This window comes from Meles meles, chromosome 2, assembly GCF_922984935.1.
Source record: "Meles meles chromosome 2, mMelMel3.1 paternal haplotype, whole genome shotgun sequence".
Taxonomy (NCBI): Eukaryota; Metazoa; Chordata; class Mammalia; order Carnivora; family Mustelidae; genus Meles; species Meles meles.
Genome location: NC_060067.1, coordinates 42,792,416 through 42,864,504, shown reverse-complemented (window position 1 = coordinate 42,864,504; position 72,089 = coordinate 42,792,416).

Sequence of the window (72,089 nt, the reverse complement as noted above, 5' to 3'; positions counted from 1 at the left end):
TAAACTCAGGATCATGATATTGAGCCCTACCTCAGGCTCTGTGCCAAAATTCTCTCTCTCCCTCTCTCTGCCCTTCCTTCCCACTTGGGCACTCTCCCCCTCTATCTCTCTCTCTCATAAATAAATAAATAAATATGTTGTTCAATAATAATAGTTCATTCTGGAGACAGAAAAGATTAAGTAAGTGTTATCTTTGATTACTTTTAGGTAGGTTACAAATTTTACAAGAATCATCTTTTGTTATATGGGCATGTGCTATAAAATGGAATGTTTTAAAAAGATTAATATGATAATATAAATAATTGTATAATGCCAGGGTGTTAACTTTAACAACAGTGAAGAAAAACATTGGTATTGGATTACAGGAGGAAATTATAAGAAGAGAAACTTGACATAGTAGTTTAGAGGAAATTTTGACAAGATGCCTTTACAGTGGAGACAGATGATGCTGAATTTGCCTGCAAAAATAAATAAAAGAAACATTCTATTTCTCCTGTATTGTTTTAAACTCAACAAAGTTGAAAGTAATTAGGCATGTTGGTTAAACACATGGTACTTATTAATAAAGTAATTAACATAGATTTCCACACTAATGTAAGAATGTATATATTAATACTTGATTTATTATGCAAGGACATTATGTTGTTTAACTCATTGGTGAAAATCATGAACATTACTACAATTTAGGTCATATATTTTCTGGAAAGCCTACTTGAAGTTACGTTGTACAAAGAAGAGTTAAAAAAAGACAGAGGAATAAGATCCAAAATGGTTGCTTATAATCATATGGTACTAATTAGTGTTTCGTTAACACTGATTGTTAAGGAGCACAGTGTGACTTACATTTCCATTTTGATTTAACACATTTTATCTAGGTGTTTAGTTGTTCATGGGTATGAGAATGTATTTTACCATTCACTGAGATCTCAGTTGTAGCTCTGATACTTCTGACTTAACTGAGCTTTTTCCACCTCAAGTTTTAGTAAAAAAAAATAAATTACCATTCCTCAAAGCACTAAATTACTTTTAGTATTACAGTTTCTAGTCCTTTGTCTCTCCTTGATCTTCTGACATTTTTTTCATGTCTCCTCTTGTAGTGCACTTAAGCAGAGCTATTTTGATTAAATAACTCCCCAGAGGACTAAGATTATAATACAATAGTCTTCCAAACAGGTTATTCTTGAGTACATATTGCCATTATGCAGTGCAGATATAAAATCAGTATTTCATAAATGCATGTTTCTATGAAATCTGCCAAGTAGATGAATATCTCTTTCATTGTTCCTGACATCATTGAATTATAAATAATAAAGTGAAGCTCAAATTGTTTATTTGCAATGGAACAGCTCTGAGAAAAATTTCAGTTATCAATGATATAGTAACCTCTAGGAAAGACGATAACTTTAAAATTACAGTGAACATGATCTGAAATAATTTCCCTTAAATTGGGCAATTGCTCAGAATTGCCATAAATCAATTCTCCAAATCCAATAGAGTTAAAATGAAGGGTGAGTACATTCTTATTCAATTCACTTTTTTTTTTTTTTTTTGGATTCAATCTGCTTCAGTATTTTGGAGTTAAGATGGCATAAGATTGGTAAAAGTAATTACTAATTAGCCCAATTTCACCAGGGCAGAGAACTTCATTACTAGTCAAATAGTTTACTCTTCAGAGAAATTGGTTTGCACCTTTTAAAAACAGTCCCCAGGAAAAGTACTCTTCCTTCTATATGTCAAAAGATTACTATCATCATGCACTTGGAAAACTTCAAATTCTAAAGTAAAACATGAGACGATTTAATTGAATCTTCAGAAATCTACTTTTTAAGTAAAATAAAGCCAAAGATAGAATTTTTATCATGTGATTAACCATTAATCTCTTCTTACTTTTCATGTAGTTTAACTTTTAATAAAAACCAGACTGTATATTAAATCTTTAGCATATAACAGGACTATGAAACCTGATACTAGTTTTAAAATTCCCATTTCATATAGTTATCTTAATCCACTGGCTTCAGAAACAGTGAAAAATTCTTGACAGATTTTTTTTTTTTAAAGATTTTATTTATTTGGGGCACCTGGGTGGCTCAGTCAGGTAAGCCTCTGCCTTCAGCTTGGGTCATGATCCTGAGCTCCTGGAATCCAACCCCACATCAGGCTCCTGCTCAAGAGAGAGTCTGCTTCTCCCTCTCCCTCTGCCTGCTGCTCCCCCTGCTTGTGCTACATGGTCATAATTAACTAGAGTTTACTGTATACTTGAAATTTAATGAGATAATAGATCTTAAGTGTTATCACCATGCACAAACACACACACACATACAGAGAAAAAGAAAAATGTTAACTACATGATGTATTGGGCATGTTAATTAGCTTTACAGTGGTGAATGTTTCACAATGCATACACATACACACTTTTAAATCATCACCTATCAATAAAGCTGATAAAAGTTTTATAAGTGAACAAAACTGTAAATCAGTGACAAAGGACAAAGGACAAAAAAAAATCAGTACTTCTTTAACAAACAAATCACTTAGAAACTGTTTTGTGCTGTATATTTTCTCAAAGTGCCTTTTTTTGAATAACAAAAGTTTTAATGTCCTATCTAGTAGTTGATTAACTGGAACACAATCTGGCTGTTAGTTTTGAGAGATTTAATACACTTCGGTAAGAGTTTAGAAACTTAGATTTGTTTGTTTTATCTCTTCTGTTAGGGCAAACGACACAAAGTAAAGAAAATGATAGGGAAATTGTTGCACGGGTAAAGGGAAATAGAAAGTCCTTTTTATTATTTAGCCAGTTAAACTAAAAGTAAAATTTGGAGGTTTATTTTGCTTGCTATTTCTTACTTAAAATTAAGAGGTTAATCATGGTTAGGTATCTATCTAATTTTTGCATGAAAGATATACTTACTAAATAATGCATTTCCAAACTTCTATAAAGTTTTGGAAGGGGAAAGGTGCAAGAATTTTACCACAGCAATATATGTGAGGTACACTTAACTAAAAAATGTTTGAAATAAACACTGAATTTCTAGACTTTCCTGAGCTCTGATTATATATTAATAATGAATAAGATCAACAGTAAGGAGGAGAAAGTAGTTGTTCCAAGGATACAGTTCCTTTTTATTGAAAAAAAAATTAAAGCAAAAGGCTACTGTACCCTGATTCATCTCCACTGACAGGCCAATACTGACACCACTGTACCTGACTTTCACCAATCCTTCATCATTTTCCCTGTGATCCTACAGCTATTACCGTCTTTTCTGACTTGACCAAACAAAACATTGAAAAAGAACACTTACTGTATATCTAAATTAATGAAACCAGGGGTGGTAAAAGAAGCACTGTGCCACTTGAGATATTTTTGCTCTCATAAAAGATAGAGGTGCTCATGAGGTCAAGAGCTCTTTGGTTATAACTTCTAAGCATTCTAGCAATAAGAAAAAAAAATCTGTATTTTACTGTATTTCTTGAAATTCTTTTCTTTTTTTCTTTCATTCTCTCTCTCTCTTTTTTTCTACCATTCTATTTGTAGCACTTCTGAAAATATAATAGACACAAAAATTCAACTTTCATTTTTCTCTTGGCTGAATATAAAATTCTGAATATTTTCAAATCTATTTCTTATCATTGATCATGCAGCTCTTGGTCTTGGCAAAATTAATATTGAAAATTTTATAAGTGATAGTATGTTTAAGTATATTTTACTTTTAATTATACATAAAATAGTCTTTCTCACCAATTTATTTCATATTAACACAAATATGTAAAGAAAAACAAAAAAAGTGTACAGAATGAGGTTAAAATTTATATACATTTGAGATATTTATCATTTGATATTCTTACTTTCCTTATTAAGTTCATGTTACTTTTAATTTTAGCTAAAATAATATCTAATAAAATTGTGCTTTTTCTAAAACATATTATCATATCATTAATTTTATGATAGAATTATTTTAATATAATAATATTGCAAATCCAGTGTGTTTAAAATTTCAGAATATGTATTCCAAAGCTGTGACTTCAAAAGTTTTATCTATTTGTGTTTAAAAAATTGGATCTTCAAACAGTTTGAATAAATGAAAATAAAAGTGAAAATCAGGTCAGAAATGGAATCTAAAGTTATTAAAATTTACCCAGGTGTCCATTGATCTAAATATATTTGGTATAGAAAGTCATATTTTAGGGAAAATAATTTGAAGATGTTCAATGTACTTAATATCATTTTGAGACTGACACCATTATTAGCTTATTTTTTTTTCCTGTCTCTTTAGGCATACACCTTATTATTTTTTTTTATCCTGAATACATGATATCTATATAATTAGAGTTATGTAAAATAATCCAGTTTTCAGAAGAATTATTCTTCTGAATAATAAATGACATTTTTTGGTTCCTGACATAGACATAATCAAAATTTTTTTCTCATAAGTGAATACTCCTGCCGTGAAAAGATATTTAATAAAACAATCAACTTTGACAATGTTATCATTGTTTTTGTCATTATTATAAAACTATTATAATAAAATTCATTATTCTTAAAAGTCGAGAAAAATAATCACATCATATATGTCCACATTCTATGTAAAATAATTTTAATTTTTCACAAATTTCCTTTCAGATTCTGCCCATATCCATGCATGTTTTACATCATTACTGCTGTACTCAATACTTTTGTTTACATTTTAGATTTTTTTTTTTTTTTTTTTTTTTTTTAAGATTTTATTTATTTATTTGACAGAGAGAGATCACAAGTAGACAGAGAGGTAGGCAGAGAGAGAGAGAGGGAAGCAGGCTCCCTGCTGAGCAGAGAACCCGATGCGGGACTCGATCCCAGGACCCCGAGATCACGACCTGAGCCGAAGGCAGCGGCTTAACCCACTGAGCCACCCAGGCGCCCTACATTTTAGATTTGACAACAGTCATATCTTCCTTATTTTCTAGTTCCTATTCCTGACATACTCATCTTTTAGTATTTAAGGCTACTATCCATCCTTTGGTTTTGCCCAGTGTGGAAACTAATGACTGCCTAGCCAACCCCAGAGCAGCAGAATTTTCTATCCCATGAAACTAATTATTCACATGCCAGAGTTCCTTCCTGTTCAGGCTAAATTCTGGAACACTGAAGTTGAAGGGTAATAAAATATGTCACTTTGGTTTAGTGTTTATTTTGAGGAATAGACAGTTTAAAAACAGCAAACACAGGGAGACACTTTCTCTGAACTCCCCTTATCTGCCTTAAGACAAATCCCCATAGGCAACTCAGTTGTCATAAACCCCCTGGATTTTCACCAATTCTTATCACAAGACAGGAGACTAACTGTGACACTACATGTATACAACTTTTGTCACAACTATCATATTTTTCATTCAGTCTTCTAAGGACCCATTCATCTTTCCTGAAAAACATTCACACTCTCCTAAGAGGCCTATGCAACCTCTCCCCTTTCCTTATTAAGATGGTATTTAATTCTGAATTCTACACCAGTTCAGGGACTTACTCACCTTTTCTGGGTAACTCCCATGTAAACATGAGGTACACATGTTAAACTTCTGTTTGGTTTTCTCTTATTAATCTGTTTTACATTGGAAGGGCTCAGCTCAGAACTCAGAGGGTAGAGGAAAAATATCTTTCCTTTCCCAGAATATCTATTTTTAACATTATCTTATCTATTGCTCTAATATCTTATGTAACCACATTCTGGCATTATCTCCAAGGTAATAATACATAAACTCAAACCTATTTTCCTATTTTTATATTAATGAAATTCTTAAAATTGAATTTAAAAATGCCATTTATAATAGCATTAAAACTAAGAAGTATTTAGGGATAAATCTAGAAAAACACTACCTATACACTGAAAATTATAAAACATTGAAGAGAGAAATTAAAATAAGTAGGGAAAAGCTTTTTCATAGATGAGAAGTTTAAATATTGTTAAGATGTCAATATTCACCAGATTTTTCTGTAGGTAGGTAATATTTTTGTAAAAGATATTTTTGTAAAAATTGAAAAGCTGAATCTAGCATTTAGAATCAGCCAACACAGAGAAATTGAAATCTCCAAAATAACCAAATAACTTTAAAATAAAACAAAGTTAAAGGAGTAACACAACCTAAATTATAGACATATTATAAAGCTACAATCAAAACAGTGTCATATTGATATCAAGATAAACAAATACATCAGTGGAAAAGAAGGCTCAGAAACAGACCCATACAAGTCTCTTTCATACTTCCTTTAAACCATTGACACTAGTTTCTATCAAAGGTAAAACAGCAATTCAAGGAATAAAGCTAGTCTTTTCAATAAAAAAATGTTCAAAAAATTGTATTACTACTGCAAAAATATGTTGCTTATTCCATACTTCACACTATATACAAAATTAATTCAAGGAGAGTCAAAGAGCTAAATGTAAGACCTAAAGCTATAAAACTTCTAGAAAATACACAAAGGAAAATCTTCCTGATCTTGAATTATGTGGAGAATTTTTAGCTATGACATCAAAGGCACAATCTGTTTTTCAATTAAAAAGAATTAAGATAGTTTGAAAGTCAGTGTTAAAAGAATGACAATGCCAACCATTGGGGAGTGATAAGTTAAGATGGCAGAGCAGTAGGGAGACTCTAGCCTTGTCTCATCTCTCAAGAACAGCTAGATAAATATCAAATCATTCAGACTACCCAAGAAATCAATCTGAATGCTGAGAGAATGAACTTCAGAATTAGAGGGAAAGAAGAAGCCACATCTTGGAAGATAGGATGTGCAGATACATGATTTCTGGAGAAAGATAATCACAGATACTGCAGAAGGAAGTGGGCCTTGATCTCCAAGAGAGGAGAAAGAGAGATAGAGAAACAGAAAGAAAGTGGTGTGCTGGGGTTCCACTAAAGAAACACTTCCCCAAAACTATTGACTTGGAAAACTAGAGTGGACAATTATCACAAGTTTTTATAAGGAGGGAGCTGAAAGTGTGAAGTTTTAGAAGATTGCACCACTGCTGGGTGGCACCTGTGGGTATAGCTTCTGTGTGTGGGGAGGGCAGAGGTCCTGGAGGGGACAGAATGCTCTGAGGACCCCCTGGGTCACCCTGTAAGAGACAGTTCCCCTTCTTGGATAGCATTTGGGAGAGGTGGCACAGCCTCTCTGGAGATGAAAGAATTGTTAGGCATCACTGTACTGCACTGTTCTTTAGCATAGGATCAGAGACCCTTACAGAGGGCAGCAAACCTTGGTGCCAGATTTTTGCTGTGCTTGGCTATAAACTGTGAACAACTGTGTGGTTGTGGAACTATTTTTCTGGGACTAACTGGCACCACACACAGTGTGGCAAGACACTCCCCTCAAGAGTCAGAGAAGATCTGTGCTGCACTGGATCCCTAAAAATTGGAATTTTGAAATCCAGCCATATGCATGAGATAAAACACAAGAGAACTGTGCCACCTTCCATGCAGACAGCTCAGATACAGAATGAAAGTAGGGTTGTGACAGAATCCAGGGACATAAGAGAGGAGATTGTTCACTCTTCTGTAAGGGTTTCCTGAAGAGTAGCAGGTGCAAACTCCCTGCTCTGGGGAGGAAAGAGCAGGCAGACAATGCCATTTCTCCCACACTCATCAGAACTGACCATCTCAGTGAGCATTACAACACCCCCCACTTGGGGCTGGAGCTGTTAAGACCAATCCCACCCTTCCACACACAGACACACTGTAGGTTCATCTTTACCAGGGCAAGTAGGCTTGAGAAGAAGTCCAGACCTTCCCCCAAAAGACCCAACACAAACCCCTCAAGCACATGAATCTACTGATCACAGAGTGCTGTAAATATTCAGCTCTAGGGGAAATAGGATCTAGCTTCTTTTAACATGCAGACCAAAACTTACCTAGTTAAAACTTGCTGGACAGTGGACAAGGTCTTCTGCAGAGTTTCTCCTTGCCTCCACTGCAGGCAAGGAGAAACTCTGCACACACTCTGAAACATGTCCTGAAACACCAGGCCCAAGACAGTATAGACCTCTTCTTAGTATAGCCATCTCTCTCAAGAACAGTTATATAACAGGCTTTCTTAACACTCGTACGTGCGTGCATGCACACACACACACACACACACACACAGCACACAGTGATCTAGACAAAATGACAAGACAGAGGAATTCACCCCAAAAGAAAGAATAGGAAGACATAATGAATAGGGATTTAATCAAAACAGATATAAGAAAGTTGTCTAAACCAGATTTTAAAACAACAATGATATGATTACTAGCTGGGCTTAAGAAAAGACACTAGAGAATCCCTAAGTGCAGAGATAAAAGAACTAAGAACTAGTCAGGCCAAAATAAAAAGTGCTATAACTGAGTTGCAAAATTGTTGGATGTAATCACAATGTGGATGGATGAAAAGAATGAATCAGTAATATAGAAGATAAAATTATGGAAAATAATGAGGCTGAAAAGAAGAGGGGAAGGAAAGTATTGGATCACAAATGCACAATTAGGGAAGTCTGTGACTCCAGAACATTGATATCATAAGAGCCCCAGAAGAAGAAGAGAGGGGAAAAGGGTCAGAAGGTTTATTGTAGCAAATCACAGCTGAAATCTTCCCTAATCTGGGAAGGAAATAATCATCCAAATTCAGGAAGCACAGAGAAGTCCCAACAAATTTAACAAACCCAGCCATCACCAAGACATAGCATAGTAGAATTTGCAAAATATAAAGGTAAGAAAAGAATCCCAAAAGCTGCAAAGGAAAAGAAATCCTTAACCTATAGGAACAACAAATTAGGTTTACGGCAGATCTAATCACAGAAACTAGCAGGTCAGAAGAGAATGGCATGGTACCCTAACCCTATGGTGTTAAAGAGGGAGAAATATGCAGCCAAGATTACTTTATTCAGTGAGACTCTCATTCAGAACAGGAGAGAGAAATTTTCCCAGACCATTATAGTCTTTGAAAAATATTGAATAAATTCACCTCTTTACAACTGGAAAAAAAAAAAAAAAGTTTCCCAGCCAAATAAAAACTAAATGAGTTTGCAGTCACTAAACCAACCATGCAAGAAATATTAAAGGGGACTCTTGAGTGGGAAACAAAGACTAAAAGCAACAAACACTAGAAGGAACAAAGAAATCTCCAAAAACAGTGACTTTACAGGTAATACAATGATACTAAATTCTTATCTATCAATAATTACTTTGAATGTAAATGGACTAAATTCTCCCTCTCCCTCTGCCCCAGCTTGTGCTCTCACTCTCTCTCTTTTTCAAATAAATAAATAAAATCTTAAAACAATGGTTAACTATGAAATTAAAGAAGAAGAAAAAATATGAAAACAAATGTAAACAAAAACATGGCGGGGGCACCAGGGTGGCTCAGTGGGTTAGGCCTCTACCTTCAGCTCAGATCATGATCTGAAGGTCCTGGGATAGAGTCCCCCCACCCAACCTGTTACCACTCCCCCGCCTGCCTCTCTGCCTGCTTGTGATCTCTCTCTGTCAAATAAATTGATGAAATCTTAAAACAACAACAACAACAACAAAAAAAAAACATGGCAGTTCCAATCCTGGGAGGAAGCAAAGGTGGTTCTATGGAGGAAATATATAGAAAGAGTCCTACCCCAGGAAGCAAGAAAAGTCTTAAATAGACAACTTAACCTTATACTTAAAGGAGCTAGAAAAAGACTACAAATAAAGCTTACAGCCAGACGAAAAAGGGAAATAATAGAAATTAGAGCAGAAATAAATGATATAAGAACAGCGACAACAACAACAAAAACACAGTAGAAACTAAGTAGAAACTAAGAGCTAGTTCTTTCAGAGAATTAACAAGATTGATAACCTGCTAGCAGACGTATCAAAAAGAAAAGAGATAGGACCCAAATGAATAAAATCATGAATAAAAGAGTAGAGATTACAACCAACATCACAGAAAAGCAAATATAAGAGAAGATTATGAAAAACTATATGCCAAAAAACTGGGCAATCTAGAAGAAATGAATACATTTCTAGAAGCATACTAATTATCAAAACTGAAACAGGAAGAAATAAAACATTTGAACAGAGTGATAACCAGCAAAGAAATTGAATCAGTAATAAAAATCTCTCAACAAACAAAAGTCCAGGCCCAGAAGGCTTCCAAGGGGAATTATAACAGACATTTAAAGAAGACTTAATTCCTATTATTCTCAAACTGTTTCAAAAAATAGAAATGGAAGGAAAACTCTCAAACTCCTTCTATGAGGCCAGCATTAGCTTAATTTCAAAATTAATGAAATACTCTACTAAAAAGTAGAATTACAGGCCAAGACCCCCGATGAACATTGATGCAAACATTCTGAAAAAGTTATGAGCAAATTGAATCCAACAATACATTAAAAGAATTATTCACATGATCAAGTGAAATTAATCCCTGGGCTGCAGTTTTGGTTCAATATTCATAAATCAATCAACATGACACACCACATTAATAAAAGAAAGGAAAAGAACCACATGATCCTCTCGATAGACGCAGAGAAAGCTTTTAACAAAGTACAGCATCCTTTCTTTATAAAAACACTCAACATAGTAGGGATAGAGGAAACATACCTCAACATCATAGAGGCCATACAAACAAAGACCCACAGCTAATATAATCCTCAATGGGGAGGGTTGCCTGCGTGGCTCAGGTGGTTAAGCATCTGCCATCAGCCCATGTCATAATCCCAAAGTTGTGGGATCAAAACCCACATCAGGCTCCCTTCTCAGTGGGGAGTCTGCTTCTCCTTCTCCCCATTCCCCTCTTCCTGCTTACGCTCAAGCTCTATCTCTCAGACTGTCTTCCTCTTCCAAATGAATAAATAACATCTAAAAAAAAATCATCCTCAATGGGGAAAAACAAAGAGTTTTTCCTCAATAGTCAGGAACAAGACAGGGATGTCCAGTCTCACTGCTGTTATTTATCATAGTACTGGAAGACCTAGTCTCAACAATCAGACGCACAATCAAGAAATCAAAGGCATTAAGGAAGAAGTCAAACTTCCACTATCCACACATAACATGAAGCTCTATGTAGAACATCTGAAAGACTCCAACAAAAAATTACTAGAACTGATACACAAATTCAGCAAAGTCACAGGATACAAAATCAATGTACAGAAAGCTGTGACACTTCCATACACCAATAATGAAACACTAGAGAGAGAAATCAAAGAATCAATCTTAGTTACAAGTGCACCAAAACCCATAAAATATCCAGGAATGAACCTAACAAAAGAGGTAAAATGTCTGTATTCTGAAAATTGTAGAATGAAATTGTGGATGACAAAAAAAATGGAAAAAAACATCTTATGCTCACAGATTGAAGGAACAAATATTGTTAAAATGGTCTGTACTACCTAAAGCAATCTATACATTTATTAAAATCCCTATCAAAATACCACCAGCATTTTCACAGAGCTACAACAAACAATCCTAAAATTTTATAGAACCACAGACCATAGACCCCAAATAGCTAAAGTAACCTTAAAAAAGAAAAGCAAAGCTGGAGGCATCGCAATTCTGGACTTCAAGCTATATTACAAAGGTATGGTACTGGTGCAAAAATAGACACAAAGATTAATGGAACAGAATAGAAAGCCCAGAAATGGACTCACAACTATATGGTCAACTAATCTTTTTTTTTTTTTAATATTTTATTTGTTTATTTGACAGAGATCACAAGTAGACAGAGAGGCAGGCAGAGAGAGAGGGGGAAACAGGCTTTCCGCTGAGCAGAGCGCCCGATGCGGGACTTGATCCCAGGACCCTGAGATCATGACCTGAGCTGAAGGCAGAGGCTTTAACCCACTGAGACACCCAGGTGCCCCATATGGTCAACTAATCTTTGATGAAGCAGGAAAGACTATCCAATGGAAAAATGACAGTCTCTTCAACAAATGATGTTGGGAAAACTGAACACAACGTGCAGAAGAATGAAACTGAACCACTTTCTTCCATCATCCACAAATATAAATTAAAAATGGATGAAAGAACTAAATGTAAAACAGGAAACCATCAAAATCCTAGAGGAGAACAAAGGTAGAAACTCTTTGAAACTGGCCATAGCACCTTCTACTAGATATGTATCCTGAGGCAAAGGAAACAAAAGTAAATATAAACTATTGGATCTTCATCAAGATGGAAAGCTTATGCACAATGAAGGAAACAGTAAAAACTAAAAAGCAACCTTGAGAATGGGAGAAGATATTAGCAAATGACGTATCTGCTAAGGGGTTAGTATCCAAAATCTAGAAATAATTTACCAAACTCAACACCCAAAAAATAAATAATCCAGTTAAGAAATGGGCAGAAAACATGAACAGACATTTTTCCAAAGAAGTCATACAGACGGTTAACAGACATAGGAAAAAATGGTCAACATCACTCATCATCAAGGAAATATAAACCAAAACCACAATGAGATAACATCTCACACATGTCAGATGGCTCAAATTAAGAACATAAGAAACAACAGATGTTGGTGAGGATGTGAAAAAAGGGGGAAATGTTTACACTGTTGATGGGAATACAAATTGGTACAGCTGCTCTAGAAAACAACCAGAAGTTTCCCAAAAAAGTTAAAAAAAAAAAAAGAACTACCCTTCTACATGGCAATTACACTTAGGTATTTACCTGAAGAATACACAAATACTGATTTGAAGGGGCACATGCACCCTGATGTTTATAGCAGCATTATGAACAATGGCCAAATTATGGAAATATCCCAAGTGTTCATCACGTGATGAATGGATAAAGAAGAGGTCACACACACACACACACACACACACACACAGGAATATTGCTCAGCAATAAATAAGATGTGCAGTGAAGTAGATGTTGTTAGCATAGTATGTGAAGTTAAATAAGCTAGTCAGAGAAAGATAAATACCATAGGATTTCACTCATATGTAGAATTTAGGAAACAAAACAGAGGAACATAGGAGAAGGGGAAAAAAGAGACAGAGGAGGAAGCAAACTACTAAAGACTCTTAACTATAGAGGAGAAACTGAGGATTGATGGAGGGAAGTGGACAGGGAGATGGGGTCAATAGATGATGGATATTAAGGAGAGCACTTGTGATATACACTGGGTGTTATATGCAACTAAATTCTACAGTTGAAACCAATTTTACCATATATGTTAACTAGAATTTAAATATAAACTTGAAACAAAAAAAGTCCAACCATTGATTGAAGGAAAATATTTATAAAGCATATATTGGATAAACACATTTTGTCTAAAATGTGTAATAAACAACAACAAAAAATGAAAAATGACAAAATATTTAATTTAATATTTAAACATTTTATTTTTTTAAGGTTTTTTTAATTGATTTTTTAAGATTTTATTTATTTATTTGACAGAGAGAGATCACAAGTAGGCAGAGAAGCAAGCAGAGGGGAGGGGGAAGCAGGCCCCCCTGCCAAGCAGAGAGCCTGACGTGGAGCCCAATCCCAGGACTGAGCTGAGCTAAAAGCAGAGGCTTAACCCACTGAGCCACCAAGGCGCCCCTTAAACAGAAACTTTATCAAAGAAAATCTCTCATTTAGTGATAAGAGTTTAATCAGTGAAGTAGGACACTAACCAATGAAGGAGAAGATTTCAGATGGTTTTAATTACTTTTCTAGCACTAATATCTAAAATTTAAACATAATTTCACTTATGTTTCTGTTGGACTCCATTAAAGAAAGAGGAAACAAATGGACTCTTCTTAAAATAGATAACTTGTTTTAAAAATAGAAAAACTGTATTAGTTCATTGGAGCTTACTAAATTTTTAATTTATATAAAACATCTGTAACTAGTAAGCATGTTTAGAGATAATGGTAGATGAGGGATATAAATCAAAACAAAATTTGATTTTTTTGAACAATACAATATTTACATTAGTTGATATAAATTAATTAGTCTTCTTTAATTTTATTACCAACATAAACACTTTCATGTTCCAGTGGCCAAACACAAAGCAAGATACTTGACAGACTCAGCAAATAAGGAATATTTGTGGTTCAAAGCTGGATATTTGATCAAAAGCCTTTTAAATTGTATCTGATTTTTAAAATAACCATTATTCCCTTTTCCATCAATTTTGCTTTAATAAATTTTGGTCATTAAAGAACCTAAAATCCTGAATGACTTTCAGTGTTTTATTTAGCATGGACTTTAAGCTTTGGGGAGGATTTTTCTTTTTTTATTCAAAATATAATCATGTTGATGCTATTTGTCATGGACCAAAGCTAGACAGTTTAGTATTTTAGAGCCAATTCTTTCCATCAATCATTTTTGAAATAGCAATGGCATTTGTGCTACAGGCTTTCTATTATTGATTATTCTTAAAATTATAACTACAAAAGTTAATGTGATAACCTGACCGTATTTCACCAATCAAAATGTTGAACCATAAAGGTTAACACTTCTCTCAACTCACCAAAGAATTCTTTGGCATAACCAAACTGCATATTCCAGTCCAACACATTGCTTCTAAATTTTTTTTCAAATGCATTTTGGGATTTGAAAAATATTGGAATATGAAGTGTGTTTAATTTTCTTTGTTTAGAAAGTGTCTCTATATAATGCATCAACAAGAAAGAACATCACAGTGCTATTTTATTTTGGTTGGTATAAGATATTCAAAATTAATCCTACAATGTTAAATTTTGGACTTCTAAGACATGGTCTCCAAAAATATTTGAATTAGTGGAATGCTAAATGAATTATATTGTTCTTTCTCTCTACCATAATCCACTTACACATGTGATGGAAAATATGTAGAGCCAACTCTCAGGTATTTTCATTTTGATTAATGATAGTATTGTGTTGTCCACTTACAATACAAGAATTGTGAAACATAATCCTTGAACACATATATGTAAGTTCAAGATATTATCCAGACATTTGGGTATCAAAAAGCATTAAAAGTGAAAAAGACCAGTATAAGTTGCCATTTTATCTTTTAAAATTTTTGAAAGGACACGAGAACTTACAAATAGCATATTACTATTTATTTTATTATTATTGTGTGAGTGAAAACAAAAGGGAAAATCTGGTCAAAGGGTACAAACTTCCAGTTATAAGACAAGTAAGTTCCAGTTATCTAATTAGCAATACTATTATGTACTTGAAGGTTGTTAAGAAAGGATGTCTTAAATATTTTCATCACAAAATATAAGGTGTTGAATTTGTTAACTGTCCTTATTGTGGTAACCATTTTACAATATATATATGTGTGTATCAATTCATCAATTTGCACACCTTGAACTTATACAATTTTATATGTCAATTACATTTCAGTAAAGCTGCACAAAAAAAAAAAAAAGAGAGAGAGAGAGGGAATTTAAACCAAAAAAGTTGGAAGAATATAATATTAGCAAAATAATTTCAGGCTTGTTTAAAATTCACTTCATTTAGGGTGCCTGGGTGGCTCAGTGGGTTGAGCATCTGCCTTCAGCTCAGGACATGATGTCACGTTCCTGTGATTGAGCCCTGCCAGGGGCTCTCTGCTCAGTGGGGAGCCTACTTACCCCTCTCTCTCTGTCTACTTCTCTGCCTACTTGTGATGTCTCTCTGTCAAATAAATAAATAAAATCTTTAAAATAAAATCACCTAATTTTCCTTATCTTCTTCTTTCTCTATTTTTAAGTCAAATCAACAAAACAAAGAAACAAATTAACAAATGCATTACCATTGATTTGCAATAGAGTTAGACCAGCAAATGAACCATTAATAGCTATAAATGTATCTTCTGATGCTGGTTTGCAGAATATAGTCAAAGCCTGATTCAGGTAAGAGTTCTCACCATTGTCTGCCTTTTAGAGTCAAACTTGCACAGGTGTCCATTGTGAAATTATATTATGTGACCCTATTGATTTAAAATTTTGTTTTCATTGAATGGCTTTGGGTTCACAGAAATGTTCATCTTTTCTATATTAGACTTTCTTGACCTATAATTTAACTTTGCATTATTTAGCATAACTAGAGAAAAAAAAAATATATATATATATATAAAATATGGAAACTCACTTCTCAAACAATTAAAATATACATTGTGTATTGTATTATAGCATCTTTGACCCCATTTCTAATTCTGACTTTGGTATTTTGTTTATGGTTAGTAATAACAATTCCTCCATAATTTGCATTTATGAGAATATCCATGTATAAGAAATGCTTCTGTGACTTTTCCACTTTAGAGCTGGAAGGAACTTTATAAACATTAAATAATTAATTCTCACAACACTCAAGGCAAAATTTAATATTCTCACTTCATAACCAGGGAAATGAGAACAGAATGTAAAGTTATAGGCTAAATGTGTTAGATAAAATGCTTGTTGGGTCTAGGATGAGTATCTGTAGTGCAAATCAAGATTTGCAGATGCTAAAAGTAACTAGTCTTTAGAAGGATTATATATTATTATTTGCAACTAATATACTCAGAGTTCTTGAGAGGAAGATGTCTTGTACTTTGTCTTAAGTTGAGCAAAATTATCTAACTTTTTGAAGAAGCTGGAACATTGGTAAATTGCACTAGTAAATGATACAAACTATTAACTATTTTTTTTAACTACATTCTACTCTTTCCATGTGCTTTTGGCATAAATATGTGATTTTTGAGCTGGAGTTTCACATTTCATTGAGTTTCACATTCCATAATTCATATTTTACTTTTTGCATTCAGTTTTAATTTGACTTACTTGAGTAAAGCTCATACAAGTGATAGAACAAAAAATATGCTATGATATACCAATTTTTGTGGCTGAAAGGGACAAATTTCCTTACAAAAATGATTTGTTTTATACTTAATAGAGCTATGGTTATTGGAAGAAAAAACATTTTTAATAATATAAAACTCATTTCAAAAACAGCTTACTTAATGCTGACTTAAGCAATGAAAAATGTACTTTAAATGAGAAGCCAATATAGAAACCAGAAGTATAGAAAACATTTCTTAACTTTTTCCATACCTCATATAGTTGATGGGTGATAGAGATTCCATTACAGAGAACAAAAAAAGGGGTAATAAAAAGGAGCTGGATTTCAAATTTCAGGTGGCCTCAATATGCCTGAGTTTTCTCATACAAAATCATACTTTTTAATCCCCCTATGCATTCCATAAATGAGGAGGCATGGGATGAAGAAATCTTGGATGTAAAAGAATATAAAATATTCTTGTACACCTAAAACTAATATAGCATTATATGCTAACTAGAATTAAAATAAAAGCTTCAAACAAAAATAAAGAGAATATACAATGTAAGTAGATATTTTGGATTCCAAATTTTGGAAAAAAAATCATATATTTTTCTACCATTTCTAGGTCTCCTATTTTTCTGAGACAAAAACATTTGCTTTCCACTAGTGACTCTGGGAAAATTTAGATTATGATTATGTATTAATCTAATGTATCTGCAAAGATTTAAAAGAAGGCATTGCTGGCATTGTCTGAACTTTTAAAGTCAAATGAGGACTTTTTCTTCTTAGTTACAGAAAATATGTTGAAACCAATGAGAGCTGGGTCCCCTGGCTGGCTCAGTTAGTTGGGTGACTGCCTTTGGCTCAGGCCCTGATCCTGGGATCCAGCCTTGTGTCAGGCTTCCTGCTCAGTGAGGAGCCTGCTTCTCCCTCTCTCTCTGCCCCTCTCCCTGGTTGTTTTCCCTCTCTCTCTCTCACATGCTTTCTCTCTCTCTCTCAAATAAATAAATAAATAAATCTTCAAAAAAAAAAAAAAGAAAAAGAAAAAAAACAACAACAAACTACGTAAGAGCCTTATTTGCTTTATTTCTTTTACCTCAGATTCAGATTGATGCCATTTCAGTTTGAAGAGTATTTGACCAGGACTATAACCTACATATGCAAATAAATGGATCCTTTTAAGTATAATTAATTAATTGATTAATTAACAAACAAATAGTAAATATGAATAAAGAGCATTTGCGATTTTTTCTATCTAAATATTCTTGCACCATTACTTTTTTTTTTTCCAAAATCTCTAGGCTTTCCCCAGTTTGTTACATGAAGATGAAACTTAAAAGAGTAGAGAAATAAAATTTCAAATTGAAAGAGACAAAGTTTGAAAAGAAATATTTGCTCAAAGGAAGTTTGTAATGATTTGCAAAGAAAAGCGCTCAAGTCTATCCTGACATTTAGTTGGACCTCTAGATGACCTTGCAGGCAACTTCAAGTTCAGGTATGTGAAGAACCATATAATATTAGCTTTATAACTCTTACATCATGATCATTTTTTAAAAAGATTTTATTTATTTATTTGACAGAGAGAGAAATCACAAGTAGGCAGAGAGAGAGGAAAGCAGGCTCCCTGCTGAGCAGAGAGCCCAGTGCAGGCCTCCTTCCCAGGACCCCAAGATCATGACCTGAGCCAAAAGCAGAGACCCAACCCACTGAGCCACCCAGGAGGCCCATGATCATTTTTAAGAAGTAAAAGTCATTTTAAATTTACTGATATTTAATTAAAACCTGCTATTCTGAAACTTTATTCCAACTAGAAATGTGAGGACAGTGAGAACATAGATCATTTTACAATCATATGGTATGAAGCCTGTTTTCTATTTCTACTTTTTGGAATGTTCAATATATGTATACCTACAATATATATTATTTTAGATTAGAAAAGTGGCCAAGTGTGGGCTTTTTTGACTCTAAAAAGAGTTAAACTCTCTGTTGGAAATGCATTTACACTGAAATGACTACATAGCAAAGGATTCCATTCTGAAATGTTTTCCAAGGGCATATCAATAATTTAATTTATTATTTTCACAATCATTTCTGATTTCCAAATTTAGAAGTATATTAATCAATCATAGTGGACACCATTAAGTACTTCTCATAAGTAAATATAATTATCCACTTTGCGTAAATCAACACCTGAATTTTTATCTAATATATTTAATCTCATTTGATACTCAAATACTATTTTCTAAATCTACCTTTAAAAAATTAAAGTGATCTATATTTCATGAAGCAAATTAAAGATTCACATAGTATGAGAAATTTTAGAGACCACACAATTTTCCATGGTGGGGGAGATAAAGAAATTAACTAACCAGCAATTTAAATATTTTTCCTCTCTAGTCGACATAACTCCTGATAATTTACAGGATATATAGTAATAATGTTCACTAACACATAATCTTCCATTTTAAAACTGTTAATTATAGTTTATTAGGTAAAATAATTAGTAAAAGCATTTGTTTCCCCCTTGAAATAGATGATCTATTTTAAACTGTCTTAGATAAATTATATTTCATATTCTAATCCTAATGCATTGGCAAAATTTTCTGGAAGCATTATTTTGAGAAGACCCAAAACCCATCTTGACTTAATATGACAGAATAACATGATAGAAGTGATATCTTTCCAAAGTAAAAGAAGGAAATTTATGACATATGAATCATAGGTATACCATCTCAATCTTAAGAGTCAATCTAACTAGTATATAAATATCAAGTTAATGATTTAAAAATGAAGCTAAAATTCTCCTCTAAACAGCAACTTATTCTTTGACTGTATATTATTTGCTATACTGCTTATGTATTGAATCTTGCCAAATGAAACATTGATGTTTAATAAATAATTCAAATCAAACATTGATGTTCTCTGTAAAATTGCATATCCAATAGTTTATCTTTAAATTCTGGTTTCCTGTCAACATTTAATTGTTCAATCATCCTGCTTCTGCCTCTAAAAATAACTAGTTTACAAGTTGAGGGTGGGAGGGATCAAGTTGAGAATGGAGAGGGCCTTTTTATAATTTTTTCCCAAAAAAAAAAGTATAGGATTCTGAGACATATTGATTTCATATTTATGTATAGATAATGTTAAGTGAAAATAAGTATAACCTGTTTTTCTTTTTCAATTTAATTTAGTTGTATTCACTTTACATGATTAATCAGAGGGAAAAGTATCTATTTTGGGGTTGATATATATGAAAAGTTAAAAAAAAAAAAACAACTTCCTAAGACTTACATTAAGTAGATTCCATTAGTGACCTGTCATGAGCTCATGCCCATTAAACCTTTGTAAAATATTTCCAACGTTCTAGGATCTGACAAGGCCATTATAAGTTAATTTAGTATGCAATATTTTTGCAAATACATACAACTTTTATTATTTTCAGGAATTAAAAGTCATTTATAAAAGTGGTTTACATAAAACAAGTTTAATTAAGTAATTTGTTCATTCCCCCATGACAGTCTTCACACATGATTGAAGACACAGGCTGAATAAGCATATCATTTTTAATAATTTCAACATATTCTAATAAATGCAAAAAGACACAGTTGCAGTTAGGAAAGAAATATAAGAAAAGTCTCTGCCATGTGTTATGATATTAAAAATGAAGTACATACATGATAAGTGATGCAAGGTAGCCACACTTTATACTTAAAAACAAGGGTCAATAAAAAAGCAAAATACTAAAGGTAGATAAGCCTCGATTACTTTGGCTTTCTCATAAAAAGCACATGATTTCATAAAGATAATAATTACCATTGTACAGGCAAGTTAAATGCATATTGGAGAAAAACTGTCAAAGATGACTTTTTTTTATTCAATAACATCTTTGAATATTAAACACTTGCTATTCAAGACTCTGACAGAATATTAGCTCTATAGTATCCAGACAATCTAAATAGGAAAGAATTAAGATAGACTCATGGTATGGTTGAAATGGGTTAATAAACAGTTATACAATTAAGCAAATAATTTGCATATAATGCAAAAGCTCTTTCTAGTCTCATGACTTTTGTTCTTAGAGCCAGCAGGCTTTTACCTAATAATATTTTAGGAAGACTGAGAAGACTACTCTTTATCTATTTTCCCCATAGTTTATTATTATTCCACAGTTTTGTCAAGAGTTATGCCTTTTAAAAAAAATTCTTATTCTAATAATTTACTTAATATTTAAAATAATAATTATATATAAATCCCCAGAAAAGTACATTAAGCATGAATGAGTTTGTCAGTTTGATGGAAGAGTGGAAAAGAAACACAAGGGCTCTGGGTCAGTGCAAACAAGGTTAATCTACTTGATATATCTTGCTAAGGCAAAGCTGGTTACTTGTAGCCTACACTTCCAAATGGTTAAATTTTCACTGCAGTTAGCAACTTTGCTTCAAGAAAATTGACGATTATATTCTATTTCTCTGAAATTTATGACTTTCAGTAATGAAAATGCTTTTTAATATAATAATATTTATAGTCTTGCTCTAAAGCACATTGTTCAAAATTTCCCCCAGATGATGGAAGATCTTAGATGACTAAAATAACTTCAACAAAAGTAATAGTTTATGGAGGTGATTTTTATAAATATTAATAAAAACCATTCACTAAGGCCCTCCACATATCAGACACTGGGCAAAGCTTTTTGTAAATATTATAGCTTTTAATTCCCTCATATTTCTAGGCTGTGAAGAACTATATCACCTTTTTCCATATTTGGAGTCTGAGTCAGAAAGACTATTGGCCAAAGTCAGACAATTAGTAAATTAAAAAGCAGAATTTTGTAGTTAGATCTGTTTAGTTGAAGATCAATATTTTAAAGGATCTTTTAAGCATAAACTCTTTTTTTGTGGGTTTCTCCAGGCCCAAACTTGTGCTTTTGCATGACTAAATACCTTATTTTATTTCTGAAAAACTAGATTAGAAAATTAAGTATTACAGTCTCATCAAAGTGTATTGAGGTTCTATACTTTATGAAATGCTCTTTTCTTTTCTTAACTTAATATTACTTTCAATATTTAATTAATATTAATGTAAAATATTTACTTAATTTTAGATTAAAATTAAAACAAGGAAGTATATATTAAAATAAGGATCAATTTTCTAAGTATATGCACATCTATACTTACATAATTTACTAATTTAATGTTATATAAATATCATGTTTATATGAAGATAACTCTATATACCATGTACCATAATCTGAACCTCATTTTGATATGAAACATGCTGTCATGGATGCAAGGGGAACTATGAATGGCATCTCACACCATAACTGAAAATGTAAATGTCAGATTCTATGTGTGTACATTAAATCAAATGGGATACTGAAGTCACGAAAAATTTTCCAAGCCAGAGTAGACTTCTATCAATTAATTTACCCTATACATGAGGCTGATACAGGATGAATGAAGAAAAAAGTAGCTCCTATTTTGATCATGCAATAGATTGATATAATTATCTGTAACCAAATGCTAAAGGGCTAAGACAAATTCAATTTTATTTTTATTTTTTTAAATATTTTATTTATCTATTTTAGAGACAGAGAGAGAGATAAAGAGAGAGATTGCATGACTAGGAAGAGGAGCAGAGGATAAGCAGATTCTAGCTGAGCACAGAACCCCACACAAGGCTCGATCTCAGGACCCTGATGTCACAACCTAAGTTGAAACCAAGAGTCCGGCACTCAACCAAATGCACCACCCAGATACCCCAACAAAAATTCATTTTTAGAATAAGACAAATAGTTATATAAGTTTCCATTGAGCATAACATTATACATTCCTAAGGCTTTTAGAATCTGATTATCTCTAAACTATTTTTTTTAATGTGTTTTGGCCATAATGGCCATAAGTTATCTCTATGTTTTCTTTAAAATTAGAATACTTGTGTTCTTCATACTTAAAATTCCTTTCCTCTATTTTGTCAGTTAAGCTTTACCTTTCCATTAAGATATAGTATGTCTATTGTTTTAAGACTATAGCAGTGATCACTTGAATTCTTGCATAACTTAATAAGGATTTTTTTAAAGCATATGTATTAGTTTAAAGATTATTTATGGAACGCCTAAAATATTTGAGACATTATTTGAAGCACAAGAGATACCAAGATGAAAGTGACAAAGAGAGTCTTAACTCATGGATATAGAAGAGACAATAATCAAGAAAGTAAGTATATTTAAAGTCCATGCTATATGTATTGAGAACATAAAAGTACAGAGAAAAATCACTCTTAGGAGATGGAAAGTTAACATGACAAACCTCCTTAAGATAAGATTACAAGGAAAGGTTCTTTTAAGGAAATGATTTTTTACCTGAGATCTGAGGGATGAGCATCAACAAATGAAGAACCAGTATTTTTTCCTGTGATAATATAAAATTTGCATATGAAACTATCATGATTGTGTATGAATATTTAAATTTCTTGTAGGATTTTTTAAACCTAGAGAGGGACAGTGATTAGTAGATTTCAAATACAACTTCAGACTCCCTACAGTAGAAAATACTTTTCGCATGTATGGGAAAAAACACCATTTTTTCCCATTATTTATTTTTTACAGTGTCTTTATGTAATACAAAACTTCTCCTTATAGCCAGGTGGGTTTAAGCTTACTTAATTCAATTTCAAACTGGGAATGGATTTTATACAAATGTTTAGGCTCACTATCAAATATAATCATGCAAGAGCAGGATAGTGGACAATATGAGTAAGGCCAAGGTTCTAATCCATTTTTAATGTTCTAGAAATTCAAATAAACAAGGCAAATATGAGTATATTAAAAGTATGTTAGATCTAGTCCTACATACAGTCAGACATATTATAATAAGCAATAAATATAGCTTGACATCCAAAATTCCAATAGAATTACTGGATCACATTACATCGATTTTAAAAATATTTTGTTTCAATGTATCTGATTTTATTTTCTTCTGTACTGATTTGTAGGAATGTGCATTAGATTAATTTTCAAGAGAAAAATAGTAATATGTAAGATTAGGTTACAACAACAATTTTCTACATTTTATATGCTTTATTTTTTTCATGTTTATTTCTTGGATAGTGTTGTCTTGATCTTAGACAAAAGCTTAGTTATTCCTGAGTCCTTGACACATTCTCATTAAACAAAACCCTAATTTTACCTTAATTATAATCTTCAGATTTATTTTAGTCCTTTATTGTTACTTTCATTTCCTTTCATGTCCATATGTATTTATAATCTTTTCCTATTTATGTACATTTTGTCAGGTATTTTAAATCACGTTTGGAATCTGGCAAAAAAAGGAAGGAAAAGGATAAAAAAGAAGTGCAAGAAGAAGAAAATAAGGAATATAGTTACTTATTTCACAACAAACTGAGAATAAATTTCATACAAATGCTTGGGCTGTCTCTCAAATACAACCATGCAGAGGCAAGAAACTAGATGATGTGTACAAAAGTTATGTGATGAGAGAAATAGAAATAGTGGATAGAAACACTCCTACAACAATCCAGTTAACAGAGGTTTCAGATAAGCTCTTTTTTTTTTTTAAGATTTTATTTATTTATTTGAGACAGTAAGTGGGTGTGTAGGAGAGAGTACAAACAATGGGGAGGGGTGGGAGCAGTGGGGGTAGAAACCAACTCCCCACTGAGTGGGGAGCCAGCCCATCAGCAGCCAATCCCAGGACCCATGAGATCATGACCTGAACCAAAGGCAGACATTTACCTGACTGAGCCACCCAGGTGCTTCCTCAGATAAGTTCTTTAAAATCTGACATATTATCAGGGTAAATTTATCCTATGTAAAATTAGATAACAATAAAAAGTGCAAATGACTGCTATATATAAAACATGAATAACCTTCAGACAAGATATTGAGTAAAAAACTTTAAGAGTTAAAGACCCAAAAGTCCACATGTGGCATGAGTTCATTATATGAAGTTCAAAACCATGAAAAATAAAACTGTTTTGTTAGTATCAAAAGACTTTTTCCTGAGAAGGGTCATGGATGAGCTTGTTGAGATATTAAAAGAAATTATGTATTTGGATCTATGTGATGATACAAGTTTTTATACATAATTTTTAATATTATCAATCTGTATATTTAAATTTGTACATTGTACTGTACTAACCATTACTTCGATGATAAAATAAAGTACAAAATATGCTATAAACAATTATATTACAAATAATATTAAATATATATGATATACATAATTTGAAATATTCAACTTAATGGAACAATAAAACTTGCCAAACATGACACAAGAAGAAATAGAAAAGACATAGAACACATGAAAATTCTAAAGCACTGAAGATTTATAGCAAGGACCAAAGAATTTCTCAAATATAAAACTGACACAGATGGATTTACTGGTCATTACACACAAACTTCAATTAATACCTCTAAACATATAAAATTTGTTCCCAACATTTATCCCAAAATTATTTAAAATTTAACATATTGTATTACTACAACAGTGCAAGAAATGAGAATTATATAGCAGTTACTTTCATGAGGATGAATAAAAAAATAATGAATTTATTGTTAGTCAAAGAAGTAATGCCAAGAAAATTATGATATGCATATCATGTATATATTACAATAATCAAGTTAAATTTATATTGTATATTTAACACTCTCTTAACTTTGGAAAATCAATGTATGCACTCTATCAAATTAAAAATTAAAAGAGAAATTTCATATGACAATCTCAATACATGCCAAATAAGCATTTGGTGAAATTCAACATTCATCTTGATAAGATCAGTTATCAAGTTGGTAAGAGAAGGGGACTTTTTTTACACTAATAAAGATGTATTAGTAAGAGTAAGCTAACTGCTTTAGTAAATGACCTTCCAATTTAAGTAATTATAAAATGCATTTTTTTCCTGCAAACAATGATTCAATATATAGGCTCCTTGTTAAAGAACACTTCTGGGAGGCTCTTAAAGTAGTGATTCAAAAACCAAGTGTCTTGTGATATTTCTGAAATATACTGTATGGCCTTTATTTTCAGCTGCCAGAGATAGAAAACAAAAATTCATTATGCAGTTCTTAAGTGCTAAGCCACAGAGTAGAGTACATCATTTATTCCTGTAAACATCAGAACCAAAATAATTAACCACTGTTAATTTCAAGTGTAATGTAAGTATACAACAGTCTCATTCCCAGTTAGAAGAAAAAAATATAATTTGGTGAATGCATAGCAATCTTAGCTACAAACTTGATCTGCAATGTAACTAGAGAAAATATTATACTTCTTTATAAAATCTTTAAACTTTCTTTTTGAGGTAAGAACAAAATATGGACATCTGCCATCAACATTTCTTTCAACATTGGATTAGAGGTCTTAACTAAAATTCACTTAAAAGTTACTAATTAAGGCGTGCCTGGGTAGCTCAGTTGGTTAAGTATCTAACCAGCTGAATCCTGATTTTGGCTCAGTTCCTGATTCAGTCCCTCCATAGTAGGACTCTGCTCAGTATGGAGTCTGCTTCTCTCCCTCTCCTCTCTCTTTCCTTCTGCCCATCCCCTTGTCCCCTTGTACCCTCTTTATCTAAAATCAATAAATAAATCTAAAAAATTAATTAAAAGTAACCTAAAATTAAATGTTAACTAAAATTAACTTAGTTTTATTAGCTTAAATACATACAACATGGATTTATATTAAATCTAATTGAAATTAACTGTCTATCACCATCTCTTTTTTATTATGCAGTGTTATCCAGAAATACTAAAAGGGAAAAATAGCACATAGAAATTTCAATATACCTTAGTTAAGAAATTTGTTTTGTTCTCATTTGTTTAAGAACAGAAATTAGTTGGAAAGTAGGTTTGTTTTGATTATATTTGACTGAAAATTTGTGTGAAGAGGGGTCCCTGATGGGGGGGGGGGCAGTGAATCTAGAGTTTATCCAAGTAATTTTATCAATTTTGAAAGAGAGTCATGGCAATAGATCCAATTACTGGGCCTTACCAATTCCAAACTAATTTCTGTTAATTTTATTAAGCACTTAAAGTAAAAACTGAATATTCTATAGCTTTTCCTAAACTCACCCAACTTTTCAGTGTTCTTCTTGTTGCTGTGGTGGTGGTTGCTGTTATTGTTAATTAATAGGCTTTATTTCCTAGAGATTTATGTTTATTGAAAAAAACACAAAATGTGAATATTTCCCATATACTCTGTCTCCCACACATAGTTGTCCCTATTGTTAACATATTATATCAATGTAGTACACTTGTTACAATTGATAAACAATACTAATAAAGTATTATCAACAAAAATCCCAAGTTTATATGAGTTCACTTTTTAAATTGACCAATTCTACGAATTTTACCTTCCACCAGTACATTATCATAGAAAGAAGTTTCACAGCCCTTGCAACACCTTATGCTATATTAATCAATCATTTTCTTCCTCCTCTCAATCCCTGGCAACTACTGATTTGTTCATTGTCTTTATAGTTTTGCCTTTCCCAGAATGTCATAAAACTGAAATCATACAGATTGGCTTCTTTCTCTCAACAACAGTGTTTAGTTTCCACCATGTCTTTCCTGGATTAATAGCTCTTTTCTTATTGTTGCTGAATATTATTGCTATGTATGACTGTCCCATAGATGATTCATCCATTTACCCATTGTAGGATATCTTGGTTTGCTTAATTTAGGCAATTAGCAAAAAGTTTCTTTTTTTATAAAAATTCATAAACAGGTTTTTGTGAGAACAGAATTTTTTTTAAACTTGTCATGATTTTTTAAATTAATTATTTCTTTTTCTTTTTCTTTCTCTTTTTTTCTTCTTTTTTTTTTTTTCTTTTTTCTTTTCCTGTGCTATGGTGAGGGGAAAAAAAAGGTTAAAAAAAGGAAAAAAAAAACATAAATTTTTAACTTATTAGGAGAATACCTAAGAGTGTGACTGCTATATTTTATAATTAGTCAATGCTTAGCTTTATAAGAACCTGCTAAATTATCTTTCAAAGTAACTACCAATTTGCATTCCCACTAGCAATAATTATTCTTATTGTTCTGCAAATTCACCAAAAATTCATAGTTTCAGTTTTTTTAATGGATTTTAACCAGGCTAATAGATATGTAGCAGTACTACATTGCCATTTTAATTTGCAATTCCTAATCATATATGATGGTAAACATCTTTTCATTTCCTTTTTTCCATCTCAGTCTTCTTGGATGATACATCTGTTCATATATTTTGTCCCCTTTTTATTTGGTTGTTGTTTTGTCATTGTTGAGTTTTGAGAATTCTTTGTATATTTTAGATACAAGTCCTTTATCATAGATGTTACATCTTTTGTAATGGTGCCAAGGTTCTTGGATATTCAATTCCATATTATTGTTCTTGTTTTTGCATTTTAATTTTGGAAACCTCTATCGATATACCTTCAAGTTCAGTGATTATTTCTTTGGCTGTTGCCAGCCTGTTGATGAGCCTTTCAAAGTCATTCTTCATTTCTGTTACAGACTATTTTATTTCTAATAAATCCTTTTTATTCTTAGTTTTAATCTCCCTGTTTAAATCATGCATCTGTTCTTACTTGCTGTCCACTTTTTCATTAGGGGCCTCAGCATGGTTAATCATATTAAATTCCTATTCTGATAATTCTAAAAATTCTTGTCGTAGCTAAGTCTGGTTCTGATGCTTGCTTTGCTTCTTGAGACTGTATATTTGCCTTTTAACATGCTTGTTACTTCTTTTTGAAAGTCAGAGATGAAGTATCCAGTAAAGGAATTGAGGTAGCTTGGTCTTCCATGTGAGATTTATGCATATCTGTGTTTACTATTTGCTTTACCAGTAGGAGTCAGAGTCTAAAATTTCCTCTAATATCTTTATTTTTATCTCACTTGTTTTCATTGGATTTTCCTAGAGATTCCTAAATTGGATCAGAAGCTTTCAGTTTTTCATCTCTAATCCCTGTTGTTATATAGGATTCCTACTGGTATGGTGGTAAGATGTTAGAAGATGGGAAGCATTCTATAGTTCTATGATTATGTCTTAATCTTTTATTGAGCCTGAGTTGGGTATTCCTTTTCTTCCACATCAGTAGCTATGGTTGGATTTTTCTCTTTCCAAAGGTTGGTTAGCATTAGTTAAAATCCCAGTTGGTTAGGCTCTTATAAAATAGTTTTCTTCAGACCATGTTAAGGAGAACAGAGAGCATTATACTCTTTCAAAATGGCTACTTTTCCCCCACTCTCTGTAGGAAAGAAGAGTTTTCAAGTCTCCGATGTGCGAATCTGACAGTCCTCCTGTTAATAAACTCCTGAGAGTGTGGGAGCCTACCTTTAAGTTTTTAAGTACAAGCTAGCCTACAGTAAGTCTCCAGTAATTCACCACTTACAATTCAAAGTGTCTCTACTTGGCTCCAGCCACAGAAGCTTCTAGTCTTCTCCTCTCATAAACTTTGATTCTCTGTATGTGCCTGTCTGTCTCTCCAGTTCTCATGTTAAGTAATCTGTCCTGGGACCTCAATTTCCAGAGACATCTAAAAAGAGTTGTTAATTTTCAGTTTTTTCAATTTTTTGTTGTTGTTGTTGTAAGGATGGGAGTGGTAACTTTCAAGCTTTTTAGATGACAGACTGGAATTTGGGTGTGTGTGTGTGTGAAAAGACAGAAGTTTATTAGGTGAAGATATAGAAAAAGCTATCAAGAATGAGAGGGGTCAGTCCCAACATGGTTGCTGATGAGGGTCTTTAGGGTTGGTCTTTTATAGAAAGCTAACCAGGGAACTTAAATCCTTTTAACATCTCTATTGATATAACCATTGAGGAGGACTAGTGATAACACCTTCAATGGGTTACTTCCTTTTTAGGGTCTGGATATTCTTTGTTGGTCATAGGTGTTTACCATAAAAAAGACACCCATCCCACATGCCTAGGACAGGGTGGTCCTGTTTGTTTCCTTATCTCTGGCGTCCTCACACCTCCATATTTTTGGGATTTCTATGAGCCTGATCACATAGCCCCCTACCTCTCCCTACCTAGCCCACATGTCTCTTACTCATTCCTCCCCTTGACACAGTGTCTTTTGTTATAGACTCATCATTTGCAATAATAGTTGTGTGTTACTTTCCATCTTCTAGTTTTCAAAGGACATGTAACTTTGGGATAATAGGACATGTTCCTCATTTTACTATCTACTGAATATAATGAGTCCATTTTGAATGACCTCAGACTAGTTTGAATTAACTCAGTGAACACTGCTTGATAGAACCAGAGAAGTATCTGGGGAAACTATGCAAAATGTTGAGTGTGAGTATGACAGTGTGTTTGTGCTTCATTTTGAATAACATGATCATAAACCTAATCACTTATTTTTTTAAAGATTTTATTTATTTGTTTCACAGAAAGAGAGAGAGAGAGAATGTAAGTACGAGTGGAGGTGCGGAGCAGAGGCAGAAGGAGAAACAGACTCACACTGAGCAGGGAGCCCAACGTGGGACTCAATCCAAGGATCTTGGGATCATAACTGGAGTCAAGGCAGATGCTTAACCAACTCAGCCACCCAGGCACTCCTAAAGTTAACCATTTAGAAAAACTAGATATATGATAAGACACATCACAAAACTTTTAATATGTGTATATTTTAATGTATAGCAAAAAATTCATACACTTCCAAAATAAATGATTTCCCCAATTTTCATTTATTTTATTAATATGCAGAAACAAATTATTAACCTCTTCTGTTTGTGTTTTTATGTTTCTAGACTCTTTATTTGTTAAAACCACACATCTTCATATACCATATTTTCAATTAAAAGGAAGTGCCTCTAGGGGTGCCTGGGTGGCTCAGTTGTTAAGCATCTACCTTCGGCTCAGATCATGATCGCATGGTCCTGGATTTGAGCCCCACATCGGGCTCCCTGCTCGGCAGAGGGCATGCTTCTCCAGAGGGAGAAGGTTTTGGCGAAGGTTGTAGCATGACAAAGAAAAAAGGTTTGGAGTAAATGGTTAAGATTGGTTTCACTAGACTTTTTCTATGACTGCATAATATTCCTCTGTGTGTGTATGTATGTGTATGTGTCTGTGTCTATCTATGTACTACCTCTTCTTTATCCATTCAGCTATTGATGGATATTAGATTGTTTGCCATTTGCAACAACATATATGGACCTAGAGAATATTACGGTAAGTGAAGTCAGGCTGAGAAAAACAAATACCATATAATTTCACTCATATGTGGAATCTAAACACACACACACATACACACACACACAAGTGAATAAACAAGGAAAAGCAGAATCAGACCTATAAACACAGATAATAAACTGATGTTTGTCAGAGGAAAAAGGATGAGGGTGGGCAAAATGGGTGAAGGGAAGTAGGAGATACAGACTTCCAGTTATGGAATGAATAAGTCATAGGGATGAAAGGTATAACATAAGGAATTTATTCAATGATATTATAATAACATCATATGATGACAGATGGTAGCTACACAGTGGTGAAGACAGTGTAAAGTATAAGAATGTAGAATGTTGTGCGACATTGCACACCTGAAACTAATTAACATTGTGTGTCAACTATACTATTTTTTTTTTAATTTTAAAAAATAAAGATGAGGAAAAAATGATTGGTTACACTGAAGAGGAGATTAAGAACAGTCCAGGCAAAGGAATAGAATCTCTGAGGTTGAGAGTGAGAAATAATTGGCACCTAGGGATGGGACATTTTAGACCCTAGGATTTATGGAGGAGAGAGGGGCATTGATAAGCTTTGGTTTCTCAGAACTCTCACTGGAGACTTCTACAAAGACAATGCTCTGTTGTGGCTCTCCCAAATAGATGCAAGCACCTTATATTTTTCTTTCTGACCGATTTCTCTGACTATGATTATGACTATGACTATGATAGCCAGAGGCTTCCCACCTCCTGCACCTCCCATGCAAAATAACTCCAATGCCATACCCACCTCCACTATCAGTCACATTAACAGAATACTTTAACATCTTTGAGGAACAAATTCAGACTTTATCAAAAGTAGAACATCTGCTTTTGAAAGACACATTAAAAAATAATGTGACAAGTGACAAACTGGGAGAAATATTTACAGTACATATATCTGAGCCCCAGAATAAGTGTTACAAATAAAACAGAATCCCAATGTTAAAAAGACTGTTCAGGAAAATCAACAACAATGACAATAATAAAAATGAAGACATTAAGAAATACTCTATAGAGGAAAATGGTAAATAAGCACATGAAAAGTGTGTACCATTACCAGGTACATTATTAAATCCATAATAAGATAGTACGATACATCCAACTGGATGTTGGTGAGGGTATGTAACAACCAGAACTCTCTTATATGGCTAGGGTGAGTGTACAAATGGGCAATCATTCTAGAAAACAATATGGTAAATTCTTTTCTTCTTTTTTATCTTTTTTGAAATTTCTTAAAAAAATTAAAAAGATAACTTCTTTATAACTGAGCTTTTCTGCTGCTAAATGTTCACCAAGTAAAAAAATGAAATCATAAGCCGAAACTTATAAAAGTGTTTATAAGAATGTTCCTAGGAAATCCATTCATAATCACAAAAAAATAGAATAAATAAATAAAACTCAAATGTCATGACTAGGTATAGATAAATATAATGTGCATATTCACACAATAGACTACTGTTCAAGAATCAAAAGGACAAATTACTGATTTGTGCAATAACATGTGTAAATCCCAAGGCATTAAGCTACATAAAAGAAGACACAGGCAGAGGCGGAGTTCATACTTTATGATTCTATTTGTAGGAGGTTTAAAACTGACAATGCTATTATACTGTGAAAGAAAGCAGAATAGCGCTTCCTTCTGTGGATTTGGTAAGAATGGGGAGGTTATTGACTAGGAACTGAGACAAAGGGAGATGCATTAATAAAGTGTGCTTTAGATGCATATAAGCATTTCCCAAAACCTGCAGGACTTATTTAATTATCTGTTCATTTCAATGTTTGTAAATTATACCTCAAAACAAGAAAAGCACTGGAAGATACTATTTCAAAATCTTCTTGGTGTTTCAAGAAAAGTTATTCTGAAAGAGGAATTAAGTTAAAGACATGCTTTCCTGCTCTGTTTCTGTGGCCTTCTTCAAGCTTCAAACCCTCACTTGTGTATCATATCTCATCCCTCTTCTTCAGGGATATTTCTCAGGCAATTTTTCCACTTGTCCCCTGATCCTCTTTCCCCCCCCCCCCCTTAACTGAATCCTTACTATCAGCATAAAACACAGTCTAATTTCTTTTACCTAAGGGAGGAAAGAAAAAAAAAAACAAAAAACAAAAAACAAAAACCCTCCCTTTAGCTTTGTATCTTACTTGCCATTATAATTCCCATGCCAAATTCTGAAGTTTTCTCCTAAATTTAATCTTTTTATAGAACTGGAAATGAGAATACCAGGTTTTTCACTGATAACGAGGACATCTTTGAATTGTTTTTGATTTTTATTTCTTTCACTCCCTATATCACATTCTTCGACAAATCCTCTTGTCTCAACTTTGAAAATACATCCCAATTTCCCTCACCAGTTTCTTACCTCTGTGTACTCCAAACATTGTGATCAAAGGCAATATTGCCTTGAGTCTAGATTAGTCCTATGGCCTCCTAACAAGTTTCTCTACTTCCATCATCTCCCCTTCTGTCTGTTGTCAGTACAGTAGCCAGGATAATCACATTAATATATCACTACTCTGTTCTAAATTCTTTAATGCCATTGCAGAGTGACAGTATCTTAATTACCTAAAATGGTCTTTCCATCTTTTTTTTTCCACTTTGAACATTTCTTCTATTAAACCAAGTCTCACTGTCTCCCTGTCTTTCCCTTAGGCAATACATCAAATAGTTTTCTCCCTTCCCTCCTTCAAGACTAATCAAATGTCTCCATCTCAGTGATGAGTCCCAGTAACATATTTACAATTTCTTGTCCTATATGAGTGTGTGTGGGGGTGTGTGTCCCATCTCCTTTCTCTGTTTTTTATTTTCTCCATAGCATTTATCACCTTTTAACATAATGCATATTTTATTCTATTGTCTCAACCTTCCCAGTAAAATATAAGCTTGATGAAGGCAAGTATCTTTGTTCTGTCTTTAGCATATAGAATCATCCCTCACACATAAAAAGTATTGAGTCCATAAGCCAATTTTGGAAATTATAGGTAGTCTTTTGGTACATCTAAGATTGACTTCCAGATCTATCCTTGCAATTTAAAGTTATATTCATATTTTCTGAATTCTATTAAACCTACAACAAAACAGAATATGTTTATATATGATTTAACATTTCCAATGAAAACCCTAAACATTAAAAATAGTTCAAGAACATTCTCATCAAAGAATATTTACAACTGCCTCTGATATTGGCATAATTACATATATGTATATATACCATGCATATATGATAGTATTAAATATATTTCAATCATCTCATTAATGTTGGTGGTAATAGCATCAGGGGAAATTCCTCTTTTTTTAATCTCTAACTCCCTGTAAGGAAATATGAAGTAATTTTTTATTGCAAATTGAATAATGCTTAAGGAATGAAATCAGTCCCCCATCAGGGAAAGATTGGCAGAAAAGTTGAAATATTTATGACTTCTTTTACAGCCAGGCATCTCAGCAACATAAGCAGAATATGTAGCTATGCTAAAGGCAACAAAATACTACATCTGAGCATCTGAGAGGTAAACAGTTGGAATTGCCTCTTTTCCCTGAAAAGTTTGAAAAATAATATGACAAAATCAAAATTCTTATGATATTGTCTTCTGGTCCAATTATGACTTTGGCCTTTTTAATCTTAATGCTATGCTTCCAATATGTTGAGTCATGTTTGTGGAATAACTGTATTCATTGAAGGAAATGTATAGTACAATGGTGCTTTCAGGTAGGCTGGTTGGTTTTGTTTTGTTTTGTTTCATCCCCGCCACATTTTTTCTAAATGCTTAAATTATCAGATAAATAACTTACAGAGGTAAGCATCAAATTTCTTTAATGAATTACATGTAAAGAAATTAAGAACCAGGGTGCCTGGGTGTCACAGTCAGTTAAGCATCTGAGTCTTGGTTTCAGCTCAGGTCATGGTCTCAGGGTCATGAGCTTGGGTCCTGTGTCAGGCTCCCCACTGTGTGGAGTCTGCTTAAGATTCTCTCTCTCTCTCTGCCCCTTCCACTCATGTTGTCTCTCTCCCAAATAAATAAATAAAATCTGAAAAAAAAAAAAAAAAAAAAAAAAAAAGAACTCACAACAAGCTGAAATACTGAAGAGAGGATTCAAATTACTTACCTGAAGGTGCAAAGTTATTTGTAATCTCTGTTATTCAATGCATCTTGGAAGTAACAAGAAACAACCATAATGTAAGTCATTTATGCTATAATATTTTGTATAATTTATTTGGCATTTTTGAAGAATAGGTTAACACTTCCAACCTTTTTTACATTTTCTTAAGGCAATCTTTACTACTGTAATATTCTTAAATTCTTCTTTCTAGGCTTATTTAAACTCTTTAAATTTTTATTTATGAATTCATTTTATTATCAGACATGAAGCTGTCTATAATCCATTATGGAGTCCATTCTACTCTTGATCCTGAGTATAATTAGGGTGCATATGATATACTTTGCTTTGGGAAACTTACCACATATAAAATTGCCATCTGACTTACTCTTAGTAAGTAGAGTTTGGATAAGAACTCTTCCTTATCCTAAGTGTCATGAGAAGTAAGGAACAAAATTTTCTGATTTATATATTTTATGAGTCTTGTGACTACTTTTAAATTTTAAGAATTGTTTTTTTTATAAATAATATTTTTTCACTACATTAAGAAGGGTAACTAAACAATCACAAATTGTGGCAGTGGTTTAGGTCCATGCCAACTGATAACATGAGGGAGATGTACAAGATAAATTACCCGATTGCCACACATATTCATCTTTTTTCTCTATGAGAGTTCATTTTCTGTCTCAACTTGATTGTGCCATGTTGCTCAAATATTTGATTAAACTTTATTCTGGATGTTACCATGAAGATTTTTTAGAGGAAATCAACATTTAAATCAGTGGATTTTTGAATAAAGTAGATTATCCTCCAGAATGTAGGTGGTAATTGTTTGAGGGCCTTAGTAGAATAAAGATTCACCTCTCTTGAGCAAGAAGGCATTGTGCTAGTAGACTGGCTTTGGACCAAAAAGCAGTTCTCCTGGGTCTCTAGCAGCTGGCCTACCTTCTCTTTCTTTCTCTCTTTTTTTCTCTCACTGTGTGTCTACCTTTCTCTATCTCTCTCTCTCTCTCTCTCTCTCCATATATACATATCTATAGATACACACACACACCCACACATGCACAGACTTCCAGTGAGTTACATATTTATGTCAGTTGCTAAACTTTCTACTTCATAGAGTGTGGCCTTGGTTCCAAGATATATTATGAGGAATCCCATGTTAGTTAATCAAAGCCTCTATGAACTTTTGATTAGCATTGACATTCAAGGTATTGTAGGCAAAGAAGGAAAACTCATACTCATGAGATTATGTGCTTATCTGGTCAAAATGAGTCACTGTCCTGTCCCTGCTGAAAGGGTGAAATGAATCTGACATAATTAGTTTGTCTCTGTGCTGATTAATCTCCTCAAAAACTCAAGAAATCAAGTATCCTCAAGAAATCAAGAGCTCACTATCCACCTCTGTTGCTAATGAGTCAAATGCCAATCAGCAACAATAGCTAGGTTAGCTTTTGTAAATGTCAGCCCATGTTTTTGGGCCCACCTATAGACTCCATCTCTGTTATCATAACTAGTCTGTTAAAGAGTGAATTTTGCAAGTATTGGGATGATAAAGGACAGAAGCTAGTTGATACTGACTGCCTAATTCATCTCATACTTGATTGTTTAGTGTCTCTTCTGCAATAAATGCTCTTTAATGGGCATTAATGTCTAATAGAGAGATCTTTATTCATTTATACATAATCTTAAATATCTATTTGTATTCTTTTTCCTTTCTTTAATCTTCAATTTTTCTTTCAGTCCATTAACTAACCAAATAAGCCATCTTTGAATGCCCATAAACTCATGCATATGCTTAGCTCAAGCCAATTCTCTCTCCATATAAAGGGGATGATCAGGTACAGTGTCCAAAAATACTAACAAGTAGGAGAAACTTCCCTTACCATTGTGTTTCAGGATCACTCTTGAGTGTAGCTATAATGCAGCATCAGTTTACACTTAGTGTGGTACCTTCCTATACTGGGCATATTTGTTTGTGAATGAAGATTGATTTTCTTCTTCCTTTGGCAGCTCATCATAAGGACCTCCCATTAGGCAACAGGTGTGAATTGAAGGAGAAATATCAGTATAGGCATGGTAGGAGACATGGAGTTCATTTCTTCTGTTTCTTTGTGACTTATGAACCTACACAAGTCACTTCCTGTATGCACCATTTCAATGTTAATGATGAATTGCATCTGGGCCTGCCTAATCTTACCCAGTACGACTGATATTACCAGCTCATGACAAGTGTTTCTGGATACATTGTTAAGAATGGTCTTATTACAGTACATTAAGGATTTGTGCTATGAAATTCTTTTTGGGGCTTGACAGAAACTCCATATAGTGTCCTTTTTAAAATTCAGATACTACTTATTGAATGCTCAATTATATGGGTCAAATGGCAGGGATACCTGTACTGTAATTGTGACCTGCTTTTGAAAGTTTCTTGCTCTGGGCATCATTTAAAATAGTCATCATTCCATGTCTCAGGGTTGAGCTGTAGTCTAAAGCATGACATAAACATGTTGCTTCTCATACATGAAAAGTCCTACCCAAGCATGTGTCTCTCACTTAATGGTAAAAAGCAAGATGCAATAATTTATACTTCACTTTGTACAGATACCATCATGGCTCAAATTGTTAAATTCTGAAATGTTACACATGTAGCTTGCTTCTGACTCTTATGGTTTATCTCCAAATTGTTTGAACACATTATTTCATTAAGGTTTCCAAAGTATTTTCCATTTGTCAGTCACCACATTTGAGTAAAATGATTTCATTATTGTAGCAGATAGATTCAACATGTCCATATGGCCCAGTAAACTTTGGGATATATTATGATATACGGTAAGAATATTAATATGTCATGATTGCAAATGTCATTAGCATGCTAATAATAATGTCATTAATATTAATATGACATTATTGTGAATGCTTGTGGAACAATTGTGAATTAATATGGTTCCATGTGAACGAAATTGACTCCTTATTCACTTTCATGATGCATATGGAAAATAGTCATTCATAAGATTAATAGCTGCTTATTACATGCACAAATTAACACTAAACTTCCCTAGTGAAGTTATCACATTAGGTGCAATAAGTAGAATGTGGGTTACTACTTGGGCATTTTATCCGCAAGTCATTGCTACTTTTGTCCACTTAGTTTTTGCAGAGTAACCCAACAAATTAAATGGAGATAAAATAGAGAATAACATCTCTGAATCTTTTAATGTGTTTGAAGGTGGAGTGATATATATATCATTCCACTGTTGTTTTTTAATTTAATTTTTTTCAGTGTTCCAAATTTCATTGTTTATGCACCACATCCAGTGTTCCATGCAATATGTGCCCTCCTTAATACCTACCACCAGGCTGACCCAAACCCCTACCCTCCTCCCCTCCAAAATCCTGTTTGTTTCTCAGAGTCCACAGTCTCTCATGGTTCATCTCCCCCTCCAATTTCCCCCAGCTCACTTCTCCTTTCCATCTCCCAGTGCCCTCTGTGTTATTCCTTATGCTTCATAAGTACGTGAAACTATATGACAATTAACTCTCTGCTTGAGTTATCTCACTCAGCCTAATCACTTCCGGTCCTGTCCATGTTGATACAAAAGTTGGGTATTCATCCTCTCTGATGGAGGCATAATACTCCATTGTATATAATTGGACCCTATCTTCTTAATCCATTCGTCTGTTGAAGAGCATCTTGGCTCTTTCCACAGGTTGGCGACGATGGCCATTCCTGCTATGAACGTTGGGGTACAGATGGCCTTTCTTTTCACTACATCTGTATCTTCGGGGTAAATACCCAGTAGTGCAATTGCAGGGTAATAGGGTAGCTCTATTTTTAATTACTTAAGGAGTCTCCACACTGTTTTCGAAAGTGGCTGCACCAACTGGCATTCCCACCAAGAGTGTAAGAGGGTTCCCCTTTTTCCACATCCTCTCCAAAACGTGTTGTTTTCCGTCTTGTTGATTTTGGCCATTCTGACTGGTGTAAGATGGTATCTCAATGTGCTTTTGAATTGAATGTCCCTGATGACTAATGATGATGATGAATGTTTTTTCATGCGTCTGTTTGCCATTTGTATGTCTTCTCTGGAGAAGTGTTTGTTCATGTCTTCTGCCATTTTTTGACGTAATTATCTGTTTTCTTTTTGGGTGTTGAATTTGAAAGATTATTTATAGATCTTGGATATCAGCCCTTTATCTATACTGTGACTTGCAAATATCTTCTCCCATTCTGTGGGTTGCCTCTTTGTTTTGTTGACTGTTTCCTTTGCTGTACAGAAACTTTTGATCTTGATGAAGTCCCAAAAGTTCATTTTTGCTTTTGTTTCATTTGCCTTTGGAGACATGTCTTGAAAGAATTTGCTGTAGCCAATGTCCAAGAGGTTACTACCTATGTTCTTCTCTAGGATTTTGATAGACTCCTGCCTCACATTGAGGTCTTTTATCCATTTCGAGTTTATCTTTGTGTATGGTATAAGAGAATGGTCAAGTTTCATTCTTCCATACATAGCTGTCCAATTTTTTCAGCACCATTTCTTGAAGATAATTTTTTCCACTGTATAATTTTTCTTGTTTCATTGAAGATTATTTGACCATAGAGTTGAGGGTCCATATCTGGGCACTCTACTCTGTTCCACTGGTCTACATGTCTGTTTTTGTGCCAGTACCATGCTGTCTTGGTGAAAACAGCTTTGTAGTGAAGCTTGAAATCAGGCAACATGATGCCCCCATTTTTGTTTTTCTTTTCCAACACTCTCTTAGCAATTCAGGGTCTCTTCTGGTTCCATACAAATTTTAGGATTGTTTGTTCCAGCTCTTTGAAAAATTCCAGTGGAATTTTGATCAGGATAGCATTGAAAGTATAGATTGCTCTCAGCAGTATAGACATTTTAACAATGTTCATTCTTCCAATCCATGAGTATGGGATGCTCTTCATTATTTTTGTGTCTTATTCAGTTTCTTTCATGAGTGTTCTGTAGTTCCTCAAGTACAGATCCTTTAACTCTTTAGTTACGTTTATTCCAAGGTATCTTATGGTTCTTGGTGCTATAGGAAATGGAATTAATTCTTTAATTTCCCTTTCTATATTTTCATTGTTAGTGTATAAGAAAGCAACTGACTTCTGTACATTGATTTTTACATTGATTTTCAACCACATTACTGAATTGCTGTTATGACTTCTAGTAGTTGGGGTGTGGAGTCTTTTTGGGTTTTCTATATAAAGTATCATGTCATCTGTGAAGAGAGAGAGTTTGACTTCTTTTTTGTCAATTAGAATACATTTTAATTTCTTTTTGTTGTCTGATTGTTGTTGCTAGGAATTTTAGTACTGTGTTGAATAATGGTGGTGAGAGTGGACTTCCTTCTTGTGTTCCTGATCTCAAAGGGAAGGCTGTCAGCTTTTCCCCTTTGAGGATGATATTCGCTGTGGGTTTTTCATAGATTTTATGAAGTTGAGGAATGTTCCCTCCATCCCTATACTTTGAAGTGTTTTAATCAGGAATGGATGGTCTATCTTGTCAAATGTTTTTTCTGCATCAATTGAGAGGACCATGCAGTTCTTCTCTCTTCTCATATTGATTTGTTCTATGACATTGATTGATTTTGTGAATGTTGAACTACCCTTACATCCCATGGATAAATCCCACCTGGTCATGGTGGATAATCTTTTTAATATACTGTTTGATCGCATTAGCTAGGATCTTGTTGAGAATCTTGGCATCAATATTCACCAGGGATATTGGTCTGAAATTCCCCTTTTTGGTGGTGTCCTTCCCTGGTTTGGGGATCAGAGTAATGCTGGCTTCATAGAAAGAGTCTGGAAGTTTTCCTTCTGTTTCTATTTTTGGAAACAGCTTCAGAAGAATAGGTGTTATTTCTTCTTTGAATGTTTAGTAGAATTTTCCAGGGAATCCATCAGGTTCTGGGCTCTTGTTTTTTGGGAGGTCTTTGATGACAGCTTCAATCTCATTACTAGATATTGGTCTATTCAGGTTGCCAATTCTTCCTGATTCAGTTTTGGAAGTTTATCAGTTTCCAGGAATGCATACACTTCATCTAGGTTGCTTAAGTTATTGACATATAACTGTTCAAAATATTTTCTTTTTTGAAGATTTTATTTATTTATTTGACAGACAGATCACAGATAGGCAGAGAGGCAGGCGGAGAGAGAGGAAGGGAAGCAGGCTCCCTGTGGATCAGAAAGCCCAATGTGGGGCTTGATCCAAGGACCCTGGGATCAAGACCTGAGCTGAAGGCAGAGGCTTTCACCCACTGACCCACCCAGGTACCCTGTGCATAAAAATTTTCTGATGATTGTTTCTATTTCCTTGGTGTTAGTCGTGATCTCTCCTTTTTAATTCACAATTTCATTAATTTGTGTCCTCTTTCTTTTCTTTTGGATTAGTTTGGCCAGTGCTTTCTTGATCTTATTGATTCTTTCATAAAACCAACTTCGGGTTTTTTTGTCATGTTCTCCTGTATCTCTAGTTTCTATCTCATTTATCTCTGCTCTAATCTTGATTATTTCCCTTTTTGTGCATGGGGTTGGCTTAATTTCTTGTTGATTTTCCAGTTCTTTAAGGTGGAAATAGAATTGGTATATTAAAGATTTTTTTTTTTTTTTGAGTGGGGTTGGGATGGCTATGTATTTCCCTCTTAGGACCACCTTTACTGTATCCCATAGGTTTTGGAGTGATGTGTCTTCATTCTTACTGGTTTCGATGAATTGTTTAAGTTCTTCTTTGATTTCCTGGTTGATCCAAACATTCTTAAGCAAGGTGGTCTTTAGATTCCAAGGTTTGAATTTCTTCCAAACTTTTTCTTGTAGTTGAGCTCCAGTTTCAAAGCATTGTGGTCTGAGAATATGCAGGGAATAATCTCAGTCTTTGGTATCAGTTGAGCCCTGTTTTGTGACCCAGTATGTGGTCTATTCTGGAGAAAGTTCCATGTGTACACAAGAAGAATGAGTATTCTGTTGTGCTGTAGGGTAGAATGTTCTGTATATATATATGAGGTCCATCTGATCCAGTGTATCTTTCAAAGCTCTTGTTTCTTTATTGATTTTCTGTTAGATGATCTGTCTACTACTGAGAGTGCTGTCCTAAGAACCCTACAATTAATGTGTTCATATCAATATGACTCTTCATTTTGATTAACAGTTGCCATATGTGGTTGGCTGCTCCCATATTTGGGACATAAATATTTACAATTGTTAGATCTTTTTGGTTGTCAGACCCTTTAAGAATGATGTAGTGTCCTTCTGTACCTGTGACTACAGTCTTTAGCTTAAAATCTAATTTATCTGAGAATCATTACTCCCAGCTTTCTTTTGAGGCCTGTTGGCATGAAAGATGGTTCTCCATCCCTTCACTTTCAATCTAGATGTATCTTTAGGTTCCAGTTGTTTCTCTTGTAGATAGTATATGGACAGGTCTTGTTTTATCTGGTCTGCCACCCTATGCTGTTTTATGGGAGCATTTAGGCTGTTCATGTTAAAAGTGATTATTGAAATGTAAGTTTTTATTGACATCATATTGCCTAAGAAGTCCTTGTTTCTATAGATTGTCTCTATAAATTTCTGTTATATGTCACTCTTGGTTTCTTCTTTTAAAATTTATTATTTTTAAAGATTTTATTTGTTTATTTGACTGAGAGAGATCACAAGTAGGAAGAGAGGCAGGCAGAGAGAGAGAGAGGGAAGCAGGCTCCCCGTTGAGCAGAGAGCCCAATGTGGGACTCGATCCCAGGACCCTGAGATCATGACCTGAGCCGAAGGCAGTGGCTTAATCTACTGAGCCACCCAGGCACCCCTTGGTTTCTTCTTTTATAGAACACCCTTTAACATTGCTTGTAGTGCCAGCTTGGTGGTCACATACTCTTTTAAACCTTGTGGGTCTTGGAAGCTCTTTATCTTTCCATCCATTTAAAATGTGAGTCTTTCTGGATAAAATATTCTAGGCTGCATATTCTTCTCATTTAGTGCCCTGAATTTATTCTTGCCAGCCCTTTCTGGCTTGTCAGGTTTCTGTGGACAGGTCTGACTTTATTCTGATGGACTTTCCTATGTACCTAAGGAATCTCTTCCTCCTAGCTGCCCTCAGAAGCTCTTGTCTAAATTATAATTCATCCGTCTCACTACCAAGTGCCTTGAGGTCTTTCTAGATTTGTTGATCTTGGGGGGGTATCCTTTCTGCCTCTAGGACAGGAATACTTGTTCCATTCCCCAGATTAGGGAAATTTTCATGGAAAATTTGTTCAACTATATCTTCTAACATTCTCTCTTTCTCTACCCTCTCAGGGATCTCAATAATTCTGGAGCAGAAATGTTTTATGGCATCATTTATTTTCCTAATTTTGCTTTCATAGCTTCTAAGTTGTTTCTTCCATGCCTCCTCCTGATCATTTTTCTCTATCCGTTTGTCCTCTAGATCACTAATTGTATCTTCTGCCTTGGTTCCTCTAGTTATTAGAGTATTTATATTTGATTGCATCTCATTGATAGCATTTATAACTTCTTCTCAGGCAGTTTTAACTTCTGCCCTTAGAGATTCTATGTTGTCACTAATGGTCTTCTCCAACCTAGCCATTGCCTGGATAATTGTTACCCTGAATTCCCTTTCCAACATACTGTTCATGTCCATATCCAATAGTTCTGATGGAGAGGACACAATTTCTGAATTTTTCCTCTGTTGGATATTCTTCCTTCTAGTCATTTTGGTGCGAGGTGGTTGAGGGGAGGTATAGCTGAATATATCAACCATGATCTAGGCAAGGTACACTCTGGAATGCTTCTGAGCAATAAGAAGTCACCACCAAAAAGAAAGAAAAAAAGAAAAAAAAAGAGAGAGAGAGAGAGAGAGAGAGAAGATAAGACTCAGCTAGAATGGGTCTGGATGTTAAGGCTTATAAGATACACAAACAAAAATGTACAAACAAAAAGAGTGACAAATGTAAACAATAAGGAAAAAAAAACAGCGAAAATAAACCCCAGAGATAAGATTTATGTAATACCAGAACAAAAACAAATGCACAATAACATTGACAGAAGAAAAAGATGGGAGGACGCTTATAAATCCTCAGTGTGGGTGAGGAAGTTTATTTTGATTCTTCCTGGTTTATCTTGATATCTTTGTCAAGGACTCAACTTTTCAAAGATAAAGAGAGGTTAAACTGGTTTATATATAGGGGTAGTATTAATTTAGGGAAAGGATTATCTTGAAGCTTATATATATATATATATGTATATTTTTTTTCTATGCTATATATGTTTACATATATTTTTATACACAATGTACATACATATAAACATGTGTTTATAGATGAATACACACACACGTGTGCACATGCTTAGTCCTTGAGAAGGAAAAGAGAAATGGAAGAATAATCAAGCAAATGTGATAAAACGTAAACAACTGGTGAATCTGAGTGAAGGGTATACAGGAATCCCTTGGATTATTCTCACAAATTTATATCAGAATCAAAAAGTTCCCAAAAAAACATTAAAAAATGAAAAGGAAAACCAGAAATGGGAAGGAAATATTTGTAATACATATATGCGGGAAAGGACACGTATCCAGAATATATTAACAACTTTTATAATTTAATAATAAAAAGAAAAAATTAAATGAGTAACAGGGTCGAACAGACACTTCACAAGAGAAGTGGACAACAAGCCCATGAATGGATCCAAAGTAGCACTAGACCATCCATCAGGAAATAGAAATTAAAACCACACACAACGGGATACCACTGCTCGTCCTACCGAATGATGAGCATTGAGGAGACTAAGACCGATAGCGTCAAATGCCTGGAAGGATCAGGAGCACCTGGAATGCTTGCGCATTGCCATAGGAGGGGAATGCGGCAAAAGCACTTGGTAAAACTGGTCAGCGGTCCCTTATACAGTGAACCACATGGGCTCCCTATGCGCTAGCAATTCTTTTTTTTTTTTTTTTTTTTTTTCATTTTATTTATTTTTTCAGTGTAACAGTAGTCATTCTTTTTGCACAACACCCAGTGCTCCATGCAAAACGTGCCCTCCCCATTACCCACCACCTGTTCCCCCAACCTCCCACCCCTGACCCTTCAAAACCCTCAGGTTGCCCCAACCTCCCACCCCTGACCCTTCAAAACCCTCAGGTTGTTTTTCAGAGTACATAGTCTCTTATGGTTCGCCTCCCCTCCCCAATGTCCATAGCCCGCTCCCCCTCTCCCAATCCCATCTCCCCCCAGCAACCCCCAGTTTGTTTTGTGAGATTAAGAGTCATTTATGGTTTGTCTCCCTCCCAATCCCATCTTGTTTCATTTACTCTTCTCCTATCCCCCTACCCCCCCATGTTGCTTCTCCATGTCCTCATATCAGGGAGATCATATGATAGTTATCTTTCTCCGATTGACTTATTTCACTAAGCATGATACGCTCTAGTTCCATCCACGTCGTCGCAAATGGCATGATTTCATTTCTTTTGATGGCTGCATAGTATTCCATTGTGTATATATACCACATCTTCTTTATCCATTCATCTGTTGATGGACATCTAGGTTCTTTCCATAGTCTGGCTATTGTAGACATTGCTGCTATAAACATTCGGGTACACGTGCCCCTTCGGATCACTATGTTTGTATCTTTAGGGTAAATACCCAGTAGTGCAATTGCTGGGTCATAGGGTAGTTCTATTTTCAACATTTTGAGGAACCTCCATGCTGTTTTCCAGAGTGCTTGCACCAGCTTGCATTCCCACCAACAGTGGAGGAGGGTTCCCCTTTCTCCACATCCTGGCCAGCATCTGTCATTTCCTGACTTGTTAATTTTAGCCATTCTGACTGGTGTGAGGTGATATCTCATTGTGGTTTTGATTTGTTTTTCCCTGATGCCGAGTGATGTGGAGCACTTCTTCATGTGTCTGTTGGCCATCTGGATGTCTTCTTTGCAGAAATGTCTGTTCATGTCCTCTGCCCATTTCTTGATTGGATTGTTTGTTCTTTGGGTGTTGAGTTTGCTAAGTTCCTTATAGATTTTGGATACTAGCCCTTTATCTGATATGTCGTTTGCAAATATCTTCTCCCATTCTGTCAGTTGTCTTTTGGTTTTGTTAACTGTTTCCTTTGCTGTGCAAAAGCTTTTGATCTTGATGAAATCCCAATAGTTCATTTTTGCCCTTGCTTCCCTTGCCTTTGCCGTTGTTCCTAGGAAGATGTTGCTATGGCTGAGGTCGAAGAGGTTGCTGCCTGCATTCTCCTCAAGGATTTTGATGGATTCCTTTCTCACATTGAGGTCCTTCATCCATTTTGAGTCTATTTTCGTGTGTGGTGTAAGGAAGTGGTCCAATTTCATTTTTCTGCATGTGGCTGTCCAATTTTCCCAGCACCATTTATTGAAGAGGCTGTCTTTTTTCCATTGGACATTCTTTCCTGCTTTGTCGAAGATTAGTTGACCATAGAGTTGAGGGTCGATTTCTGGGCTCTCTATTCTGTTCCACTGATCTATGTGTCTGTTTTTGTGCCAATACCATGCTGTCTTGATGATGACAGCTTTGTAATAGAGCTTGGAAGTCCGGAATTGTGATGCCACCAACTTTGGCTTTGTTCTTCAATATTCCTTTGGCTATTCGAGGTCTTTTCTGGTTCCATATAAATTTGAGGATTATTTGTTCCATTTCGTTGAAAAAAATGGATGGTATTTTGATGATTGCATTAAATGTGTAGATTGCTTTAGGTAGCATAGACATTTTCACAATATTTATTCTTCCAATCCAGGAGCATGGAACATTTTTCCATTTTTTTGTGTCTTCCTCAATTTCTTTCATGAGTACTTTATAATTTTCTGTGTATAGATTCTTAGTCTCTTTGGTTAGGTTTATTCCTAGGTATCTTATAGTTTTGGGTACAATTGTAAATGGGATTGACTCCTTAATTTCTCTTTCTTCAGTCTTGTTGTTGGTGTACAGAAATGCAACTGATTTCTGTGCATTGATTTTATATCCTGACACTTTACTGAATTCCTGTACAAGTTCTAGCAGTTTTGGAGTGGAGTCTTTTGGGTTTTCCACATATAGTATCATATCATCTGCGAAGAGTGATAGTTTGACTTCTTCTTTACCAATTTGGATGCCCTTAATTTCTTTTTGTTGTCTGATTGCTGAGGCTAGGACTTCTAGTACTATGTTGAATAGCAGTGGTGATAATGGACATCCCTGCTGTGTTCCTGACCTTAACGGAAAAGCTTTCAGTTTTTCTCCATTGAGAATGATATTTGCAGTGGGTTTTTCATAGATGGCTTTGATAATATTGAGGTATGTGCCCTCTATCCCCACACTTTGAAGAGTTTTGATCAGGAAGGGATGCTGTACTTTGTCAAATGCTTTTTCAGCATCTATTGAGAGTATCATATGGTTCTTGTTCTTTCTTTTATTAATGTGTTCTATCACATTGATTGATTTGCGGATGTTGAACCAACCCTGCAGCCCTGGAATAAATCCCACTTGATCGTGGTGAATAATCCTTTTAATGTACTGTTGAATCCTATTGGCTAGTATTTTGGTGAGAATTTTTGCATCTGTGTTCATCAAGGATATTGGTCTGTAGTTCTCTTTTTCGGTGGGATCCTTGTCTGGTTTTGGGATCAAGGTGATGCTGGCCTCATAAAATGAGTTTGGAAGTTTTCCTTCCGTTTCTATTTTTTGGAACAGTTTCAAGAGAATAGGAATTAGTTCTTCTTTAAATGTTTGGTAGAATTCCCCTGGGAAGCCATATGGCCCTGGGCTTTTGTTTCTTTGGAGATTTTTGATGACTGTTTCAATCTCCTTACTGGTTATGGGCCTGTTCAGGTTTTCTATTTCTTCCTGGTTCAGTTGTGGTAGTTTATATGTCTCTAGGAATGCATCCATTTCTTCCAGATTGTCAAATTTGTTGGCGTAGAGTTGCTCATAGTATGTTCTTATAATTGTCTGTATTTCTTTGGTGTTAGTTGTGATCTCTCTTCTTTCATTCATGATTTTATTGATTTGGGTCCTTTCTCTTTTCTTTTTGATGAGTCTGGCCAGGGGTTTATCAATCTTATTGATTCTTTCAAAGAACCAGCTCCTAGTTTCATTGATTTTTTCTATTGTTTTTTTGGTTTCTATTTCATTGATTTCTGCTCTGATCTTTATGATTTCTCTTCTCCTGCTGGGTTTAGGGTTTCTTTCTTGTTCTTTCTCCAGCTCCTTTACGTGTAGGGTTAGGTTGTGTACTTGAGACCTTTCTTGTTTCTTGAGAAAGGCTTGTTTTTGTAGCCCTTCAGAGTTTTAGTGGAAAGAAAACTGCACCCAGACCTCTGAAGAGAGAAGAAGAGAAGAGATAGATGAACCATGAGAGACTATAGACTCTGAAAAACAATCTGAGGGTTTTGAAGGGGCAAGGGGTGGGAGGTTGGGCGAGCCAGGTGGTGGGTATTATGGAGGGCACATATGGCATGGAGCACAGGGTGTGGTGCATACACAATGAATTCTGTTACACTGAAAAGAATTTAATTTTAAAAAAGGGGGCGGGGAGAAGAGAAGAGAGAAGAGAGAGGCCTGTCTGCTCCCATCTGGGTGGTCCAAAACACACAGACTCTCTCTCTGCAAACTCTGATAAACCGTGCAACCTCCCACAGGCAGTGCCCACCCCAGGCACCGTCTCAGGGGTCACCCAAAGTGCCTGCTTGTCTCTGCAGCCCATGCCACTAAAACCATGAGTCATACTGATCCAGGGAGGCCACTTCTGGTGGTTGCATTTGCCAGGGCAGCTGTCTGGGCTCCAGACCTCAGGGTTTCACAGGTCACCACAGAGGGATACTGACCAGGGACCGTGATGGGTTCCTTCAGGAGGGTCTGGATTCTCCAGACCCTCTGCCTGTCCTAGAGACCACTGGCTACTGCCCACATGGAGCTTTCTCAGGTGCACGTGGGGAGTGGGTCAGAGCCTGGTCTTGCAGTGCTCACAGAGTTGAAAATGCTGTAGTTCTAGAGAGCAGAGGCTGGCATCCATACCTGACTCCCTCATGTGGGGATGCGAGTGTGCTCCATCAAGTGGTGATGGAAGCTGCACAACCCTGGGGGCTCAGGGACCAGGAACTGGAAGCTCTGCTGCTTTCTCTCTGCCCCAGGTGGTCACCAGAGGTGGTTGTCACAGGTCCATGGGCTTAACCCCGTGCCCATGACCACCCGATTCCACCAGTTGCCCCTTTTGATCATTTGCTCTTTTTTTTTTTTTTAAGATTTAATTAATTTATTTATTTGACAGACAGAGATCACAAGTAGGCAGAGAGGCAGGCAGGGAGAGAGGAAGGAAAGCAGGCTCCCAGCTGAGCAGAAAGCCCGATGCGGTGCTCGATCCCAGGACCGTTGGATCATGACCCGAGCTGAAGGCAGAGGCTTTAACCCACTGAGCCATCCAGGTGCCCCTTATTTGTTATTTTTGAGTGCTTTTAACCAGATTCCAAGTTAATGCTGGTCCCCAGTCACAGGGCATTCTCACATTGGGATATTACTTTCTAATGGGTCGCTTCTGGTGGCTCCCTCCCACTTCTGTTTATCCTCCGATATCAGTCCAGCTTTCCCAATCCACTTTACATCTCCACTGGTGTCTTCTGCCCCTGTAGAGATTGAGAAGTGTATAATCCTACATCTCAGGTTTATTTCATGGGTGTTCAGAATGTTCTGTTAGATAATTAGCTCTCTTTAAGGGATCAGTTGAAACAGGGGCTCCTACTTGTATGCCATCTTGCTCCACCCCCTCCACTGGTTTCTTTTTGACTTCTGGACCTGCTCAGGTCACTTCCCATATGTACCATTTCAATATTAATGATAAATTGCTTCTGGTCATGCCCAATCTTACCATCAGGTGGGACTGACATGACCAGGTTATGATAAGTGGTTCATGTAAAGTATACACGTAAGTATTAATACATGTAAATATGTATATATCTAAAAAAAATACATGTGAAGTATATTTTTTAAGATTTTATTTATTTATTTGAGAGAAAGAGAGAGCACAAAAGTAGGGGGTGCAGCAGAGGGAGAAGGAGAAGCAGGCTCCCTGCTCAGCAGGGAACATGACATGAGACTTGATCCCAGGACCATGGAACCATGACCTAAGCCAAAGGCAGACACTTAATCAACTGAACCATCCAGGCACACTGGAGCCTGGATTATAAAGTATTTTTACAAAATACTTTATATTTTATTTTATTTATGTATTCTTAAAAAGACTTTATTTATTTAACAGAGATCACAAGTAGACAGAGAGGCAGGCAAAGAGAGAGAGGGGGAAGCAGGCTCCTTGCCAAGTAGAGAGCCTGATGCAGTGTTCTATCCCAGGACCCTGGGATCATGACCTGAGCTGAAGGCAGAGGCTTTAACCCACTGAGCCACCCAGGCACCCCAAAAAGACTTTATATTTTAAAGATGTTTAAGCTTACACCAAAATTGAGAGGCAGATACAGAGATCTCCCATATACTTCCTTCTTCCATCTATCTATCTATCTATCTATCTATCTATCATCTATCATCTATCTATCTATCTGTCTATCTATCTAATCTTCCCCATTGTCTCTATATATCTCTCTATATAGATATATATCTTTCTTTATATATATAAAAAGATATATATCTTTTATATATATAAAGATATATATCTTTACCATTGTCAATGATATTTATCAGAATGTACATTTTTTTAAAAGATTTTATTTATTTATTTGACAGATAGAGATCACAAGTAGGGAGAGAGGCAGACAGAGAGAGAGAGAGGAGGAAGCAGGCTCTCTGCTTGGCAGATGCGGGGATTGATCCCAGGACCCTGGGATCATGACCTGAGCAAAAGGCAGAGGCTTTAACCCACTGAGCCACCCAGGAGCCCTACATTTTTTTTTTTTTTTTGACCAAAGATGAATCTCTACTGAAACATCATAATCACTGAAAGTCCATAGTTTACCTTTAGGTTCACTATCGGTGCTGTGCATTCTATGGTCCTGGAAAACATACAATACATATACCCATCATTATAATATCATACAGAGTATTTTCACTGCCCAAGAAATCTGTATTCTGCCTAGTCATCTCTTCAGCCACTCCTTCAATCCCTGGAAATCACTGATCTTTTCATAATATCCATAGTCTTCTCTTTTCCAGGATGTCATATAGTTGGAATTATACAAAGTATAGGCTTTTTATATTAGCTTGTTAGCATAAGTAATGCACATTTATAGTTCCTCTATGTCTTTTCATGGCTTAATACCTCATTTCCTTTTAGTGCTGAACGTTCCACTATCCTTTTTTTAAATTTAATTTAATTTTTTAAAATTAAAAACTCAACACACACAAAAAAATTAAATTTTTTAAAAATTTTTATTTATTTATTTTTCAACATAACAGTATTTATCGTTTTTGCACAACACACAGTGATCCATTAAATATGTGCAGTTCCTACTACCCACCACCTGGTTCCCCCAACCTCCCATCCCCCACCCCTTCAAAACCCTCAGGTTCTTTTTTAGAGTCCATAGTCTCTCATGGTTCACCCCTCCCTTCCAATTTCCCTCAACTTCCTACTCTTCTCCATCTCCCCATGTCCTCCATGTTATTTGTTATGCTCCACAAATAAATGAAACCATATGATACTTGACTCTCTCTGCTTGACTTATTTCACTCAGCATAATCTCTTCTAGTCCCATCCATGTTGCTACAAAAGTTGGGCATTCATCCTTTCTGATGGAGGCACAATACTCCATCGTGTATATGGACCACATCTTCCTTATCCATTCATCCGTTGAAGGGCATCTTGGTTCTTTCCACAGTTTGGCGACCGTGGCCATTGCTGCTATAAATATTGAGGTACAGATGGCCCTTCTTTCACTACATCTATATCTTTGGGGTAAATGCCCAGTAGTGAAATTGCAGGGTCATAGGGAAGCTCTATTTTTAATTTCTTGAGGAATCTCCACACTGTTCTCCAAAGTGGCTGAACCAACTTGCATTCCCACCAACAGTGTAAGAGGGTTCCCCTTTCCCGACATCCTCTCCAACGCATGTTGTTTCCTGTCTTGCTAATTTTGGCCATTCTAACTGGTGTAATGTGGTATCTTAATGTGGTTTTAATTTGAATCTCCCTGATGGCTAATGATGATGGACATTTTTTTGTGTCTGCTAGCCATTTGTATGTCTTCATTGGAGAAGTGTCTGTTCATATCTTTTGCCCATTTTTTGATATGATTATCTGTTTTGTGTGTGTTGAGTTTGAGTTCCTTATAGATCCTGGATATCAACCTTTTGTCTGTACTGTCATTTGAAAATATCTCCTCCCATTCCGTGGATTGCCTTTTTGTTTTGTTGACTGTTTCCTTTGCTGTGCAGAAGCTTTTGATCTTGATGAAGTCCCAAAAGTTCATTTTCGCTTTTGTTTCCTTGGCCTTTGGAGACATATCTTGAAAGAAGTTGCTGTGACTGATATCAAAGAGGTTACTGCCTATGTTCTCCTCTAGAATTCTGATGGATTCCTGTCTCATGTTGAGGTCTTTTATCCATTTCAAGTTTATCTTTGTGTACGGTGTAAGAGCATGATCGAGTTTCATTCTTCTACATATACCTGTCCAGTTTTCCCAGCACCATTTATTGAAGAGACTGTCTTTTTTCCACTGTATATTTTTTCCTGTATTGTCGAAGATAATTTGGCCATACAGTTGAGGGTCCATATCTGGGCTCTCTACTCTGTTCCACTCGTCTATGTGTCTGTTTTCATGCCAGTACCATGCTGTCTTGGTGATTACAGCTTTGTAGTAAAGCTTGAAATAAAGTAACGTGATGCCACCAGTTTTGTTTTTGTTTTTCAACATTTCCTTAGCAATTCGGGGTCTCTTCTGATTCCATACAAATTTTAGGATTATTTGCTCCAGCTCTTTGAAAAATACCGGTGGAATTTTGATCAGAATGGCATTAAAAGTATAGATTGCTCTAGGCAGTATAGACATTTTAACAATGTTTATTCTTCCAATCCAAAAGCATGGAATGGTCTTCCATCTTTTTGTGTCTTCTTCAATTTCTTTCATGAATGTTCTGTAGTTCCTTGAGTACAGATCCTTTACCTCTTTGGTTAGGTTTATTCCCAGGTATCTTATGGTTCTTGGTGCTATAGTAAATGGAATACATTCTCTAATTTCCCTTTGTGTATTTTCATTGTTAGTGTATAGGAAAGCCACTGATTTCTGTATATTGACTTTGTGTCCTGCCACGTTACTGAATTGTTGTATGAGTTCTAGTAGTTTGGGTGTGGAGTCCTTTGGGTTTTCCATATAAAGAATCATGTCATCAGTGAAGAGAGAGAGTTTGACTTCTTCATTGCCAATTTGGATACCGTTTATTTCTTTTTGTTGTCTGATTGCCATTGCTAGGACTTCTAATACCATGTTGAACAAGAGTGGTGAGAGTGAAACAATCATCAGAAATTATTACCAACAGTTATATGCCAACAAGCTAAGCAACCTGGATGAAATGGATGCATTCCTGGAAAACTATAAACTCCCAAAACTGAACCAGGAAGAAATTGACAACCTGAATACACCAATATCAAGCAATGAGATTGAAGCAGTGATCAAAAACCTCCCAAAAAACAAGAGCCCAGGATCTGATGGATTCCCTGGAGAATTCTACCAAACATTCAAAGAAGAAATAACACCAATTCTCCTGAAGCTGTTTCAAAAAATGGAAGCAGAAGGAAAACTTCCAGACTCTTTTAATGAAGCCAGCATTACCCTGATCCCTAAACCAGGCAAAGACCTTACCAAAAAAGAGAATTTCAGACCAATATCACTGATGAATATGGATGCTAAGATTTTCAACAAGATCCTAGCAAACAGGATCCAACAGCACATTAAAAAGATTATCCACCATGACCAGGTGGGATTCATCCCTGGGTTACAAGGATGGTTCAACATTTGCAAATCAATCAATGTGATAGAACAAATCAATAAGAGAAGAGAGAAGAACCACATGGTCCTCTCAATTGATGCAGAAAAAGCATTTGACAAAATCCAGCATCTGTTCCTGATTAAAACTCTTCAAAGTATAGGGATAGAGGGAATATTCCTGAACTTCATAAAATCTATCTACAAAAGACCCACAGCAAATATCATCCTCAATGGGAAAAAACTTGCAGCCTTCTCCTTGAGATCAGGAACACCACAAGAATGTTCCACTATCTTGATGTACCACAGTTTATTTAACCATTCACCTCCTGAAGGGCATCCTGGTTGCTTTCAAATTTGAGAAATTATGAATAAAGCTGTAATAAACACCTTGTTCAGGGTTTTGTACATTTTAAATTCTTTTGGATGAATACCAAAGATATTGATCACTGAATTATATGGTAAGAGTGTGTTTCATTTGGTAAGATATTACCGATCTTCTAAAGTGACTGCATCATTTTGCATTGATTGAGATTTCCTGTTGTTCCTCATCCTCACCAATATTTGGTGTTGTCAGAGTTGTAGAATTTGGCTATTCTAAAAGGTGGGTAGTGGTATCTCATTTTTATTTTAATTTGAATTTCCATGATGATATATGATATGGAACATTTTTGCATATGCTTATTTGTCATCTTCTTTGATGAGGTATTTGCTAAGGTCTTGAGTCCATTTTTTAAATCAGATTTATTTGTCTGAATAAAAAGTCATCCTCATATCAAAAGTCATTGAGTATTTCCCCTACGCTATTTTCTAGGAGTTTATAGTTTAGTGCTTTATATTTATGATCCATTTTGAGTTAATTTATGTGATCAGTGTAAGTTCCAGGTCTAATTTTTACATGTATGTGCACATTTTAGTGTCATTTGTTGAATATATTAACTTTGCTCCATTGTATTACCTTTTATCTTTTATCAGAGGTGACTTAACTGTATTTATGGGGGGTCTATTTCTGTGTTCTTGATTCTTCTCTATTGATCTATTTGTCTATCTTTCACCAATACTACACTGTATTGATTAGTGTAGCTTTATAGTAAGTCTTAATGGCAGATAGTGTCAGTCCTCCAACTTTGTTCTTCCCCTTTCAATATTGTGTTGGCTATTCTGCATCTTTTCCCTCTCTATATAAACTTTAGAATAAATTTGTTGATATCCATAAAACACCTGCTGCAAAACTAAATGTATTCTGATCATACAATCTAACAGTTGTACTCCTTGATATTTACCCTAGGAAGTTAAAAACATGTTCACACAAAAACCTGCACACAGATGTTTATAGTAGCTTTATTCATTCATACTTGCCAAAACTAGGAAGCAACCAAGATCTTTCAGTAAGTGAGCAGATAAAGTGTGATACATCCAGAAAACAAGATGCTACTCAGCAGTAAAACAAATTGAGTTATCAAGCCATGAAAGACATGGAGGAAACTTAAATGCATCTTACTAAGTTAAAGAAGCCAATATGAAATGTCCACATATTGTATGGTTCCAAATGCATAACATTCAGGAAAAGGAAAAATATGGATATAGTAAAGTGATCAGTGGTTGCTAGGGATGGTGGAGGAGAGGGATAAATAGGTAGAACATGGAGGATTTTCAGAGCAGTGAAAATACTCTGTTTGATGCCATAATGATGGAAATGTCATTAGACGTTCATCTATGAGCACGTAGAATGCACAAAACCAAGAGTGAAAAGTCAATTATGAACTTCTTGTGATTATGATGTGACAATGTAGGTTCATTAATTGTAACACATGTACCACTCTGGTAGGGGATGTTGCTAATGGGAGAAGCTATCCATGTGCTGGGGTGGGCAGGGGGCATAAGGGAAGTCCCTGTACCTTCCCCTATTTTGAACCTAAAACATCTCTTAAAAAATAACCTTAATAAAATTAACAACCCATTGGTCTACTTTCGACTTTTATTTGATTATTTATCTATACTAATTTTTTTTTAACATCTTGAATTGGTTATTTGGAAAGTATTGACTCACTGAAAGTACACAGATCTTCCAAATGTAGACATTTTATAGAATAATACAAAATCATATTAAAGTCTTTAAGGGGTTAAAAATATAAAGATTTTGGTGGGAGATTGAGTTTCTCAAAATTCTAAAATATACTGAAGACCTTAAAACTATCATTAACTTCAAACTCTTTTACTTTCTTTCCTCAAAGTGACAGGAGCACTCCTTTGATTTTTAAAAAAGAATAAACTGTATAAATACTCAAATAGGAATAACCCTAGTTTGCCTATCAATCATACTTTCAAGTAAGTATGGGTTTTCATGAAAAAAACCGAAAAAACAAAAAACAACAAAAAACTTGCTACTTCAACACACAACTCAAACAATCCAGAATGAGTATGAGATTAAGTGACAATGATATTTGTGTAACCAAGTCAAATAATGGCATCTTTTCTCCAGAACCTTGGGTTCCATAGATGGATTTTAATAAACTGTAACGATGTAATTAGTTGTTTATTTGAAAGGAGAATGCCAGGAGCAACAGAGAAATGTTGTTTTTGTTTTGTTTGTATTTTTCAGAGATAACAGCATGAAACAGAGGAAAGGATCCCAGATCTGAAGTTTCTGAAGAAATTCAGGTGAGATCTGATGGCCAAAAGGAGCTGTGTGTGCTTTCAGAAAAGGAAAAAAAAAAATCATCTCTCCTGTCCTCAGCCTCAAAATGTGAAAACCAGGAAAATGCTCTATTCACCTATGTACTTTGTCCAGCAGGTAACAAAAGACGAAAATGAACTGCCTTTGTTTTTTTAAATACAGGCTTAATGTTACCGGAATTTTAGACTTTATGATCTCTTCTTTGACTTGTTACTGCTTTATTCTCTTATCTAGTCTTTTAATCAATTCTTTCCCTTAGTTCTTCCCTTAAATCAAATATAACATTACTTATATTCAGCTCAACTTAAAGTGGGACTTACATGAGGAAGAGACACTTTACAGTATGATATGGTGATCAGAAACTGAGGACAATTGCACATACACTTTATTCTTAGAGTTGGGGTGATGCACACATACCATTTTTCTTACATTTAGAGAGACAAACAAATGTTCAAACACTATTTCCACATATTTAACTGTTCTTTTTTTCAATTTCCATACATTACCTGGGTTGTTTAAAGATTACAGCTCTATTTTGCCATCTTGCTTTTTCATTACATTTTGTAGTTTCTATTTTTTCCTATCTGGTAACTAAAACTGCCTCTGCTTCCTTGATATGTGTTTTTCTCATTCATCAGTGAAATTAAATATATATTGAAGACTGAATTTTAAAGTCTTACATTTATTATTTTCAGAATCTAATTTTAACAATAATTCTTGTATAAGTAAACGACAGAACATAAATAGACATGTTCTTCCTTTGACAATAAGATTATAAAACAAATATTAAAAAATTGCAAGGACCCTTCAGCTTCAGGCCCCTCTCATGCCGATTTTATAAAACAATTTCCCAAAGATAACATGCTTTCATTCTAGTGACTCTTTTGTTTTATTTACAGGTCACAGAAATAGAAATGCAAATTACTTTGTGAATATGAGTTTCTGGAGACTTGGACCTATCAACAATCTGACTCCTTAGATGCTTTACAAATTCTTAAATCCTTGGAATTACCTGAAGCAGAATTATGAATTCTTGTTGTCCTTCACTCAGAATTCTAGGTTAGCAAGTGCCTAAGGCAGGAAAGAGTTAGAGTGAATAGCAGGAGTTTTGCTGGCCTATGATTCAGAATGTGTTCCTGGCTGTTTCTTTGTTGTCGGCTACAGAAAATGGGATGAATCTGTTTTGTATCAATGCTGATGCTCTCTAGAGATGCTGACAGAGGTGAAGATATAAATGGTTTGAGGTGGGTACATAAAAGTGGCTCTCATGTTGGCATAACTGTTTTATGGTTTTAACAGAGAACTATCTATATCCAGTTAATAATCTCATTTCATCTTGAGTTTCCTGCATTGTTAAACTAAACATAAAGAGCCTCTTGGAACAAAGCTGTGCATAGGTTTTGACTGTGCCTTTTATGTGAGTGGAGCTCACTCTGGTAGGCTGGGAATTCATTAGGTAAATTGGCACTGCAATTGGTTGTGTTTCTATTGAAGAAGAAGAAAACACTGGCATGAAAATTCTGTGAAATATTGATTTTTTCTTTTTTGAAAGTTTTTCAAGTGATGCTGTGAAACAGCATAAATTAAAGGTGAATTTTTTCCTCCAAATATTGAATCCCTTGAATTTGGGATTTGCTTTCAGGCAATTGAAATTTTCCTAGCACACTTAAACCAAAAGGGATTTATTACCAAATTTTACGAAGATATAAAATTATTGGAAGTGGGTTATAAAAGATCCTGGCCACACTTCCAGGAATGATTTCACCTTCCAGATTAAACTGCCTTTACCATAATCATGGTCTCCATTGCAGAAACAAGCAAACAAACAAACAAACAACTTAGAATCAGAGAGCAGAGATGACATACCTGCATTCTCTCTGTCCTGATCTGGGGCAGCACAAGGGATGCTTCAAGTTCCATATCCCTTTGCTTTTAATTCAGTTCTGAGTCTATTTCATGTAAGTTTTTCTGTCTGAGCAAATAAAGTGCATCCAGAAAACCAGCTGCAAGGACATCTAAGAAATGCAGTTCTTGAGCTTCTCCAAATATGAATGCACACTAGAAGGAAACACAATGGCAATACATATCACATATCTGTAACATCTTTAAAAATAATTTTGTAGGGGCGCCTGGGTGGCTCAGTGGGTTAAAGCCTCTGCCTTCGGCTCAGGTAATGATCCCGGGGTCCTGGGATCGAGCCCCACATCGGGCTCTCTGCTCCACAGGGAGCCTGCTTCCTCCTCTCTCTCTGCCTGCCTCTCTGCCTAGTTGTGATTTCTCTCTGTCAAATAAATAAAATATATATATATATAAAAGATAAAAAAATAAAAATAAAAATAATTTTGTAAAGTTTACTATAAATTGAAATTGTGTATGTAAGACCCAGTTGCTGTTTACATTATATATTTAAAGGTGTGTTCCTGTGGGAAATGGAAAAAAATCAATATCAAGTTTTATTATGGGACAGAAAGTCCCTGGTGCTCTAATTTCCCTAGTACTTGTATTTTTGAGTGAATGTGATTATCTTTGTTTTTTATGTATAGCATACAGAACTAAGGAGAAAAAAAACACTGCTCTAAATTTTTGGCTAAATTTAATTGACTGACTGATGTTAAAATTTGCATGGAATCAGTATTCGGAGCCTAGGAATTTCATTAAGCAAGATACATTTTATTTGTAAGTAAGAGAAAAATAGATGTCATTATACTATAATATTCTTTTCCTCATCCATGAACTTTTCTTCACCTTGAGACCTACTTCAGTCTCCATAATTTGCTAGGACTCACCAGTCTTTAAAAAAACTCTTATGGGGCACCTGGGTGGTTGTCATAAAGCCTCTACCTTTGGCTCAGGTCATGATCCCAGGGTCCAGGGATCAAGCACCCCTCCCCCTTCTGGCTCCATGTTCAGTGGGAGGCCTGCTTCTGCTATCCCACTCCCCCTGCTTGTCTTCCCTCTCTCACTGTCTGTCTCTGTCAAATGGATAAAATAAAAAATCTTAAAAAAAAAAAGTCCTTTAAGAATAAGAAAAAAAAAAAACCATGAAAAAAAAAAGCCCTTCATACCCATGGTTAGTTTATCACACAAAAAGACAGTTTAAAATCAACAAAGTAAAAAGATGCATGGGGTGAATGAAGTTCAGATAAATCAGTGAGAGCTTTCAGGTGCCACTTAGTAGTGGAGTCATACAGAAAAGTATACCCTAGTAACAGGGCATTATGATATATGTGAAATATTCCCATGTGACTGACTTCAACTTCTCAGACTCCAGTCATCTTTTACCCCAAACCAAAAACAGGCATTTATCATAAATTACATTGTTAGGACAAACACCTGCAGATTGGTAGAGCACAACCCAAGGCTACAGGCATACAAAAAATACTTTTTTCAAAGTATCATAAAAGTTCTGAGGTTGCTTCTCAGGAGCCAGCCAAAGGCCAGTTCTGAAGATGGGCTTTTCTTTGGAATATATAGGGTTTTAGCAACCCAGAACTACTAAGTTTACTCTTTTTTGTCCACCATCTTTGATGTGTGTGTGTGTCCAATAGTTTGATGAAATGTTCCTGGTTCATAAGCTAAACAATGCCTTTAGAGACATAGAACTCATTAACACTCTTATTTTCTTTATTTGCAGAAATAGTCCAGAGATTTCTGGGTGGCTCAGTCAGTTAAGTGTCTGCCTTCAATTCAGGTCATGATCCCTGAGTCCTGGGATTGAGCCTAATTAGGGCTCCCTGCTCAGTGGGAAGCCTGCTTCTCCCTCTCCCTCTGCCCCCCCTTCCCCCTACTGGTTCTCTCTCTCTAGTTCTCTGTCAAATAAATTAAATCTTAAAAATAAAGAAAGAAAGAAAATAAAAAGGCCACTTACCTTTATTCTAGAGTCTCATTTGTTTCCTTTAAACTTACATTTTCCCATGATTGCGTGCGCACACACACACACACACACACACACACACACACACCCCTCTCTCTCTCTGTCTCCCTCTCTCTCTCTCTCATTGCTTATTTTCCCTAGGAAGATTCTTTTGCTTACATTCCCTAGACTTAGAGACATATCCAGTGGAACTTGGTGCAGTGTTATAGGAGGAGGACTGAGACCCTGCAACTGACTGGCTTGAATGTGCCACAATCTTCAGATCAAAATAAGTAGGGAAAAAAAAGCACACCAAAATAAGTAGAAAACATTTCTCTCTCTAGGAATGAACTGTTCATACAGGACGTAGCTATGAATTACAAAAATGCATTATTTTAAATTCTGGATGTCAGAAGTTCATAATGCATCTCACTGGACTAAAATTGAGGTGTAGACAGGTATACATTCCTTCTGAGGGTCTAGGGGAAAATTCATTTTCCAGTTTGAGACTGCCCACATTCCTTAGCTCATGGCTCATCTTCTTTCTCTATTTTCAAAGCCAACAACTTTGACCACATCCTGCTTATGTGACAATCTCTGGTTCTTTTCTGCCTACCTCTTTCACTTTCTTTTGTTTTTAAAGATTTTAATTTTAAGTAATTTCTACACCCACCATGGGGGTTGAACTCACAACCCAGAGAGAGATCAGGAGTCACATGCTATACCAACTGAGCAAGCCAGCTGCCCCCTCCCTCTTCTACTTTTAAAAATTATTGTGATTACACTGGTTTAACTCAAGTAATATAGGATAATCTCTCCATTTTAAGGTCAATTGATTAGCAACTTAATTTCACTGACAACTTTAAGGCATTTCCTTTTGTCATACAAACTAGCACATTCACAGATTAGAAATATCTAAGCCTCTTTAGAGATCATTATTTGTAGACATTTTGGGGGACTGTTATTCTGTCTACCACTAAGTAAGATTCAAAAAATTGTGTTTGAAATTTACCTGGTAACATTTTAAGTTCAGATAATATCCTTTAATGCTGAGATATAAAGAAAAATATTAAATTCATGATCAACCAAATTTTTTCAAGAAGTCAAGATTTTGAGTTCCTTAGAAGAGTTTAATTGAGTGGAAGTTAGGGAAATAGGACTGTTCCTTTGTGTATATGGATATTAGTATAGGTATATTCATGTAAAGAAAATGCAGATGTCATTATTACTTGTAATTCTTTGATTAGTGTATAAAATCCCTCTGATAATTGACTAAATAATAAAAATGAGACAGTCAAACTAGTAGTAGTCTGGAAAACAAAAACAAAAATTGCAGAAATAAATAAAAATATCTAATTGCCATCATTCAATTTTTTTTTTGTAATAATTACTATTAACACTTCACTTCTACCTGTGTCTATTAATAATTGAAGGGGGAAAATCTTCTTAAGGAGAGATGGGACTAAGTTTCAATTTCTTTACCTCTATGTATTTATGAGTTCTGACATTTTGTCAACTCCATTTATGCTAAAGGTACACAACGCTAGTATTTGTCATGGCACATACAGAAGAAAAATGCTTGGTGCTACATTTTTCATATAATTTTAATATGATTTTCCAAAAGGAAGAAAATTTGAAAGTTATATGTCTAAAAGGATAATCTCAATCTTTTAAAAAGACATACTAATTTTCTAAAATTGGGTGTATTTAATTAATTATATCTCATGGGGCTAAGGCAGAGGAAATATTTTTAAATGTAAATGAAATCACAAATGTGTAGAAAATAGCGACAATCTATACTGAAAAATATTTCTCTAGCCATTAGCAATTTTTACAAGTTTGATATTTCTGTTTAGACCTGATTAAGATTCTTTTGAAAATTCAGATAATTTAATATTCAAAGACACATAAAATGAAAGTAATGAATGCAAATGCAATCATTGCCAGTATGTTTTAGATTTGACCAAATTAAGAATATTACTGGATCAGCAAGTAAACTGGTGATGCAAGTAAATGTTACTTGATTTTAATCAGAAATTATGCTTTGTGAATATTGGTGAACAATTACTTTGAAAAATAAATGCATTTGAAGGCAACATATTGTAGGAAGTTTATTTATCTCCAGTTTCAGTATAGATTTACATGTTTGTTTCCAGAAATAATACTTTCATCTTTGCCCACAACATATAATAGAATATACATTGACTATAAAACCCTCCCTATAGTACCCACTAGAGTGCTGATAGAATATATTCCTAAAATTCTCTTTAAAGGTAAAAATGTACATTGTCTATAAACTAGTAATAGGTAATATAACTATTAATCTCAGAGAAACATGAAAGCGTATAATAGAAAGATACAAGATTTAAAAAGTGAATAAATGAGGACCAAACTCACACCAGTAGAATAAGTAAATACACTGTAGAATATTCATACCATGCAAGTGTAGACTGAGGTCAAAGGACATAAACAAAAAATAGCTCTATAGATCACTATAAATAAACATAACAAATTTAGAGTGAAGAAAGCAACATTAAAATAAAGATGCCATAGGACGCCTGGGTGGCTCAGTTGGTTAAGCGACTGCCTTCGGCTCAGGTCATGCGTGATCCTGGAGTCCTGGAATCGAGTCCCCATATCGGGCTCCCTGCTTTGCAAGGAGTCTGCTTCTCCCTCTGACCCTCCCACTTCTCATGCTCATTCTCTCTCTCACAGTCTCTCTCTCAAATAAATTAATAAAATCTTAAAAAAAAATAAAGATGCCATGGACTTAGATCATAAAAATACAGTGTCTATTATTTGAATATATGTTAAAAGAAATGTGTTAGGCATGCAAAATATAATAAAGTGTAATGATACATATGCATTAAAAGGCATAGAAATGAGGGTAGTGGTTAGTTCTTGGTGGACAGGTGAATTTGTTCAAGAAAGGGACATACAGGATTTCAAATATATTTGTAATGTGTGACTTCTAATGTGAACGTTGACTATATCCATTTTTCTCCCTTTTTTATTGTTTTTGACTGAGCAAAGTATTCCATAAAACCCTTCTGTTCCAAAAGTGGGATCTGCTAGTTTATGCTTTCTGTGGTGTCATTTTTCCATGTGTATAACAAAACTCTGGAAAATAGAGTTAACAGAGATACTCTTTTCCAAAGCATTTTGCCTCAAGCAGAATCTCCAAATTGCCAGTCCTGATACAGCTTGTAGAGTGATTTCCTTTAGAAAAGACCAACTTCCCCATCTATCTCCCTTAGATATTGATGAGGGAATGTGGCCAGCAGTACTTTCACGAAATGGAAAAAAGATCTTGGGTATTAGCTGTCCCTTAACAATTGGCAGTCTGCCCTCTCTGAGATAGACTCTCAGTGCATTAGATCATTTTCCTAACTCATCTGCAATCAAGTAATTTGAAAACAAAAATTGTCACTCAAAAAATGTGATACTGGAATTTTTAAAAAATATATTTTATTTATTTGACAGACAGAGATCTCAAGTAGGGGGAGAGATAGGCAGAGAGAGAGAGGAGGAAGCAGGCTCCCTGATGAGCACAGAGCCCAATTCTGGGCTCTATCCCAGGACGCTGGGATCATGACCTGAGCCGAAGGCAGAGACTTTAGCACACTGAACCACCCAGGTGCCCTGGATTTTTTTTTTTTTTTTTAATGGACATTGGAGATCATGGACCTAAAAGATTCCTACCAGAAAGTTTGAACAAGGCCATAATGGACTCCTTTCCTAAAGAGCAGCCTCTGTTATTTCTATGGGCAGTTACTCTGCCACTATATTAGTCATTTTTTATGACTATTTATTTATTTATTTATTTATTTATGACTATCACCTAATTAGATGTGAAAATAAATTTTGTTGTTTTTGTTTGCAAAAGTATTTTTGTTTGCAAGCATGCTTAGTAAATACAGGTTAAGTAAGGAAGTAAGAACCATAATGGGGAAGAAGCTTGTCTATTCAGAGAATACTAGGTACCTAACATTGATTTAGTCACTAAATTCTGTCTCAGGTAAACTTCCAATGCAGGAACACACTTGGCTTAGCTATTTTGGGCCATGATAGCAGAATATCACAGACTGGATAGTTTACAAGTAACAGAAATTTATTTCTCACAGTTCTGGAGGTTGGAGTCCAAGATCAGGGTGCCAATATGGCTGGGTTCTGGTGAAGGGTTTTACACTGCCAACTTCTCCTTGTGCCTTCCATTGGTGGAAGGGGCAAGCGACCTTTGGTGGGAGGTTTCTCTTTTATAAAAGTACTGATCCCACCTGTGAGGGTTCCACCCTTATAACTTAAACATTTCTCCAAAGCCCTACTTCCTAATATCTTCATAAGGGACATTAGGATTTCAAAATATGAATTTTGGGGAGACACAAACATTTAAACATAGCAACAGTCAAGTGAAAATACCAAGAATGATGAACCTCATTATATAATCATATGTGATTTTATATTTCTGAAATTATTAGCTCAAACCCACAGTCAGTGCAGCAAATGTTGTCTTACAATCATCATAAAGTTATATAGATTACAGTATACTTTTAATTTCGTATTGCGTCTTAAAAAAACTATATATGGGGGCACCTGGGTGGCTCAGTGGGTTAAGCCGCTGCCTTCGGCTCAGGTCATGATCTCAGGGTCCTGGGATTGAGTCCCGCATTGGGCTCTCTGCTCAGTAGGGAGCCTGCTTCCCTCCCTCTCTCTCTCTCTGCCTGCCTCTCTGCCTACTTGTGGTCTCTCTCTGTCAAATAAATAAATAAAATCTTTAAAAAAAAAAAAACTATATATGTGAGGTATGCTAGACCCTAATAACAAGTTTATTGTTATAAATAATTTGACAGCCTAAAATACTTTATGTGGTGACTACTGTTTACAACACTATCTATTCTGGAATGTAACTCTACTAAGGGAAAAATTGATGCAATGACAAAGCATCAATTTTTTTTTTCCTGATGTCATTACGCAAAGAAACAAAGCAGTTTGCACTAATGATAATAGTAATAATCTTTCATTTATTTGGTGTTTAAAGCAGCAGTTCAATGAAGCAAAACAAAATATTTTCAAAGATTCATTTCGTGTTTTGTGTTTGGTTATAAATATTTGAAAAAGAAATGGAAATTTAGTATGAAGTATGGTAATATAGTATGGAAATACCCATATATTTTATATAAAGATGCATTCAAAAAGGGATCTTTTTTCTCCTTGGATCAATCAAGTTATAAGAGAATGAATTCAAAATTACTTTTCACAGTAGCCTTGCTTTCTCAATGCAATTAAAATTCCTAGCTATATTATATATAATACTATATTTTCCTAAATTCCATAGGACAGATAGAAAGTTTAATATATTGGCTAGGAAAGTATTTCAGTTGCATAGCTATCCAAAAGAACAATCCAATTTCATTCCCTAACAGCATTTGTTGGAAAACACAGAAATTATTTCTTAAAAACTTCCTGTGATGACTACAGGCACCCAAATTCCATTCTGAAAAGGCTATAGTACTTGTTCCTTGACATTTTCAAAGTTCATGTGATCCTGAGAAATGATTAAAGGTTATCTCTAGAGCATAATGCTGATGACAGTTTCCCTAGTTTGCCATAGTTCATAGGTAGCAAAGAATGTATTGTTTTAAGAATTTTTATTTTCTTTTTCACTCCATCCCTCAAGTCACAATGTCATTTGTTTTGTTCCCTAAGCTGATGTAGAGTTCTATGTATACCTGGATAGTACATCGCTAATAATGATAAAGTACATAGTCTGAGCCCTAAGGATCATTTTGTTTTTATCATTTCCTTTGATTTTTTTCTATCTGAACAGTATATTATTTCTTTATCACAAATCAAGAAAAATAGAAACTAAAATAATCTCGTAACCTGTTACTGACAGTTTTATTTCTCTAAGGGCTATTTAAAATACAACTAATATAATATCTTTTCTCTTAATATAGTCTTAATATAATATCTCTACTCTGAAGAGATGTTTGTATTCCTTTTTTTAGATGCTTGTATTCTTAACATTCTATTCTAAAATTGTTTGATGTATTATAAGCTCATTTAAACAATCAGATAATAAATGGTAAATCTTATTTACTATTCTAAGTTTAAAACTAAGTAATTATAACTATAAATGTAAATTAGAATATAATTTCTAAAGTTTTCTTTTTCACCCAAGGGATAAAATAGTCTCTACTTTAGAGACTGCTAATCAAAAATCTTGTTAATATGCAACCATTAACTGATTATTGTTTGATCTATCCCAGGATCTCATTCCCACCTTGATTAATAATTAATATATATCAATTCTCTCTTTTCCTCTTTCATACTTTTATATGTGCATATGTAAGAGAAAGTCTTGCTCTACAGCCCAAGGAGACATTGTGGCAATATTTCATTACATAGTAGATCCAGCAGGATGATTTTCCTAGCTTCCACACTCTGATACCTGCTGATATTTGTTTCCCATTTTTGTTCTCTTTTCTCTTACACTTCCCTTTGCCCTGTGAGGCATAGATTTCAATTATTATCATTTTACAGATGATATGATTGAGGCAGAATGAAATAAATTCTTGCCCAATTTTGCACACACAGGAAGTGGCAGGACTACTATGATTGAGCATCTGTGATGGAGAATGGACATGCAAAGATGAATAACTTGTGGTTTCTTCCATTAAAGAGCTTTCTTTTTTAAAGATTTATTTACCAATTGAAGAGAGAGAGCATGAGCATGCACACAAGTGAGCAGGGAAGAGGCAGAGGCAGAGGGAGACAAGCAGACTCTGAGCTGAGCATGGAGCCCTGCACAGGGCTTGATCTCAGGACCCTGAGATCATGACCTGAGCTGAAATCAAGAATCAGATGCTTAACCAACTGAGCCACGCAGGCACCCATTCCTTAAAGAGTTTTAAGTGTGCTTTGGGTTATTGGTATATACATTTGAGCCGGACAACAGTGAATAAATTTGAGTACAGGTTTGTAACAGTGATTAAGAGTTTTTTCATCCAATCTGAGAGTGAATCCCAGCTTTAACATGAAGTAGCTAGATGACCTTGGACAGGATACTTAGCTTTCCTTGTTTCAATTCTTTTACCTATAAAGTGAGTTAATTATATCAATAATGCAAATGTATCATGGCAATTAATTGAGTTCAAGCACATACATTATCAAATATAGCTTCTCACATACAGTTAACATTCAATAAAAAATTACCATTATAAAGTGTTTTGGCAACAGTGCAACAGCACATCACAAGAGAGACTATAAGATCATTCTTGAAACCAACTCAGTGACATGTAGGAGATATAGAATATTCTATCTAGTTTATTATTTATTTAAATGTCACATATTATCTATTTTTAATTTATTTCATTTTAAAATTCATGCATTGGGTGAGCAGGTGCACTAGGTAATTTGTAAGGTTCTCTTAAACTACAATGTTACATAAAATAAATAGAAATTGATAGAAGACCAAGTATTTCAATCAACTTCACTACCTATGGTCAGACCATTTTTATTATATTTAATAATAATGGAACACTTCACCTATTTTTTTATCAACATAACTGGAGGTTTAAAAAAGCTTAAGTAGGGCTTCCTTTAAATTATACTTTCTAATTATACTCTGAAAGTTTCCTAAAGTTGGTCACAATTTATACCAGGATTATATCATCTCTTGTTGCTCCCAGAAAAAGAAAATTGTATGAGATTTTGAGTGAGATTTTGAAAGTGTTCAAGACTTAAAATAGGAATAGAGGCAAAAACCAGAGGAAAGAGATTATAAATGAGATTGTAGAACATTTTGTACCCTCAAGTTTCTGTGATTTGAGACATAAATGAGGACCACAGGTTACCTGAATGCCTGTATTGTGCTAACTGTTGGTATAGACACCACGTCTTTCCAAATACATTTGCAAACTATTTTCAGCACGATGCCATGGATGATGTTTTTGCAATAGCAAAATAAAAGAGATCTTACTAAATCACAGAAACTAAAATATGATTTTTTACAAGAAGCAGTTAAAGAAAAGGAACCCTTCTCCTTCCCCTGTAGATAAATGGTTAATGCACTGAAGTGTGATATTTAATTACCTCTTTTTATTTTACCTTTTGTTATTTTAACTTTCATAGCTACACATGTTAGACTGGCCATAAAATTATATAGTCCATTTTAAGGTACGACTACAGTATTTTTCTGGCTGATTTCCTGATGCACAATATATTGCCTGTGGTCACCACACCATGGGAAGGTTTTCCTCCAATTGGTTCCAAATTCATAGCCCTAAAACTTTACCAGTGTCATGTCATTTAACAGGGGAGTCTATATTCCTGCAATCAATTAGAAATCTCTAAGCTCCATCCTTCTCCATTTGATCAATCTACTTGGCAAGATGAAGATGTTAATCCCAATTGCCAATGTCTCATGATGTAAAGTATTCTGACCACTCTACAAAATCCTACTATATCAAATCCTTTCAAAAAGAGAAACAACATCAATTCATAGGGAAATAAAAAAGAGGCTGCCTTGCAGAATTGTTGTAAGCTGTGTAATTTCAAACTGCATCCTTAGTGAGAAGCATGTATATGTATATATAACATATCTATAATATATTTGCAAAATTCAGTGGAAAAAGCCCTTTATTTGACAAAGGGTTATTACTTAAGTTTTCTTAGTTTCAATGGCACAGAAAACAATACGTGAAACAAATAAGTACACAGTATAAATTACTGGAAATAGAGGGATATTCCGGTCACCTTTTGATTTTTGAAAATACTTTTTAATATAATGTTTTTAAATTCAAGGATCCTTACTAATTATTAGTGACATTATTCTGACATCTCCCTGTCTCTTCCTATATATAGAAAGCCAGACAAATAGCCAAATTCTAACATTTCAGTATTTTATTGCCTTATGCAAAGCTAAAAATGTATGAACATATTGTTTCTATTTAAATCATACCTATGCATGACAATGGTACTCTTCTACATGTGACACATGTATATTTGTAACATCCACATATATATTATACACATACAGATCTAATACTGATCTGTTTGTGTTTATGTATTTACACATTTATTTTAAATAAATGAATTTATCGAAGTACAAAATCCAGAAAAAAAATCTTGATATATTCTCAACTTCTATCTAAGTAGAATACAATTATCATGACACAATAATATAGATGTTGAAAATTCCTTATTTTATATTAACATGACAATAAGTGAAACAGAAGGTATAATTGTATTTTTTCATACTTAATCTTTAGGCATAAAACAATGCCCAGGAAGTGATTACTAATATTTGTTGGATGAAAATATAGACTAATAAATATTTATTCATTTACTTTATTCAGTAAAGGGTTACATAGAACCTACAATTTGATAAGCACTTAAAGGGTGTTAGTGATTAAGAGATAAAAAATTACCCTGCCCTCAATAAAATTTCAACCTAATGGAATAGAAACCTATTAACACATAATAAAATAGGTCATTATTGCCAGATGTGGTGAATATTTTCCTACCAATCTTCTATTTGAAAACCTGTGTAAAGACCTCAATGGCGAACTGGAAATAACAAAATATTTCCTGGATTCTATACTATTTAAGAACAGTCAATTCATAATATTTCTCCTTTCTATTAGCCAGGAATGCTTTATAAAATAAAATTCAGTAATCATGTTTCCCATTCCAAACTTTCATTTTTTTTAAAGTGAAGTTATTTTATTATTATTATCATTTTTCTTTGAGTACAGCTGACACACAATGTTAATTTCACGTGCACAGCTCGTGATTTCACAAATTTGTTTGTTTGTTATTCTATGCTCACCGCTCTTAAGACTTTTGTCTTTTCTCCTCTTGGAAGTCTGTCTCTCTACTGACCCACTTCACTGTGCCTTAAAAACTCTCTGTTTGAAGAAGCAAATAAAGAAAAAGGTAACAATTTCTTCACAGAATGCCCGTTCCATCTTCTTCCCTAAGTGCAATCTGACTGCTCTTGCAGCTGACCCACTACCCTTCATTTTGCTGAGTTTGGAGCTCACTACTCAGTTACGTTTCTTGGCAGCTGGAGAACGGTTTAGCTATTCTCCTATTGTGTTTGTTTCATTGCAACTTTGACCAAAATCTGGCAAAAATCCTTTGTTTATGATGTTAATGCCACCTGTTGCTTAATAAAATTTCAAGACATTAACTGAATTTATACATTCCCCGTTTAACTGAAAAACTTCCCTTTAGTCATAGAAAGCAGGTTTTGGTTTAGGAAAAACAACAAGGCAAAAACAGCATCAACAACCAAAAAACACTAAACAGGTAAAAACAGAGTAAAATTCCTGAATTTACAGTTATAAAATATATTCTTCATATCTACAGTGATAAAAAAAAATAGCTTTCATATCTCTTTCAAAGTGCTGAGTTCCTAGAGAGGAAAGTGGGGGCAAATGTTTCAATATGCTAAGTCTTGTATAATTTAGCATACAATTTTGCTGTAGAAGACAGATGGAGGCAGAGATACTTAAATGTTGACTCAGGTGATGAGTGCCATGTCTGCATATGTATACAGGAAATTAAAAGGAAAAAAAACAACAACAATAACTGGGGTTTCTAGAATTTTCCGGGCTCTGGACATTGGAAACCTTTCCTATGATATCCATTCCTTGAAAAGACACACTTGTGACTACTATAATCCACACTTCTATGGCAGTCAAGAATGTTTAGCATGTAGTGAAAAAGAACTAATAGAAATAGCATAACACTGCTGGTTCATGTGGAACTCATTTTTTGTGAACTTAGCCTCCTATCGTGAATAGGTGAAACCTCTGTCCAAGTGAGCAAACCTTTGGTGATACTCTTAGAGTGGAGAGCTCATAGATTATGTCCTGCTTGTTTCACAAAATATGTTTTCCTCCATCCACCTGGATAATTTCATTCTCTTCTCTCAGTTACTGATACAAACTCTGAACTTATTATTATTCATTCATAATTCCACCCCAACTTCCATTTAATTTTCCAATAATTACTAGAACAATCTTCTTAAATATAGGTCTGATTAAATTAATTATCTATAAAAAGCTTTCAGAATTTAAGATGATCTCAGCATCTTCTTACAGAAAGATTCCTCCTTATTTGATTTTTTACTTAATTCCCATGTTTACCACTGACTATACTGTCATCTATTTGCCACATGCTAATATAGAGATATTGCGTATTTAATTTCCTAGAATTTCCCCTTCTTGCCATTCTACCTCAGGATAATTGCACAAATGTTTCCATTTACCTGAATCTACAGTAGTCACACGGGACTGTAATAGTTGATGCCACTCAGAAAAGAGCTCAGATCCCCATCTTATGCCTTGATTTTTTATGATTGCTACCAGGGAACCCCTCTACATCACCTGGTTCTGGTAGCTAGTTGGGTTTATGCCCTGGATCCCATAGGACTATAACCAACAGAGGAAGAGTTCTTAGATGACTACTAGCCCCAGGGCCTGGCAAGATACAACAGAATTAAGAAGTCGTTCTGTGAATGAGATTTATTACATATTTGTAATGACTGTGAAATGAGGGGCGGGCTTATAATTAAACATGAAACTAGGGACCAACTATAATCTTTCCAGAGACCTTGGGGGGTAGGCCCT